Source organism: Theropithecus gelada, chromosome X, assembly GCF_003255815.1.
Source record: "Theropithecus gelada isolate Dixy chromosome X, Tgel_1.0, whole genome shotgun sequence".
NCBI lineage: Eukaryota > Metazoa > Chordata > Mammalia > Primates > Cercopithecidae > Theropithecus > Theropithecus gelada.
The window spans coordinates 3,013,868-3,078,451 of NC_037689.1; the positions used below are offsets into that span (position 1 = coordinate 3,013,868).

At 39.4% G+C, this 64,584-nt stretch overlaps 1 protein-coding gene across 4 annotated transcripts; it reads right to left on the bottom strand.

Moving 5' to 3' along the window:
* Positions 1–10,139: 10,139 nt before the first annotated feature.
* On the bottom strand, positions 10,140–60,273 carry KLF8 (Kruppel like factor 8). Of its 4 annotated transcripts, XM_025372614.1 has the most exons (7): positions 60,147–60,211; positions 59,292–59,475; positions 51,312–51,385; positions 35,900–36,464; positions 31,840–31,951; positions 31,005–31,144; positions 10,140–10,931 (listed from the first exon to the last, which is right to left on the bottom strand). In XM_025372614.1, exons 2-7 carry the CDS (start codon positions 59,296–59,298, stop codon positions 10,750–10,752), a joined length of 1,080 nt encoding a protein of 359 aa, XP_025228399.1. In that variant the 5' UTR covers positions 59,299–59,475; positions 60,147–60,211; the 3' UTR covers positions 10,140–10,749. The 4 variants fall into 4 exon arrangements, with proteins under 4 accessions (XP_025228399.1, XP_025228401.1, XP_025228402.1 ...); XM_025372616.1 differs by lacking the exon at positions 31,005–31,144 and having other exon boundaries at positions 59,890–60,235; XM_025372617.1 differs by lacking the exons at positions 31,005–31,144; positions 51,312–51,385 and having other exon boundaries at positions 59,292–60,273.
* Between the last annotated feature and the right edge of the window lie 4,311 nt (positions 60,274–64,584).

Below are 64,584 nucleotides of genomic sequence, written 5' to 3' on the forward strand. Positions count from 1 at the left end.
TGCAGTCACAGCAAAGACCTCAGACCATCCTATGGGGCTTTTGGAGCTAGAATGGCCCTTCAAAGCCGTCCTGAATTGGGATGGAGGTCAGGGCCTTTATATACTCACATCAAACAGCCATTGGATGCAGGCCGACCCTGAGAAAGGTATGTACCTTTTGATAAGCCCTATCTTGGGGAGAAATTCAGCTGAGATCTATCTGTTGCCAACACTCTCAGTAGCTTGACAATGAGTGCTTCTGTCCTGGAGAGGGGTATCTGGGAGGCACATGATAGCATCCCCTATAGAGTTCAACAGACACTTCAACAGAAAAATCCAAAAGGTCAATAAATACATGAAAAAATTATCTCCTCATTAGTCGACAAGGAAATGCCAAAACCCCGTAAAATACACTTATACACCATTAAATTGTAAAAATTAAAAAAAGACTGTACCGTATATTTGCACAGATGTAGAAAGATTAAAATCCTCATACACTGCTGGTAGAAATGCAAGTTCATGCAACTGCAATGAGAAACATTTTGCATAATCTAGCTAACAACAACAATAAAAAAGCAAATGCCTTTGTCTCAGCGATTTCACCCCTAGATATTTTCCTTAGAGAAATTCTTGCACATGTATACCCTCAGACATTTGAAAGAACATTCATAGAAATATTGTTTCTCTTAACATTGTTACCTGTAAACTTGAAACAACACGAGGGAACTTCAAAGCTCAATGTGATTAATATAGTTGTTTATATAATAGAATACCACAGAGCTACGGAAATAAAAATACTACAGTTACAAATATCTACATGGATAAATTGTACAACCACTCCTGAGAAAAATAAAGCATAAAAGGACACATACAATATGATTCAATCTATTTAAAGTTCAAAAATATGGAAAATTAAGCTATGATTTAAGTTTGCATTCATCATTGGCAAAAAAATTTTTTTTCACAAAGAAGGGAATAATTATCACTCAAAATAAGATAGAGGTTACCTTTGAGGAGAGGGAGGAGATCATGTGGTAAGCAAGAGGTGCCTGGATGCTTCTGGAGGTCTGGGCAATAAACGTGTTACATCTGAACCTGAGTTGTGGACACATGTAGCTTTATGCTATCATTATTCTTTCAATTGTAGATATGTTTTATTCGTTCCTCTGTTTTTATATTTCATAATGACAAGAACCAAAGTAAGAAAAGGAAAATAAGTGCCTAGAGATGATCATCCACTTTTATCAAGGTTCAGCCACATTGTACTGAAAATATGATTTAGAGAAAATGCTAAGGGAAGACAGACGGCCCACAAGTATTACTGTAAAGCAACAGATCCAGAGATCTAGCATGAAGAACGAAGCAAGCAAGCAGGTACGCTCTCCTTTCACTCTTCACCTGGAGAGGGGTACAAAACATGTGTTCTGGGCCTCACCCTCAGCTGTTCTGGCTTCATAGCCTGCATTAGCTAAGAGGCAATGATTACTTGCTTTGTTTTTACCAGGACATGTACCTTCCCCTTGCTGACCTATCCTAGTTCCTTTCAAAATGTACCTGGTACCATTGTCTCCTACCCATGCTCATTCTCTGCCAGGTTACTGTTCCTAACCTCATAGACAAAGCAGGCTAATACCCTCATGTGTGCTCAAACATAAATTTACATATTAACTCTCCTAAGTAACTCCTAAGCATTTTCAATAGCAGATTTCAGAGAAGAGGTACCTTTGCATTCACTATTCTCTTGACCATATCCTCCACCAGCCTTATGAAGTTCCTTCCTGAATTCTCACAGACTGATTATAAGCCCTCAAACTCAGGTCCTTTACTTCTCTCAATACATACGCATGGTAATCTGGTTCGTATGAATTCTTTCCAAACCATATGATTTGGTTTTTTTCTCAACAATGTGATTTGAAGATCATTTCATGTAGGTTAGTATAGATCTACCACATTTTTATAAACTGCTGCACTGTATCACACAATATAACATACCATATAGTTTAATTGGCCATTCCCCTTTGGATAGGTATTTAGGTTGTTTATAATTTTGCACAATTACAAGCAATGCTAAAATTAACATATTTATGGTATATGGACTAAACTGTATATAATTGAGAGTTGCTCTACTATAGACACCAAAATGTGAAATTTCTGAGACATAGGGCATATGGCCTTTTTGGTCATAATAAATATGAAAAAAATTCCCCTCCAAAACGACTACCATTTTTATCTTCAACCAATAATTTATAATTTCTCCGTCCTAATCATTTGCCAACACTTGGTCTTATAAAACTTGTAAACATTTTCCAGTCAAATGAATAGAAAATAGTTCAATTTCATTTTATTTCCCTAATTACTAATGAGATTGAACATCTTTTTATATGTTCATTGACTACATGTAATCCTCTGAATTATTTGTTAATTTCTTTTTACATTATTGTACATTGTATTTTTCTTATTGATCTGTAGGATTTTAAAAAATACATTCTGGATAGAAATCCTGCATTACATATGTGGCTATCATTGTTCACATGTTTTTAATCTTTGGAAATATTAAACATATCTCCATGAAAACACTTAAAAAACTACTGTGTTTCTTCACATGCTGGTCTCTTCCGCTAGGGAGTGAATTTCTTTAGAGCAGGAACTGGGTTTTATTCATCTCCATAGCAACCAGAAAGGAGACTGGATTATTGGTAGGTTTTCAGTCAATACTGGTAGGATTGAATTGATAATGCCTATGGCCCAAAGGGATGACATTGGCTCTTAGAATAAAGAAATGAGTAAAAAAGACTGTGAGATTTCTTATTTTTATCATTTGTAGTGAAAACCTCATTCTGGCAGCCCCAGGAACAGTCACTTTTCAATTTGTTCTTCCTGCTCTTGGCCTCAATCTCCAGCACAGAATTTCCCTCTTTCTACTTTTCTCTCAGAGTTTCTCTGAAAGGTGAGGCAACTTCCACATCTTCATTCAGGGCTAGAATTTTTACTGTGGTGTCTTTGAAGTTTAAAGCTGTCCCAACACCCTCCTTTCCCTCCTTACATCTTAGGAAAACACAAACAAAATAGTGAGGAGAGCAGAGCTGAGCAAGAAAATATAGCCAACTATGTCTGTATCCCACGAACTCTTGTCAAATCCTTTGTAGGAAATACACAAAAGGAGCACAAAGCCTTCATGAAGCTCCATTCAGGGACACGGCTGAATAGATTCCCCAAAATGGGGAGGACCTCATATGATTAAACAGAGAAACTGTCATGTTTAAGACGACATGGCTTCCTTTTTCATCCCATGATACTACACAGTAGTTTCATCACAACTTTACCCAGCTAGGCGGAAAAAAGTGATCTACTCATGTCATGCTGAAGAAACAGATTGGAGACAAAGTCAAGAAAATAGCCATGATTTCTGAAGTTTAAGATCTTTTTATTAATAAAAAAGTACAATAATTAAACTGAACAAGATTGCTTAGTACCCAAGCACACACCCTGCATGGATGCCATAATGGGAGAGTCTCTGAAGTAGAACAGAGTAACCTCTAAGTGGCCATGCTAACAGAGGCAAATCTTGAGTATCTCCAGGTTCATAACAGACTTGTTTATGAGAGATTGCTCATGATCCTAGCCTCAGAGCCATGCCTCTGAGGCAAGAACTAGTATAAAATAGAGAAAAAATAAGGTGTTGCTCTAAAGCACTAAAATAATGAGGCACAAACATAAGAGTTACAGAGACTAAAGCTTAATATACTGTTTTATAATTTATTTAAACAAACTAACAATGACAAAAAATCCAACTATCCTTTCACTGCAGGCTCCTTTCCCCAACACAAAAAAAGAGAACCAGTTTCTGGCACTGCTCACCTGCGTGACCTCCTGTCAAAAAACAGGGATGGACACCACTAGGAAGTCTCTTCCCCTTTTAATTCTGTAATACAATGAAAACAGCACTGCATACAGCATAGTTATAAAGTAATGTCCAACACAGCTACTTGTAGTGACTCTAGGAAAGGAAGGAGTTTTTAACAGTTGACAAAATAATATCTCTTCCCCTGACCCCACCCCAACACCAGAAAAGGAAATGGAAAGTAAAACCAGTGTTTGGAAAACAAAGAAATATCCTGCCACTGGTATAAATCCCATCCTCTTCCAACCCACTCCCACCCCCAACCACCCTACCCAACTTCCCTCCTCCTACCTATACTATTCAGAGTAAAGTAAGTTGGGAAAGAGAAAATATAAGTGGTGAAACTGAACTGGCCAAAGCTTAAAGGGCTCTGGAAAATTGCCTTTGTGCTTCTGAGAATGTGACATGTAATGTGGTCCAAGCAGAGTGACAAAGGGGGAAGAATACAGCTTTTGAAGCAATGAATTTTGCCTACCTCTTCCTTTAGGTCCTAATACATTTCAAGTACGGAAACATGATAATCCTATTGTTAGTAACAAAGAAGATACAGGGAAAGTGAAAGTAAAAGAATAAATAATATTGCTTCCAGTGGCCACTCTTTAATTATCCTTCTTACTGACTCAAATCTATCTGTTTATCACCTAGGAAGCCTAATCTTCTCTTTTACATAGGGTAAATATAAGGTACTATAAGTATCATATTAACAATGGTTATAATACTTGGTTGTTCACTTAAAGATCTTTCATCATTTTTGCCAACATCAATTTATGAAAAGCCTCACAACATTCCTGTGAGGTAGATATTGAGATCCCCATTTTGCAAATGGATTAATTGAGGCACAGAGAGGTGATATGACTTGCCTAAGGTCAAACAAGTGGGACCTGGGAAAATACGGAAGAGAGGTAACTCAGGGTGGCATTACCATTGTGAGAGAGCCATATTTAACAGTGAGAAAAGATAGTGCTATGTGTTTATTTAAACTTGGCCCACCCAGTTCCTTCTGTGTCCATCACTCTGCAGTACCTCATACAAGAATTAGCAAACTGTGGAGCATCAGTAAGTTCCCTTGGCTTATTTAAGGTTAGGTACATTCTTGATGGTTTGGTTCATGAGAAAACTTTTTGGGGGCAGGATAGACCCCAGAATCTTAGAACTCAGATCACAGAAATCCCTAATTCCAGAATTTTGCAGACCACTTTGTTTCAAAGAGCTGTTGGAGTTCAAAAATATTACTATCATGTACACACACACTGTGCTGTAGTTGATAAAGTTGTTTCCCATGGGTGTACAGGTTAACAATTCAGATACTGCTGTATATGCACACTGAATTTAAAAAAATAAGTAAATAGATGACAGAGGTTGAGAGGCAGGTTTCTCAGTATTAGTGTGGGAGGCTTCATATAACTAAGAGGAAGAAGCTAGAATGATTCACATGGTAACACGTTAGAGTTGAAAACATCAATATGAACTCATGTTTAGCTAAATAAAAAATCTGGATGATTACATATAGAAATATTTATAGAATGTGCATATACATAGGATAGTATACACATATGTTTCCTTGCTCTGTTAGCTGAGATGCCCTAGAAGCAACAATAACCCAGGAGCAACGAACATACCTAATGCCCAGATATTGGTTTCTAATACAACTTTCCGGTAAAAGAAACCAGGACTTCTTGAAGAAATGGCTGATTATAGGAGTAGGCCACAAAATATACAAGATGAGCCTGGAACATCTTGCAGTGGCAGAAAGTAAGAGTGTGCCAAAAAAAAAAAACACAAAAACTGATGGGGGTATGTCAAAAGGACTTCAGAATCACCCAAAAGAGCTCCCAATAGCCAAAGCTGGAACAATTAGAGCAATGAAATAAAGTAGTAGTATTAGATTATAACTCAAAGTATAAAATAAATACTCATGAGTCCATGCTGATATAAATATTGTATAAATAAATAAATGGGGGAGAAGAGACAATCTCCCTTAGAAAATAATTCCAAATAATTTATGTAAGATACTTGCTCTGAAGGGTGTGGCATATAACTTACCACTCCGCATGGGCTATACACAGTGATTTCCTTTCAGAGACTACAGTATGGAGGGGAGGAAAAAAGAGTACAGGGGAGAAACCTGACAATGACTATTTCAGTCAGGTGATCAAGGTTAAACAACAGTGATGAGTCATGTAAATACAGGCATACCTCGTTTTATTGTGCTTTGCTTTATTGCACTTTGCTGATATTGCATTTTTTACAAATTAAAAGTTTGTGGTAACCCTGTGACCAACAAGTCTATTGGCACCATTTTTCCAATAGCATGTGCTCACTTCGTGTTTGTGCCAGTAACATTTTACCAATAAAGTATTTTAAAATAAGGTATGTACATTGTTTTTTAGACATAACATTATTGCACATTCACCAGACTACAGGATAGTGTAAACATAACATTTTATATGCACTGGGAAACCAAAAAATTTGTGTGACTTGCTTTATTGTAATATTTGCTTCATTGCAGTGATCTGGAACCAAATCTGCATTGTCTCCAAAGTATGCCTGTATGATGTGATGAAAATGGCACTTCTTTTCTATGGTCCTACTCTCAAAAACTCATAACCTCAGTCTAATCATGAGAAAGACAATGGACAAATCCCAGTTGAGGAAAATATCTCTCAAAACTGTCAAGGTCACTGAAAACAAGGAAAGTCTGAGAAATTGTCACAACCTACAGGAACCTAAGGAGATATGATTACCAGATGTAATGTGGAATCCTGAACAAGATGCTGAAACTTTTTTTTTTTTTTTTTTTTTTTGAGATGGAGTGTCGCTCTGTCACCCGGGCTGGAGTGCAGTGGCATCATCTTGGCTCACTGCAACCTCCGCCTCCCAGGTTCAAGCAATTCTCCTGCCTCAGCCTCCCAAGTAGCTGGGATTACACATACCTACCACCACGCCTGGCTAATTTTTTGTGTTTTTAATAGAGACAGGGTTTCACCATATTGTCCAGGCTGGTCTTGAACTCCTGACCTCGTGATCCTCCTGTCTCGGCCTCCCAAAGCGCTGGAATTACAGGTGTGAGCCACCATGCCTGGCCGAAACAATTCTTTAAAAAGGATATTAGGTAAAAATTAAGGAAACCTGAATAAAGTATGGACTTCAGTTAATATTAACATATCATTGTGTTTCATTAATTGTAACAAATATATCACACTAATGTAAGATGTCAATAATAGGAGAAACCGGATGTGGGGTAAATGAGACCTCTCTGTTCTAGCTTCACAATTTTTCTCTAAATCTGAAACTGTTTGAAAATAAAAAGTTTATTTTAAAAGAAATTAATATCGAAAACCTTTGTCTTGCCCATAATGCACTCTGCTTAATCTACCCAATCAGTTCACACTCTTCACACTCTTAGTTTTTCCTAAATTTTACTGTAATTATGAAGTTTATGTTCAACTGCTGATCATCAGATAGAGGAATTCTGCTGCAACAGATCCCAGAATATTATCCAATCATATCGATGCCCTAAGCAACTGTCCAGGCTAAAGGTGCTTTGCTGTTGTAAAAACAACAAATTCAATTGAATCCCAAATGCTATTCAAGAGATACATTTTAGTTCCTTTCCACTTCACTGTCTATCTAGCAAAGTTTTATGTGTTTTTGGTAAACTCTGTACTGTGCTATATTTGAATTCCTGTACTCTATAAGATTCTGTTAATGAATCCTGAGACACTTCTTAGAGCATATGTAAGTAATTGGGAAGCTTTTATCGTTTTTTGGAGGTGAAAGGGAAATGAGAATAGGGTTAAAATTGCTTCTTTACTATAGACAATTAACAAACATAAAGGCTGTCATTATGTTACAGAAACATTTTTAGATAAAGGCTCAGATGTCAGGGACCCTAATATTTGGGACCCTAATTTGATCAACCTAATTAGTTCAACAAGATATTTGATAATCTTTATTTATGAGTAGATCATATGTCTCAATGCAAAAGATTCTGAGTTCTGTGGGGAGCAGTTCAGTTCTGAACTCTGAAAAAGGAGTATCAGGATCCAAATTTTGAAGAAAATGAGTGAGCCTGGGCTGTACTGTGAAATACTGCATCAACTACTGAATTATAAGCTTAAACTTAAGTTAGTTCATCTTTACCAATCTGTCTTACAGCTACATCAGAGGTCCCCTTTAACAGACTGGCCCCAGATATCGCCTAGTGTGTTAGCAATTATTATGCAAGTTTGGAACTTGTATACCAAAAGTCAGGAAAAAGCCTTGATCGAAATAACAACGATAACAGTAAAAATCCACACGTCATTTTGAAAACTACAGGCAGTCCTTGGATTTATGGAGAGTTCATGATCTAGACAGACACTGCAAGTTAAAATGAGGTAAATAAAATCTAGACATTAGGCCGGGCGCAGTGGCTCAAGCCTGTAATCCCAGCTTGGGAGGCCGAGACGGGTGGATCACGAGGTCAGGAGATCGAGACCATCCTGCCTAACACGGTGAAACCCCATCTCTACTAAAAAATACAAAAAAAAAAAAAAAACAAACAAACTAGCCAGGCGAGGTGGCGGGCGCCTGTAGTCCCAGCTACTTGGGAGGCTGAGGCAGGAGAATGGCGTAAACCCGGGAGGCGGAGCTTGCAGTGAGCTGAGATCTGGCCACTGCACTCCAGCCTGGGAGACAGAGCGAGACTCCCTCTCAAAAAAAAAAAAAAAAAATCTAGACATTATAGAAGTGTTAGAACTATGTGCCTGATGTTATATGGCAATGACCACAAGTACATTTTACTTGCTATTTAATCAGCTGTAAATGATTTTTGAGTTCTAAAGTTTTTCTGAAGAATAACATATAAAATTAGACAAATATTGCAACCAATCACATAAACTTTAATTTGGTTTAATAATGTGATCCTGGCCAAGCGTGGTGGCTCACTCCTGTAATCCCAGCACTTTGGGAGGCCGAGGCAGGCAGATCACTTGAGGTCAGGAGTTTGAGACTAGCCTGGCCAACATGGTGAAACCCCATCTCTACTAATAATACAAAACTTAGCCAGGTGTGGTGGCACGCACCTGTAATCCAAGCTATTTGGGAGGCTGAGGCAGGAGAATCACTTGAACATGGGAGGCGGAAGTTGCAGTAAGCAGAGATTATGCCACTGCACTCCAGCTTGGGTGACAGAGTGAAACTGTCTCTCAAAAAATAAATAAATAAAATTATACGATCCCTAGGAGAATAAGCATGCAGGTGTATAAGGGCTCAAGGAAACATCTAGAGAAAAAATCTGACCCGTATTTGTCTCATCTGTAAAATATGAGGGATGGGCAGGACTAGATGGTTAACGGGATCCCTTCTTGGTGCTAGAATTCTACAATTTAGTGAGAATGGACAGCCTCAGGAAATAGTAACCTAAAGTATTCAAGCAGGGTTGAAAAGAAAAAGGTGTTCAATATAAAGACAATCTTTAAAAGAGAGGCTGAGTCCAAATTCAAGTGATGCAAAGCCCCCTTCCCCACCCCTGACCCCAGGAAAGGAAATATGCCATGTGGAGGTAGATCTATGGTCCAGGGCCAGGAACAGAGGATTTTGTGCCCCAGGTAATATTATAAAACAATCTGATTGGGCAGCCAAATGAGTATATTATGCAACCTGCTATAATAGCTAAAACAAATGGCTTAGGTCTTCATAGCAGTTGCAGAACATCAAATTGCTTTTTGTATGTCAGTTTTCATGAAAAACATCTTATGTTTCATTTGAAACACAGGAATGAATGCCAATAATTCCATGGAGTGAAAACATTCCGTTCTTCCAACCCCTCACTTCTGTATAACATGCCCCTAGTGTGTGATTTCTCATCATGCAATATACTCAATTGTTTCTTTGTGTAAACAAAAAAATAAACAGTACAGCCAGCCCCTCAAGACACTGTCTCAACAGCCTGCCATTTGAATGAGGTTTGTGATTAACAGCACTTTTGATATCCTATCCAAATAAATGAACTCCTCTATTTGTTCTCAGGATCATCTTAGGTCTGTTTGTTCCTCTGCCCAACCTACTCTCCTGGAACATTTTTCTCCTTACTGATATGTCCATGTGTGCTTTGAATATTTGTCCAAATTTAACCTGACAAATAATAATTGTGCAGCAAAATCTTTAATCCTGAAGGAGAAAGTGGAAGAGAAGAAAAAGAGGAGAAGTACAAGAACTCCTCATTCCCTTGATGAACTTAAGAAGCAGAAGCACCAGCACTATCTGCAAACCAAACTTTAAGAAGAAATAGGATTAGATTTATTAAAACCTTTTGAGTGTGGTATGGGACTCAGCTTATTCACTGGGAGTGTGCCTCTTACTCAGAAACCAAATCCCTGTAAATCTTACCAATCAACTACATTGTTATGCTCTTTCCATTTAGGAAGTTAAAAAAGTCATTTAGGACACTATCAAACCACTTTTAGGTACTTATTTAAAAAACATATGGACGAGAGTTCTAGAAAACAAGAGAAAAATTGGAAAGAAAAAAGCAGCGTATGTTTGTTCACAGCCTTGAGTTTGATTCCTGTTTTGTTACTGTAGGAAAAATGTCCTATTTCAGAGCAGGGGGGATGGGAAGGCAGCCATGGGTGCCACACTGGAATTCAACCCACATGGAGGTTGAAAAAAACGGGTCTGGACAGTGGAGAAGTGAAGGTAGAATATGAAGAGCCTCCCCCCGGGAGACCAGCTCTCTTTTCCTCCAGTCTCCTCAACTTGGCTCAGTGGGCTGCTTCAACCCCATTGCAGATGCAAGCTGAAGTCAAAGAGGAAAAAATTGTCCCAACCTCAGCACACGAACAGGAAAGATACCAGCGCAGCTTCTCTAGTGTGATCTGTGCAGCTCACATGGTGTCATGGCGACGGCGATGCAGGGACAGGTGGTCAGAACGAGAAAAGCTGCGGTTGCAGTCTGTGCACCGGAAAGGCTTGATGCCTGTGTGCTTGCGGAAATGGCGAGTGAGCTCATCTGAGCGAGCAAATTTCCAGGAGCAGCCATCCCAGGTGCATTTATAAGGCTTCTCTCCTAAAAAGGGAATGTGACCAAAAAAAAAAAAAAAAGAATCAGAGAGAGGGGGATTGGATACTAGAAAGATAATAGATACATAACTTGTGTCAAGTGAAAAGGTTAGGCAATAACCTTGAAGGTATATGCTAGTAAATCTTTTAAGTTAATTAATTGATTGAGAAGCACCGTATAAATGTACAACATGATGTTTTGAGATGTATATACACTGTGGAATGGCTAAGTCGAGTTAATTAACATACATATTACCCATATACTTATCTTTTGTTGTGGTAAGAACACTTGAAATCTACTCTCTCATTGATTTTTTTTTTATATTATTATACTTTAAGTTCTAGGGTACATGTGCATAACGTGCAGGTTTGTTACACATGTATACCTGTGCCATGTTGGCATGCTGCACCCATCAACTCGTCAGCACCCATCAACTCGTCATTTACATCAGGTATAACTCCCAATGCAATCCCTCCCCCCTCCCCCCTCCCCGTGATAGGCCCCGGTGTGTGATGTTCCCCTTCCAGAGTCCAAGTGATCTCATTGTTCAGTTCCCACCTATGAGTGAGAACATGCGGTGTTTGGTTTTCTGTTCTTGCGATAGTTTGCTGAGAATGATGGTTTCCAGCTGCATCCATGTCCCTACAAAGGACACAAACTCATCCTTTTTTATGGCTGCATAGTATTCCATGGTATATATGTGCCACATTTTCTTAATCCAGTCTGTCACTGATGGACATTTGGGTTGATTCCAAGTCTTTGCTATTGTGAATAGTGCCGCAATAAACATACGTGTGCATGTGTCTTTATAGCAGCATGATTTATAATCCTTTGGGTATATCCCCAGTAATGGGATGGCTGGGTCATATGGTACTTCTAGTTCTAGATCCTTGAGGAATCGCCATACTGTTTTCCATAATGGTTGAACTAGTTTACAATCCCACCAACAATGTAACAGTGTTCCTGATTTTCAATAATACAATACATTGTTACCTACAGGAGTTCTAAAGAAAGGCCAAGATGTTAGAGTGGGAAGCACATAGCCTCTTGTTCAAACAGGCCTTTGTGTGATCCAGCTCTACTATAAACTAGCTGTGTGATCTTACATAATCACTTCTCCCTGGCTTGGTCTCTGTTTTCTCATTTCTAAAGGATAAAAATATACTACAAAGTTGTTCAAAACATTTTCTTTTTAAAAGATAGCTAGCAACCAATGCAACTGGGATTTAAACTCAGGTCTTTGGCACTTTAAAATATCTGTTCCTCTAATATCTCCTATCAAACAGTCTAAAATAGAGCCATATGGCTGGGTGCAGTGGCTCATGCCTGTAATCCCAGCACTTTGGGAGGCCAAGGTGGGCGGATCACAAGATCAAGCTACCGAGACCATCCTGGCTAACACGGTGAAACCCCGCCTCTACTAAAAATACAAAAAATAAGCTGGGCGTGGTGGTTGGTGCCTGTAGTCCCAGCTACTCAGGAGGCTAAGGCAGAGAATGGCGTGAACCCGAGAGGCAGAGCTTGCGGTGAGCTGAGATCGTGCCACTGCACTCCAGCCTGGGAGAGAGTGAGACTGTATCTCAATAATAAATAAATAAATAAATAAATAAAGTAAAATAGAGCCATATATACACAGGATGAATGTGTGATTCACTGGAAAGGGCCCTCAGCAAAGGCTACAGGTCTTCTGTGTAAGGTTAGAAACTCAAGGGCATGTAATGGCACGGGGGGCAGTGTCAGGCCAAAGTTTTTGAAATAGCTCCATGCCCAGAATCTTTGGGTTGTATTTGAATTATATATAGGATATGTATGCTCAAGATAGAAAGCTAAATGGAAAAAAAAGTAGTATAAAAAATTAACACAGTATGACCGCATTATGGTATGTAGATCACACGCAATACATTTGTATACTCATAATAAAGCCAGTATCAATACACTTAAATGTACAGTATGAGAGAAACTGTTAACAGTGAATGACTTTGTGGAAAGTGAGGACCACGGATAGTGGGAAGAGGACTTTTCATTTTTACTTTATACCCTTTTGCACTGTTTTAAATGCTTTAAAATCATAATGTTTTATCTTATAATAAAAATTTTTAAAAAGGAAATAAGCTATATGAGCAACAATAAATATTAACTGTGGATAAGTCTGGGTTGTAGGATTAGGGTAATGTTTGCTTTCTTCTTAATACATTTTTCTGTTTCCCATCTTCTACAACGAGCATGTATTATTTTATAATCAGAAACATGCAATAATGCAGACACAAAAATGTATTGGTATTCTTTCTAACAGTCTCTTTCTCTCGGCCTTTTCCCCTTTTCTCCCTGTAAATTACCTAGGGCATTTAATTTTATGCTGTTCTAAATTCTGGTGGCAATCTGGCTTGCATAAACTGTTTTCCAACTTACTACACACCACCTACCAACCCTCCCAAGTGTTTGCTAATTAACTGTATAGTGTTCACATAATGAGCAACAGTATGAAATCCAGTCTGAATCACAGCTTTGGACTATACCCAGGCAAACATTTCAAGGATTAAACACATCAATTGCTGATCATTTCAATATTCAGAAATAGTTGCATTAGCTGCTAAGAAGAATGAGATAAAGCTGGATGTAATGAGACAAAAAGATGGCCAATGAAATGTTATCAAATCAAAAAAGATACTGAACAAACATACACACATATGCTCATGAAGAGTAGGATCTCGTTTATGTTTTTAAAATCTTGTGCCTGTTCTTTCTCTCTCTCTGTCTCTCTCTCTCTCTCTCTCTCTCTCAAGAGGAAAGATCTGGAAGGCTATACAACAAATTGTTAACAGAGGGAAGAATAGGATTTCAGGGGATGTTTAAAGTGTGTAAATGAAATTTTCACTTTTTGTTCTATGTGATTTTACAGCATCTCCATACCTCCCAACGGCTGCATTGCTATCTATATATTTTGTTGTGATCTCTCAAGAATGTCTTCTGAGAATTCTTATCTACACCTCAACCAACTGAGGAAAATTTGACTTGTAAATCAGTGACACCCTGTGGTGATCAGAGCTCATTTCTAGAACACACAAATTATTGTAAAGGAATTCAGCAGTGAGGCCCATTTTCCTATTTCAAAAGCATTTACCCTTGTATTATCATTGAACAAGCTCCTGTTTGTGCCAATGAACATCATACAACACAACTTGTAATCTCCATCAACTTATCATTTGAATTAAAGAACAAAGTATATATGCAGAAAAAGAATTCATAATATAAAGCATATATATTAACTATGTGACAAAGATAATAAGTGTGAAATGCCAGGTGCGGTGGCTCATGCCTGTAATCCCAGCACTTTGGGAGGCTGAAACACGTGGATCATTTGAGGTCAGGAGTTTGAGACCAGTCTGGCCAACATAGTAAAACCCTGTCTCTACTGAAAACACAAAAATTAGCCGGGTGTGGTGGTGCGTGCCTATAGTCCCAGCTACTTGGGAGGCTGAGGTATGAGAATTGCTTGAACCCGGGAAGCAGAGGTTGCAGTGAGCTGAGATTGCACCACTGCATTCCAGCCTGGGTGACAGAGCAAGACTCTATCTCAAAAAAATAAATAAGTGTGATATCAGTTCCAAGGCTAGTTAATAACCTCTGGGTTACTGTGAAGGCACAAATATGGAGGCATGGGTAGTTTTTAGATGAAGAAAGCAACCCAGGCAGCTGGTGGCAAGGTCTTGGTAAGGCGGTGCAGTGAATGGTACACATAGGGTCAGCCATCTTGGAGCATGGAGCATCCTTACAAGAGTATTATGAGATGATCCTTATTATAAAAGACAGATGAAACACTTAGGATTATTTTTTAAAAGAGAATTTGGACTTAAGCATAAAAGTCAATGATATACCCAAGGTGGTGTGGAAGAGAGCAGTCTGTCCTAGGTGTGAGCAATAATGGGGATGCATTGACAATAGAGAACTTTAAAACAATAATAAAACAGACTAAAAGTTAGTCTGTTTAACTCAAGAATGGCTCGGTCAAAGTTGTACATTAAAATTATTTACCCATGCTGTGTAAGGTGGACTACAATGACTAGAAGCCTACTGGGGTAATCTATTTGTCTGGCATATAAAGCTCAAATTGGTTTTTCATTGAATTGATGAAGGAATCAATAATAAATATAAGAATAAAACCTAAGGAGGTGAAAGAGAGATTGGAATTGAAAGAAAAACATTAATAAAACCTAGCATTTACTGAGTATTCACCATATGCTGGATAGTATTTTAAGTATTTTACACTATTAATATTCCAAGATAGGGAAATGGAGGTAAAGAGGGGTGAAGCAACTTTCAGCAGTGAGTAGCAGACTGAGATGTCAAATCACGACACTAGTTTCACAATACATAGCCTTAGCCATTATGAATAAAAAGGCTGTTCAAAATTGGAAAGAAATAATAGAACTTTAGAAACAAATAACTCGAGACATAAGAGAATATTAATGGCTCATGCCTATAATCCCACCCACTTTGGGAAGCTGAGGTGGGAGGATAACTTGAGTCCAGAAGTTTGAGACCAACCTGGGCAATATAGTGAGGCCTTGTCTCTACAAAAAAAATAAACAGAATTAGCCAGGTGTAGTGGCATGTGCTTATAGTCCCAGCTACTCCAGAGGTTGAGGTGAGAGAACTACTTGAGCCTGGGAGAGCAAGGCTGCAGTGAGTCGAGATTGTGCTACTGCACGCCAGCATTGGAAACAGAGTGAGACTCTGACTTGAGGGAAAAAAAAAAAAAAAGAGATAATGGTAAGAATCAATGACACATTTGGAGCCTGGGGAAATGGGTGATGCCATTATAAATATATCGGGACTTGACAGTATGAACACAGTATGTTTAATGAGAACTGTTATATCTATGTTTCCTGCTTTATATGATTGCAAACTCAGGGGAGATGAAGTGCTGCATTGCATGCCTGGTGTTTGCAGATAAGCAAGAGTCTCATGGCTCTCTGCTGGAAAAATATCTACCAAAGACAGAGACAGTACTCTCTAGGACCCTTAACAATGAATCACAATCTTTGGAGGGCAATGAATCAGGCATTTCTGTAGCTGCCTCAGTCCCAGGGAACCTGTGGAATACTAGCAATAGAGAAAAGTATACCTAGGTTAGGTACAAAGGTCTAATCCTATGGGGCTTTACCCATTTACTACCTGTGTAACTATTGGCAAATTCTCTAGCTCTATGAATGGCACCTCCATTCACCCAGTCACCCAAAACAGAAACCTTAGAGTCACCAACGTCCCCTCAATCATCTTCTCTCCATCTCCGCTGGCAACATACTAGTTGGGCTGTCATCATTTTTTGCCTGGATTGCTTCATTATCCTCTTAACTGATCTTCCCCCTTCCACTCTTGCACCTCAATGCTTTCTCCATCCACCGCTGTGCTCAATATGTCCTAGTCAAGCTGAGGTAGTATCAGTTATTAGAACAAGGCAAGCTTATTCCCATCTCACTAGTTTTGTACTCTGCCTAGACAAGAATAGTCTTTTGCCACACTTTTTACACAGCTTGCTCCTTCCCATATTGATTGTTATTCTCCCTACTTTAAAAAACTTCCTTAGTTACACTAAAAGTTCAGACTTCATCACTATGTATCATATCCATGTAACAAAACTGCACTTGTACCCCTTAAACTTCTACAATTGAAAAATAAATGGAGAAGTGGGGCAGAGCAAGGGGGCCAAATAGAATGCTCCACCAATCATGCCCCAAAAAGAACACCAATTTCACAACTATCTACACAAAAAAGGACCTTCATAAGAACGAAAAATCAGATGACCACTCACAGTACCTGGTTTTAACTTCATATTGTTAAAAGAAGCACTGAAAGAGGGTAGGAAAAAGTCTTGGATCACGAACACCACCCCTCACCCATCCCTCTGCAGTGACTACATGGTGTGGAGAGAGAATCTGTGTGCTTCAGATAGGGACAGTATAGCACTTGCGAGACATTGCATTAAATTCAGTGCTGCCTTGTCACAGCAGAAAGCAAAACCAGGTTGAAGTCTGCTGACGCCCACCCATGGAGGGAATATTTAAAACAGACAGAGCCAGAGGGGAATCACCCATCCCAGAAATCAGAACTTGAATTCTTGGAAGACTCACCACTATGAGATAAAGTGCTCTGGGGCCTTGAATTAACTTGAAAGGCAGTATAGGCCACAAGAACTTCAAGTCTTAGGTGAGTCCTAGTGATGAACTGGGCTCAGAGCCAGTGGACTTGCGGGGAGCATATGACATATTAAGATATCAGCTGGATCGGATAATACAGCGGTTGCACCACCCCTTCCCCAACCCTAAGCTGCACAGCTCACAGTTTCAAAAGAGACTCCTTCCTTCCACTTGAGGAGAGGTGAGGGCAGAGTAAAAAGGACTTTGTCTTGCATCTTGGATACAAGCTTAACCACAGTAGGATAGGGCATCATTCAGAGTCGTGATGCCCTTTTCCAGGACCTAGCTCATGGATGGCATTTCTAGACACACCCTGGGCCACAAGGGAAGCTGTTGCCTTGAAGGGAAGAACTCAGTTCTGGCAGGACCCATCATATACTGACTAAAGAGCCCTTGGTCCCTGAATAACCAGTAGCAAAACTCAGGTAGTACACCATGGGCCTAGGATGAGACTCTGAGACGTGCTGGCTTCAGATGAGACTCAGCACATTCCCAAGCTGTAATGGCTATGGAGAGACACTCCAGCTTAGGAAAGGAGGAAAGAAAAGTAAAGGGGACTTTGTCTTGTGCCTTAGATACCAATTGGCCACAGAGGGATAGAGCACAGGCAAAATATTGGGGTCTCCAGTTCCAGGATTATGCTCTTGCATGGCATTTCTGGATCTGCCCAGGGCCAGAGGGGAGCCCACTGCCCTCAAGCATGAGTCCCAGGCCAAGCAGCATTCATGATAAGCTGAATAAAGAGGCCTTGGGCCTTACGGGATCATCAGCAGTAGCCTGGCAATACTCCCTGTAAGCCTATGGTAGTGGTGGCCAAGGGGTGAGGCTCCTCTGACTATGGAAAGTGAAGGGAAGACTGGGAAGAACTATGTCTCATGGCTTGAATGCCAGTTCAGTCACAGTACAATAGAACACCAGATGGACTTCTAAGGTTTTTGACTCGAGTTCCTGGCTTCCAGATGGCATCTCTGGACCTACCAAGGGCCTAGGGGAACTCACTGTGCTGAAGGAAAAGACATAGGTACGACTGGCTTCACCAACAGGTGACTGTAGAGACCCACGGCTTTGAGTGAACACTGGCAGTAGCCAGGTAGTGGTTACAGCGGGTCTTGGCTGAAGTCCAGTGCTGTATTAGTTTAAGGCCTGACCCAGCACAGACTCAGTGGTGGTGGCCACAGGGATGCTTGTGTCAACCCACCCTCAGGCCTAGATGGCTCAGAACAGAGAGAGACTGTTTGTCTGGGATAAAGTAAAAGAAAAGAACAAGAGTCTCTGCTTGGTAATCCAGAAAATTCTTCTGGATCTTATTCAAGAACATTAAAGTGGAACCTCCCCAAGTCTGTGACAACCATAGGGTTTCTGGGCTTGGGGTGCTCCCTAATGCAGAGATGGCTTAGATCACAACACCCAATCCCTTTGAATATGTGGAAAGACTTCCTGAGAAGGATGGATACAAACCAACCCAGACTGTGAAGACTACAATAAATACCTAACTCTTCAATGCCCAGACACTAATGAGCATCTACAAGCATCAAGACGATCCAGGAAAACATGACCAAACCAAATGAACCACATAAGGCACCAGGGACCAATCCTGGAGAGATATGTGACCATTCAGAAAGAGAATTCAAAATATGTTTTGAGGAAACTCAAAGAAATTCAAGATACACAGAGAAGGGATTCAGAATCCCATAAGATAAATTTAACAAAGAGATTGAAACAACTACATAGAGTAAAGCAGAAGAAAAAATTAGTGAGCTTGAAGACAGCCTATTTGAAAATGCATAGAGAGGAGACAAAAGAATAAAAAACAGTTTCCCGGAGCAAGATGGACGAACAGGAGCAGTTCCAGCCTCCAGCTCCCAGCGCGAGCGACACAGAGAACAGGTGATTTCTGCATTTTCAACTGAGGTACCGGGTTCATCTCACTGGGGAGTGCCAGACAATCTTTGCTGGTCAGTTGGTGCAGCCCTACCAGTGAGAACTGAAGCAGGGCGAGCCATCGCCTCACCTGGGAAGCACAAGGAGGAAGGGAATCCCTTTTCCTAGCCAAGGGAAACTGAGACACACAACACCTAGAAAATCAGGTAACTCCCACCCTAATACTGCACTTTACCAAGGGTCTTAGCAAATGGCACACCAGGAGATTATATCCCACACCTGTATGGGACGGTCCCACGCCCAGAGAGCCTCCCTCATTGCTAGAACAGCAGTCTGAGATCTAACTGCAAGGCAGCAGCAAGGCTGGGGGAGGGGCACCCGCCATTGCTGAGTCTTCAGTGGGTAAACAAAGCCACCAGGAAGCTCGAACTGGGTGGAGGCCACCGCAGCTCAAGGGGGCCTGCCTGTCTCTGTAGACTCCATCTCTGGGGACAGGGCATAGTTAAACAAAAAGCAGCAGAAACCTCAGCAGAGGTAAATGCCCCTGTCTGACAGCTTTGAAGAGGGCAGTGGATCTCCCATCACGGAGGTTGAGATCTGAGAACAGACAGACTGCCTGCTCAAGTGGGTCCCTGACCCCTGAGTAGCCTAACTGGGAGACATCCCCCACTAGGTGCAGACTGACACCTCACACCTCACACAGCACGGTACACCCCTGAGACAAAGCTTCCAGAGCAAGAATCAGACAGCAACACTTGCTGTTCAGCAATATTCTATCTTCTGCAGCCTCTGCTGCTGACACCCAGGCAAACTGGGTCTGGAGTGAACCTCAAGCAATCTCCAACAGACCTATAGCTGAGGGTCCTGACTGTTAGAAGGAAAACTAACAGAAAGGACACCCACACCAAAACCCCATCAGTTTGTCACCGTCATCAAAGACCAAAGGCAGAAAAAACCACAAAGATGGGAAAAAAGCAGTGCAGAAAAGCTGGAAATTCAAAAAATCAGAGAGCATCTCCCCCTCTGTTAATAGTGGGAGACTTCAACACCCCACTGTCAATATTAGACAGATCAATGAGACAGAAAATTACCAATGATATCCAGGACTTGAATTCAGCTCTGAACCTAGCGTACTTAAAAGACATAAACAAAACTGTCCACCCCAAATCAACAGAATATACATTCTTTTCAACATCACATTGCACTAATTCTAAAATTGACCACATGATTGGAAGTAAAACATTCCTCAGCAAATGTAAAAAAACAGAAATCACAACAAACTGACTCTCAGACCACAGTGCAATCAAATTAGAACTCAGGATTAAGAAACTCATTCAAAACTGCACAAATACATGGAAACTGAACAACCTGCTCCTAAATGACTACTGGGTAAATAACGAAATTCAGGCAGAAATAAAGATGTTCTTTGAAATCAATGAGAACATAGACACAATGTACCAGAATCTCTGGGACATATTTAAAGCAGTGTGTAGAGGGAAATTTGTAGCACTAAATGCCCACAAGAGAAAGCTGGAAAGATCTAAAATTGACACCCTAATATCACAATTAAAAGAACTAGAGAAGCAAGAGCAAACAGATTCCAAAGCTAGCAGAAGGCAACAAATAACTAAGATCAGAGAAGAACTGAAGGAGATAGAGACACAAAAAACTCTCCAAAAAATTAATGAATCCAGGAGCTGGTTTTTTGAAAAGATCAACAAAATTGATAGACCGCTAGCAAGACTAATAAAGAAAAAAAGAGAGAAGAATCAAATAGATGCAATAAAAAATGATAAAGGGGATATCACCACCAACCCCACAGAAATACAAACTACCATCAGAGAATACTATCAACATCTCTACGCAAATAAACTAGAAAACATAGAAGACATGGATATTTTCCTGGACACTTACACTCTCCCAAGACTAAACCAGGAAGAAGTCGAATGCCTGAATAGACCAATAGCAGGCTCTGAAATTGAGGCAATAACTAATAGTCTACCAATCAAAAAAGTCCAGGACCAGATGGATTCACAGCTGAATTCTACCAGAGGTACAAGGAGGAGCTGGTACCTTTCCTTCTGAAACTATTCCAATCAATAGAAAAAGAGGGAATCCTCCCTAACTCATTTTATGAGGCCAACATCATCCTGATACCAAAGCCTGGCAGAGACACAACAAAAAAAGAGAATTTTAGACCAATATCCCTGATGAACATCGATGCAAAAATCCTCAATAAAATACTGGCAAACCAAATCCAGCAGCACATCAAAAAGCTTATCCACCATGATCAAGTGGGCTTCATCCCTGGGATGCAAGGCTGGTTCAACATACGCAAGTCAATAAACGTAATCCAGTATATAAACAGAACCAAAGACAAAAACCACATGATTATCTCAATAGATGCAGAAAAGGCCTTTGACAAAATTCAACAGCCTTTCATGTTAAAAACTCTCAATAAATTCGGTATTGATGGAACGTATCTCAAAATAATAAGAGCTATTTATGACAAACCCACAGCCAATATCATACGGAATGGGCAAAAACTGGAAGCATTCCCTTTGAAAACTGGCACAAGACAGGGATGCCCTCTCTCACAACTCCTATTCAACATAGTGTTGGAAGTTCTGGCTAGGGCAATCAGGCAAGAGAAGGAAATCAAGGGTATTCAGTTAGGAAAAGAAGTCAAATTGTCCCTGTTTGCAGATGACATGATTGTATAGTTAGAAAACCCCATTGTCTCAGCCCAAAATCTCCTTAAGCTGATAAGCAACTTCAGCCAAGTCTCAGGACACAAAATTAATGTACAAAAATCACAAGCATTCTTATACACCAGTAACAGACAAACAGAGAGCCAAATCATGAACGAACTTCCATTCACAATTGCTTCAAAGAGAGTAAAATACTTAGGAATCCAACTTACAAGGGATGTAAAGGACCTCTTCCAGGAGAACTACAAACCACTGCTCAGTGAAACAAAAGAGGACACAAACAAATGGAAGAACATACCATGCTCATGGATAGGAAGAATCAATATTGTGAAAGAATCAATATTGTGAAAAAGTAATTTATAGATTCAATGGCATCCCCATCAAGCTACCAATGACTTCCTTCACAGAATTGGAAAAAACTGCTTTAAATTTCATATGGAACCAAAAAAGAGCCCGCATCTCCAAGACAATCCTAAGTCAAAAGAACAAAGCTGGAGGCATCACGCTACCTGACTTCAAACTACACTACAAGGCTACAGTGACCAAAACAGCATGGTACTGGTACCAAAACAGAGATATAGACCAATGGAACAGATCAGAGTCCTCAGAAATAATACCACACATCTACAGCCATCTGATCTTTGACAAACCTGAGAGAAACAGGAAATGGGGAAAGGATTCCCTATGTAATAAATGGTGCTGGAAAAATTGGCTAGCCATAAGCAGAAAGCTGAAACTGGATCTTTTCCTTACTCCTTATACAAAAATTAATTCAAGATGGATTAGAGACTTAGATATTAGACCTAAAACCATAAAAACCCTAGAAGAAAACATAGATAATACCATTCAGGACATAGGCATGGGTAAGGACTTCATGTCTAAAACACCAAAAGCAAGGGCAACAAAAGCCAAAATTGACAAATGGGATCTCATTAAACTAAAAAGCTTCTGCACAGCAAAAGAAACTACCATCAGAGTGAACAGGCAACCTACAGAATGGGAGAAAATTTTTGCAATCTACTCATCTAACAAAGGGCTAATATCCAGAACCTACAAAGAACTCAAACAAATTTACAAGGAAGAACAAACAACCCCATCAAAAAGTGGGCAAAGGATATGAACAGACATTTCTCAAAGGAAGACATTCATACAGCCAACAGACACATGAAAAAATGCTCATCATCACTGGCCATCAGAGAAATGCAAATCAAAACCACAATGAGATACCATCTCACACCAGTTAGAATGGCGATCATTAAAAAGTCAGGAAACAACAGGTGCTGGAGAGGATGTGGAGAAATAGGAACACCTTTACACTGTTGCTGGGATTGTAAACTAGTTCAACCATTACGGAAAATAGTATGGCGATTCCTCAAGGATCTAGAACTAGAAGTACCATATGACCCAGCCATCCCATTACTGGGGATATATCCAAAGGATTATAAATCATGCTGCTATAAAGACACATGCACACGTATGTTTATTGCAGCACTATTCACAATAGCAAAGACTTGGAATCAACCCAAATGTCCATCAGTGACAGACTGGATTAAGAAAATGTGGCACATATACACCATGGAATACTATGCAGCCATAAAGAAGGATGAGTTTGTGTCCTTTGTAGGGACATGGATGCAGCTGGAAACCATCATTCTCAGCAAACTATCGCAAGAACAGAAAACCAAACACCGCATGTTCTCACTCATAGGTGGGAACTGAACAATGAGATCACTTGGACTCGGGAAGGGGAACATCACACACCGGGGCCTATCATGGGGAGGGGGGAGGAGGGACGGATTGCACTGGGAGTTATATCTGATGTAAATGACGAGTTGATGGGTGCTGACGAATTGATGGGTGCAGCACACCAACATGGCACAAGTATACATATGTAACAAACCTGCACGTTATGCACATGTACCCTAGAACTTAAAGTATAATAATAATAAAAAAAAAAAGAGAAAAAAAATCAGGAAACAACAGGTGCTGGAGAGGATGTGGAGAAATAGGAGCACTTTTACACTGTTGGTGGGACTGTAAACTAGTTCAACCATTGTGGAAAACAGTATGGCGATTCCTCAAGGATCTAAAACTAAAAATACCATATGACCCAGCCATAGCATTACTGTGTATGTACCCAAAGGATTATGAATCATGCTGCTATAAAGACACATGCACACGTATGTTCATTGCGGCACTATTCACAATAGCAAAGACTTGGAATCAACCCAAACGTCCATCAGTGACAGACTGGATTAAGAAAATGTGTCACATGTATGCCATGGAATGCTATGTAGCCATAAAGAAAGATGAGTTAGTGTCCTTTGGAGGGACATGGGTGCAGCTGGAAACCATCATTCTCAGCAAACTTTTGCAAGAACAGAAAACCAAACACCGCATGTTCTCACTCATAGGTGGGAACTGAACAATGAGATCACTTGGACATGGGAAGGGGAACATCACACACCGGGGCCTATTATGGGGAGGGGGGAGAGAGGAATGTCATTGGGAGTTATAACTGATGTAAATGATGAGTTGATGGGTGCTGACGAGTTGATGGGTGCAGCACACCAACATGGCACAAGTATACATATGTAACAAACCTGCACGTTGTGCACATGTACCCTAGAAGTTAAAGTATAATAATAAAAAAAAAGAATAAAAAACAATGAAGCAACAACTATAGTATCTACAAAATAGCCTCAAAAAGGCAAATCTAAGAGTTATCAGCCTTAAAGAGCAAGTAGATAATGAGATAGGGGTAGAAGTATTCAAAGGGATAATAACACGGAACTTCCCAACCTAGGGAAAGATATCAATATCCAAGTACAAGAAGGATAAAGAACACCAGGCAAATTTAACCCAAAGACCATTCAAAGCATTTAATAATTAAACACCCAAAGGTCAAGGATAAAGAAAGGATTCTAAAAGAAGCAAAAGAAAAGAAAGAAATAACATACACTGGAGTTTCAATACCTTTGACAAGACTTTTTAGTAGAAACCTTAAAGGCCAGTAGAGAGTGGCATGACATATTTAAGATGCTGAAGGAAAAATAAACTTTTGCCCTAGAATAGCATATCTGGTGAAAATATCCTTCAAACACGAAGGAGAAACAAAGACTTTTCCAGATGAGCAAAAGCAGAGGGATTTCATCAATACCAGACTCATCCTATAAGAAATGCTAAAGGGAGTACTTCAATCAGAAAGAAAAGGACATTAATGAGCAAGAAGAAATCATCTGAAGGTACACAACTCACTGGTAATATTAAGGACAAGGAAAAACACAGAATCAGGAAGAAATCCCAAACCTGAACAGACTAATCAACAAGTAATGAGACAAAAGCCATAATTAAAACTGTCCCAGAAGGTGGAGGTTGCAGTGAGCTGAGATCATGCCACTGCACTCCAGCCTGGACAACAGAGTGAGACTCGGTCTCGGAGGGGTGGCGGGTGGGGGGGGGGGGGGGGGGTGGGAAAGTCTCCCAGGAAAGAAAGCCCAGGACCTGATGGCTTCACTGTCAAATTCTAACAAATATGTAAGATTAGCTCATATCCATTCTACTGAAACTATTTTGAAAAATAGAACAGGAAGAAGTACTTCCAAACTCATTCTATGAGGCCAGTATTACCCTGATACCAAAACCAGACAAAGACACATGAAAAAATGAAAACCATAGGTCAATATCACTGATGAATATTGATGCAAAAATCCTCAACAAAATTCTAGCAACACATTAAAAAGATAATTCATCATGGCCAAATGGGATTTATCCCACAGATGTGGGGATGGTTCAGCATATGCAAATCAATTAATGTGATACATCATATCAACAGAATGAAAGATAAAAATCATATGGTCATTTCAATTGATGCTGAAAAAGTATTTGATAAAATTCAACATCTTTTCCTAATAAAAATCCTCAGAAGACTGGGTATAGGAGAAACACACTTCAACATAATAAAAGTCATTAATTGCTGACCCATAAGTATCATACTAGAAGGGGAAATACTGAAATACTTTCCTCTAAGGTTGGGAACATGACAAAGATGCCCAATTTCACCTTTATTCAATGTAGTACAGGACGTCCTACCTACAGGAGTCAGATGAGAAAAGAATTAAAGATCATCCAAATTTGAAAGGAAAAAGACAAATTATCCTTGTTTGCAGAAGATATAATCTTATATTTGGAAAAACCTAAAGCCTCCAGAAAAAGAGCTATTAGAATTGACAAAAAAAAAAAAAAAAAAATTTAGTAAAGTTATAGGATAAAAAACTGACATACAAAATCTAAAACATTTCTATATGTCAACACGTGAACATTCTGAAAAAGAAATCAAGAAATAATCTCATTTACGATGGCTCCAAATAAAATGAAATACCTAGGAATTAACATAAACAAGAAAAGAAATGATCTCTACAATATATATTATAAAACAATGAGGATAGAAACTGAAGCACAAACAAAAGGAAAGATATTCCATGTTCATAGAGTGGAAGAACACATTTTGTTAAAATGTTTGTACTACTCAAAGCAATCTACAATTTTAATGTAATCTCTATCAAAATATTAATGACATTCTTCTGCATAAATGGAAAAAACAATCCTAAAATTTATATGGAACCACATAAACCCAGAATAACCAAAGCTATCTTAAGCAAAAATAATAAAACTGAAGGAATCACATTATGTGACTTTACATTATACTATAGAGGTATAGTAATCACAATAGTGTAGTGCTGGCATACAACAGACACACAGATTAGTGGAACAGAATAGAGAACCCTGAGATAAATCTATGCATTTATAGTGAACTCATTTCAGACACAGGTGCTGAGAACATACATTGGGGAATGGACTGTCTCTTCAATAAAGGGTGCTGGGAAAACTGGATATCATAGGTAAAAGAATAAACTAGAGCCCTATATCTCACCATATGCAAACATCAAATCAAAGTGGATTAAAGGCTTCTGTCTAAGATCTGAAACTATTACAAGAAAATATTGGGGAAACTCTCCAGGACATTGGACTGGGCAAAGATTTGTTGAGCAATACCCCACAAGCATAGGCAATCAAAGCAAAAATGGACAAATGGGGTGCCATAAAGTTAAAAAATCTTCTGGAAATAATCAACGAAGTGAAGAGATAACTCACAGAATGGGAGAAAATATTTGCAAACTACCCATCGGACAAGGGATTCATAACCAGAACATACAAAGAGTTCAAAAAACTCTATAGGAGAAAAATCTAATAATCCAATTTAAAAATGGGCAAAAGAGCTAAAAAGACATTTATCAAAAGAAGATAAACAGGCATATGAAAAGGTGCTTAACATCACTGATAAGCAGAGAAATGTAAATCAAAACTACAATGAGATAACACCTCACCTCAGTTAAAATGGCTTTTATCCAAAATACAGGTAATAACAAATGCTGGTGAGAATGTGGAAAAAAGGGAACCCTCATATACTGTTGGTGGGAATGTAAATTAGTACAATCACTATAGAGAACAATTTGGAGGTTTCTCAGAAAACAAAGTAGAGCTATCATAAGATCCAGTAATCTCACTGCTGGTTATATATCCAAAAGAAAGGAAATCAGTCTATCAATGAGATATCTACACTCTCATGTTTATTGCAGCAGTATTCACAACAGCCAGAATTTGGAAGTAACTGGTGTCCATTGACAGATGAATGGATAAAGAAAATGTGGTGCATATGGGCAAAACAGCTGAAAAGACATTATCACTCACCTGTTCATAGCCTCTAGGCAAAACAGCTAGGGCTCTGGGTCCTTCTATACACATTCTAACACAGCAAATGTAACATAGCAGATGTTTACAAGAAAGGAGGGCTTCCTCCTTGTCCAAGGTATCTAAGTCCCAATTCTGAGCTTGGAGACCACTATGGAGAAGGAGTCTCCAAGGCAAAGGGCACACATGGAGAATGAGATCCTATCAATTGCAACAATATGGATAAAACTGGAGGTCATTATGTTAAGTGAAATAAGCCAGGCACAGAATGACAAACTTCACATGTCGTCACTTATTTGTGGTAACTAAAAATTAAAATAATTGAACTTACGTAGACAGAGGAAAAAGGATGATTACCAGAGGCAGGGAAGGATGGTGGGATGTCAGTGGGTCAGAGGGCAGTGGGGATGGTTAATGGGTACAAAAAATAGAAAGAATGAATAAGGTCTACCATTTGATAGCACAACAGCATCATTATAGTAAAAAAAAAATCATTTAATCGCACATTTAAAAATAACTAAAAGAGTATAATTAGATGGTTTGTAACACAAAGAATGCCCCATGCTTGAGGGGACAGATACACCCCTTTACCCTGATTTGACTATTACACATTGTCTTCCTGTATCAAAATATCTCATGTAACTCAAATACATAAACCTACTATGTACCCACAAAATATGAGAATAAAATAAAAATAATTATTCGTACTGATTAGGTTGTAAAGTGATAATATTTGTGATATATTGGGTTAAAATATGTATTATTAAAATTTTTAAAAGAAAGAAAAGAAAAGAAAACTCTATCAAGAAATTAAGTAGGGTTTTCTTATACAGATATTTGGGAGTGGACACTGCTTAAGATAGGTTTAGGGAAGAATTTTCTGGGCAGAAGACATTCAAATTGAGATCTAAAGGATAAAAAATGTCATGAGGTAAAATTAATAAGAGGCAAGATCCTATAGGGCCTTTTAGGGTACTCTATTTGGATTTCATTCAGAGTGTGACGGGAAGTCCTTGGAAGATTTTAAGTAGATGTTATATAATCTTATTTATATTTAAACAAAGCAAAACAAAAGCAAACAGATGAAAATCCTTTGGCTACTGTGTGGAGAATGAATTGTAGTGAGGAAAGAAGGCCTGTTACAATATTGCAGGGATGGGGGTACTTACACAATTGCCACGTTATTTCCTAAAGCAACTAAGCCTATTGTAAGTCAAGCAGTTGGGGCAAATTAAATGTTGCTGTGAAAGGCCTTCAAGTGAGCATTCCTATGGTCACATACCCATGGCAAAGGTATGGGTCAGTCTTAAAACCTGAGTAGAATAAGAACAATTCTGAATCTAAACAAAGTGAGGTTGGGGGCAGTAACTCATGTCTGTAATCCCAACACTCTGGGAGGTCGAGGCAGGCAGATGACTTGAAGTCAGGAGTTTGAAATCAGCCTGGCCAACATGGTGAAACCCCATCTCTATTGAAAACAGAAAAATTAGCTGGGCAAGGTGGCACATGCCTGTAATCCCAGCTACTTGGGTGGCTGAGACATAAGAGTCACTTGAATCCAGGAGGCGGAAGTTGCAGTGATCTGAGATTATACCAGGCTAAACTCCAGCCTGGGTGACAGAGCAAAACTCTGTCTCAAAAAAAAAAAAAAAAAAAAGTACTGAGATTCATGTAGACATCCGTTGTCTTCATTCAACCACCAGCCATCTGGCTGTCATGATCTCTTATCAGATAAGGCATTCACCTATAACACTCAAAGCTAAGAATTGTTGATATTTTAGGGCCATTTTTTCCCTTCATATGGGAAGCTTACACCACTAGGGAGAAAAACAGTAGTGAAATCTGAAAAGTAAATAAAAGTAAATTATATCTGTTATCTCAGTTTAAGAGTCGAGAGGTGACATAGGAAAGACAGCCAGACTTTTAGCATATTATAAAGCAATTTCCAAGAACTCCTAGAAGGTAGCCACACAATAGGTTACATTGAAATTCAATCCATAGAGTTCCAGATTAAAATAGTCAAGTGGGATCACCTAGTCCAAACCCTTCATCTTACAGTTGAGGAAACCTAAGATCAAAGAGGTAGGAAGACTTATCAGATCCCACAGCAGCTTAATTGGAGACTTGGAATATATGGAATATACATATAGTCAGCATCCATTTCCCATGGAAGAAAAGCAAACAAATACATCACTAAATAATAATAGTGTCATGGGAATGTTTGAATAATGCAGCCTAGAAATCACTCACCTGTTCATAGTCTCTAGGCACAACAACTAGGGCTCTGGGTCCTTCTACACAAATTCTAACATAGCAAATGTAACATAGCAGATGTTTACAAGAAAGGAGGGCTTCCTCCTTGTCCAAAGTGTCTAAGTCCCAATTCTGAGCTTGGAGACCACTATGGAGAAGGAGTCTCCAAGGCAAAGGGCACACAATGATAAACAACAAACTGCATCTGGCTTCTAGGCAGGTTTCTTTGAATTCCTGGGGTTATAAAAAATTTTTGAACTAGATGCCAACATTCAAAATCAAGGACATTTCACATAATCCGGATTTTTTTTTTTTTTTGCTTTTCTTTAACAATGAAATTTACTAATACAGTCATCCCTCAGTATCCATGGGGGATTGATTTCAGAGCCACCTACATTCCTAACCCCACCCATTGGGTGGATAATGAAATCCATGGATGCTCAAGTCCCCGATACAAAATAACATAGCATTTGCATATAATCTATGCACATTCTCTCCTATATTTTAAGTCATCTCTAGATGTACTTATGTTACTTAATACCATGTAATGCTATGTAAGTAGTTGTTATACAGTATTTTAAAATTTGTATTTTTTTATTGTTGTATTATTATTTTTGTTGTTTTTTAAAAAATATTTTTGATCTGTGGTTGGTTGAATCCATGGATGTGGAATCCAAGAATATTGATGGCTGACTGTAGTGAGCTGGATTTGAGTGGCAGCTCTCCTTCTTCAGATCAGGTATGTGCTGTCCAGTTTGACAGGATCACTACCGGGTCTGCTTTATTTATTTATGTGCACCCTTTTTTTTTTTTTTTAATGTGAACAAAGACACGTTAATGGTTAGTGGACTAAAGCCTGCTTTAATTTCAGATAGTTTAAATTGTTCTTGTGCTTTTCCATGCTTAGTAAAACTTGTGAGACCCTGGTAGTAAGGAAGGGAGTAATACCTTAATCTTTGCTTAAGTGTTGACTCCACAATTAGAAAGACCCACAGGGGCTCACTGAGAATGATGACTATTAAGACACCAGATTTAGTTTAGTGTTTTCCTAGGCCGGTTTTATAAAATTTGCCTTAGAGCAGGGACAAGAAATAGGGATAAAAACCATGAATGGAGCCTGTGACCACGAGTATAAATGCATCAGTCTTTGTTTCAGTACTTCATTCTCTGTCTCTCAGAAATTTTCTCTCTCTCGCTGCCCCTCTCTCTCTCTCTCTCTCTCTCGTGTGTGTGTGTGTGTGTGTGTGTGTGTGTGTGTGTTAGGGGTGAGATGGGAGTGGGCAGACCTGTATGGATTCTGCGGTGAGCTTTCAGGTGAGAGCTTTTGGTGTACACTTTGCTGCATCCTGCAAAGTCACATTGGTGAATCCGTCTTCTCTTCAAGTCAAGCGACTCTTCTCCCTGCATTTGGGCCTTTGCTGCTGGTCTGATCAAAGAAATAGAGATAAAGCCAAACAGTGACTTTACAGTGAAGGCTTAAAAAAATGAATTTACATTCATTGGTGCCACCTCATATCTGCTTTTAATTTATGCGAATTTAATGCTAGGTCCCCCCAAAAAGAAATAATTGGAATAGTAAAAAAAATTCTGTCAACTAGGCCATTCTGCTCAGTAGGTACAGGTCTCTCAGTAGGTGCTCAGAGAAAGCATGCGAGGTGGTAGTGTTTCCTTCAGTGGTTGTGTTCCCAAATAGTGTGAGCATTTCACTTCAATAAGTTTCATTCTCCTGCTTAAAGAAATTTGATTTTCATACAACAGTTGTTGCTAAACACAAGCCAACTACTTCCAATTAGTTCTGATATTGAAAGACAAAGCTGTTTTAAACTTACAGAGAGAAACAATACACAACTACACTTTGTGGGAAATTTGAAGATTTTTCAAAAGAAAAATTGATGATTTACAGTTAGAACATAGCTCTACCATAACATGCATGTACATGCACATGTATGCACACAAACTCGTATACTTTCACTGGAAAGGTAGTCTCCCTACATTTCTTGTCCTCAAATTCTTACTCTTGTGTCTGATCATTGGTTCTACCTATACATATATGCAAATGTACACACATACACACACACACACACATACACAAAGACACACTTGAAGACAAAAAGTACTCACTCTTGCTGTAGTCCCTGCAGACTCTGTAAGGCTGAGGATCCACTCTCAATTGTACTCTCCTCACTGTCACTTGGAATCTCCAGTGGAGACATGGAGGTGGGGTCAACTTTCACTAAAAGCAAAGAAAGGGAGCAGTGTGAGCTAAAAATATATGTGCCTCTTTAATCATTTTCAGAATTCCCAGTTTGTCCCACCTAAAGAAGTGGCAGCAAGATAGAAAAATAAAGAAAAAAACAAAGATGAAGGAAGTGTATTTGTATGGAAGGAAGAGAATAACATTTTATTTTATTATTTTGCATAGCAGGGAACAGAAATGCCTTTAAAGTAAGAGTAGTATGGAGAGTTCTGATACCACTAGAATGAGAGTGTCTGTAGGATATGGTTTGGGTATGATTCATCTCTATCTCCAGCTACCAGGACAGGGTCTGCTGAAAAGTTAGTTTCAACGTGTGTGTGTGTTGAATTGAACTCACTGAATAGCTCCTGGCTGTCCTAAAATCAAATTATAGGATTAGTCCAGATGTGAGAACATCTACCTTGGCCTTTGTGCTCTTAAACAGAAATGAGTCAATGAGATGAAACATATACCTACCACCTAGTAGGTGCTTGATACAACCTTCCTTTCCACCTATGTTGGGAGAAGCTGTCAAATATTCCTTATTATCAAACACTGATGTTTCTGATTCCTAACAAAACTCAGTCAGGTGCTCAACAGTCTCCTAGATCCAGTGAAACCTTCAAAATTTCTATAGAGAAGAAACTTGGGGGTGGTGATAAGGTGGGGAACAAGTATTTGGTTAAAAGAGTTGTCCTATACTTTGCATATCATTCATTAAAAAGTTTTAAGCATGTATCTTGAGGTGTGCATGTTTGTGCATGTATGTGATATACAGGTACTGGTATCCTACAATTTTATATGCATTATAAGAAAACAAACAAAAAGTAGTACGTCATCTCACTTAAGTTAAAGTGGCTATTATCAAAAAGACAAAAGACAGTAAGTGCTGGTGAGTGTGTGGAGAAAAGGGAACCCTTACGCACTGTTGATGGGAATGTAAAGTAGTTATAGCCTTTACGGAAAACAGTATGGAGGTTCCTCAAAAAATTAAAATTAGAACTACCGTATGATCTGGCAATCTCCCTTCTGGGTATATATCCAAAGGAAATAAAATCATGTGCCCAAAAGATATCTGCATCCCTGTTTAGTGCAGCATTATTCACAATAGCCAAGATGTGGAACCAACCTAAAATATCTATCAACAAATGAATGAATAAAGGAAATGTGACACACACACACACACACACATATACAATATAATATTATTCAGCTATAACAAAGAACAAAATCCTGACATTTGTGAGAGCACAGATGAACCTGGAGGACATTATGTTAAGTGAAATATGCCAGGCACAGAAGGACAAATAGTGCATGATCTAACTCATATTTGGAATCCAAAAATTTAATCTCATGCAAGTAGAGTAGAATGGTAGTTACCAGAGGCTGGGGTGGCTAGTGGGGAGGGGGATGGGGAGATGTTGGTCAAAGGATGCATAATTATAGTTAGATAGGAGGAATACATTTCAAGAGATCTATCAGATAGGAGGAATACATTTCAAGAGATCTATTGCATAGCAAGGTGAGTATAGTTAATGATGATACACTTTATTAAAATTGTAAAGAAATGGATATTAAGCGCTCTCACCACAAAAATGATAATAAGGTAATGCATTTGTTATTTAGCTAGATTTAACCATTCCAGAATGTATATATACTTCGAAACATCATGCTATAGATGATAAAACATACAATATTACCTGTCAATTTTTAAGGGTAAGAAAATACAAATTTTGATACGTTCTTCTTGCACTCCAATTGTTTTATATGTGCCCCCTAAGGTTTAGTAAGCCCACCATTTTGGATACCGATGTGGTTTGGCTGTGCCCCCACCCAAATCTCAACTTGAATTGTATCTCTCAGAATTTCCACATGTTGTGGGAGGGACCCAGGGGGAGGTAATTGAATCATAAGGGCCAGTTTTCCCCTGCTATTCTCATGATAGTGAATAAGTCTCATGAGATCTGATGGGTTTATCAGGGGTTTCTGCTATTCTTTCTTCCTTATTTTTCTCTTGCTGCCACCATGTAAGAAGTGTCTTTTGCCTCCCGCCATGATTCTGAGGCCTCCCCAGCCATGTGGAACTGCAAGTCCAATTAAACCTCTTTTTCTTCCCAGTCTCGAGTATGTCTTTATCAACACCATGAAAACGAACTAATACAGATACCATTGGGCCAATGCCCTTAGCTTGGAACCACATTGAGCACATTTAAAATTTATTCTGTTTATTTAGAGTGGCTCTGATGGACTGATGATATTATGGAGACTATTCAAAGCTCCTTCGAACCATCCCTTGATGCTACCACTGCCTTTATCTCAGCAAACTATCACACGGGAAATTTTATTTCCTTTTTTATTTGTTTCCTTTTTTTTTGGTTTGTTTGTTTGGCTCTCCTTTCGTATATGGAATGGATCTCATATCTCAAAATAAGATTATGAACACTTATCATTACCACTTAACCACTAGTCAATGATAATATTTGTATTCAGAAGACCAGTGCAGTCTCAGCAACTTGATGCTTAGTAGTATATTGTTTTTCAGCCTCCTACATTTAGTATAGGGCATCAAATTTCAAAGGTAGAGACTCTTTTATACTAAGCTGAAATCTGCTTCCTAGTCATTTCCACCCCTTGCCCTTTTCGATATATGCAAAACTTTATCAGCCTGCTTTAGAGGCCACATAATTTTCCTTGATCATTCCTGATTACAAACTAAAACAGATATACCTCTGGGAGGAGAACTAGTGGTTGGGGGATAGTGGTGGAAGACAGACTTAATTTATACCTTTCTGAATTTTTGAACTTATTTTAAAAATAAAATGGAAGATTATAGCATTTGAATTCTCTCTTGGACAAATTTTCAAGTTTGTTTATCAAATTGTCTGTTGCAAGACAACTAAGACAACTACTAGCACTGTGTTAAGTTCTCTGGAGGCATACATTAAAAAAATTAATATAGAGTATTATTTTTGAGGAATCTACAATTCAGTTGTGAAAATAATGCCCAGACACTTGTGATACAGGCAAATAAATAAGTAAAATGGAAAGTGATAGATGCCAAATGAGGAAGAACACAGGGAAGATGACAATATTTCAATTACTTCTTTTGTAGGGAAGAGAAAAGGGAAAGTATTGGTAGAGACAGGAGCTAATACTGGCTAAGTATGTTTGAGATAGAAATATTGTTCTCAGCTTTTCCACCAAAGCATTCTGAAGGCGTAAAATAAACACATTATCCTGAAAAGTCCGAGGGTGGATGCCTTTAGTAAGCTTAACCTCTTTTTGAAGTGTGTGGTTTATCTTACAGGTTTTGCAAATTTTGCATTTTGTAATACAAGATAATCATATCTTAAATATAAAATGCTTTAAATTATTTAATATCAAATAATATGGAAGTTCCAGGAAGTTGTTTGATATGTCACTGATAGATATGCATACCTGGTCGAGAAGCATGGTCTAATCAAGAGTCATTGTACATTCTTTTTTTTTTGAAACGGAGTTTTGCTCTGTCACCCAGGCTGGAGTGCAGTGGCACACTCTCGGCTCACTGCAAGCTCCGCCTCCTGGGTTCATGCCATTCTCCTGCCTCAGCCTCCCGAGTAGCTGGGACTACAGGCGCCTGCCACCACGCCCGGCTAATTTTTTGTACTTTTAGTAGAGATGGGGTTTCACCATGTTAGCCAGGATGGTCTCGATCTCCTGACCTCATGATCCACCCACCTCGGCCTCTCAAAGTGCGGAGATTACAGGCATGAGCCACCATGCCTGGCCGAGTCATTGTACATTCTTAAGCATTAAAAAGACATGATAAAAACAGTACTTATGAAAGATTACTGTTGAAGCAGTGTCCAGGAATAACTGGAGGTGAAAAGAGACAGGAGATAGGATGACTCAAAAAGGGAATAGATTCAGGAAGGCCAGGAAAGGGGCAATATTGTTACTTACCTGATCCAGCATTTTTACCATCTCCTCCAATGAGTGGGACTGTAATGGCTGCAGGGCCCCCATCTGCAGGCAAAGTAGTATACACCATGGGCAGAGACTGCACTACCACTGGGATGGTCTTCAGGCCACCCATCTTATTTGGCAGACTGACTGAGGGGATAGTGTGAATGACATGTAAGATCTGCTGGCCACCAGTGCTCTGAGAGGAGGTCAGGACAGAGCCTGGGGTCAGAACAGTAGGAATGTTTGCTGAAGTGCTCATGTCAGATGTTGACGTGGACACCACAAGGGTCTGGGGAGCAGACTGTGGCTTCGGGGGACGTACTGGAGCTTGTAGCATGCTAGCAGGCTGGAGAGGAGCCTTGGGCTTGTGAAAGGAGAGGTCAACTGGTTCCACTTGGGGCAGGCTGAAATCACTAGCCAAAAGTTCTTCTGGGGGCTCAATCTTGATGTCATTAAACAGTGCTGGGTTCTCCATGGGGTTGGCATCCAGGAGTGTTGGAGAAGTCATATTACTTCTGTATTCTATCTCAGAGGGATCTCTGTTCCGAACAGAACTAGTGACCTTAAATAAACAAATGAGAGATGCGTAAGTCAGTGTTAGTACCCTGAAGAGACATGCAAGCAATGTAAAAAAGAAATCTCTATTCATTTCACATGGAAAGAATACATGGTGCTGGCAGAAATAAGGCAGGAGTAAACTAAAGAGAAAAAAGGAAGGGAAACTTTACTGAGTACCAGTAAGTACCAGGTACTGTATCAGGCAATTGTTAAAAATTATTTCATTTAACCTTCACAATAATCTTGCAAAACTATTTAAAGTCAACACTTTATGAGCATCCACTATAAGCTTAGTGGCAGCTCACATGAATAAAGTACAGCCAATAAGTACATACTAACATACTAAATATAATGATAGAATAATGTGACTAGTTTATAAATCATACCATACTAAATAATGTAACAGGCATACAAGCAAGGCGTTTTAGAAAAACAAAAGGGAATGACTCATTCTGTCTAGAAAAGGAAGGCTTCAAGGAGGAGATGATGCTTCAGATGAGTCATAGAAAATTAATAGAAATTTTCTAGGCAGATAAGAGATAAGAAAGATATTCCTGTCTATAGAGCCATAACAACAGACAATATAATTACAGAATAAACTATGAAATAAACTTGCAATACAGTTAGTTGTATTATATGCAAAATTGAACTCTGTAACTTTTTAATTCTGGGATTTTTAAAGAAAACTAATAAATGATTTAAATGATCATAAATGATTTAAACTAATAAATAATTTTATTAGTTTAAAAAACTAATAAATGTTTTAAAAAAAACTAATAAATGATAACTTTATATGTAATATATGAAGTAAAGCCTCAACCTAATTAAAAACTTTCTAAGAATTCCATGAATTCAAAGGTCAAGGATATAACGAACTGTGTATGCCACGGCCAAGCAACACTCTGGATCTTGAAGATGAGTTTGGAGATGGTGGTACCTCTTTAGCCAGTAAACAAACAAGCCTCCATTATCTATTAGCATTATATTTGAATTATTGGAGTTTTAAATTATGAAAAATTTTAAGGAATACATCCTTTATATAAAACATAGCCACTTTTAGTTTTGTATATTTGGAAGATGAGGAAAGGTAGAGTTTAATGAAAGGTTGGCTGATAGAAGATAATTGTTTGGAAGAGAGGAATAACAAGGGAAGAAGTATTTCTGTGAGATTTAACTAGCTTCTCAATGAAGATTGATTGAAAGAGGAATAAAACTAGATTAAAAGAAATTCAAAAGAAAGCACGTGGAAAAATCGCGATGAGACGTAAAAATATTTGACTATTGACTGGATATTGGACAATATTAATGAATTATTGTTAACTTTAAGGTGTGATAATTACATTATGCTTACGATTTTTTAAAATTTAGGTGAGAGATAATAAGGGTCTGAATTCAGAGAGTAATAAGTGGCAGGGGAGGCAGTGTCTTCTTGCTCTGACTTTATTTTAAAAACACTCAGAGTGCTGCAGTGAGCTATAATCACATCACTGCACTCCAGTCTGGGTGACAGAGCAAGACTCTGTGTCAAAAACACATGACAAAAACCCTCAGAGCAGGCTGGGAATGAGTAACAGCACCAAAAACCCATCCGTGCTTTGTCTCCAGAATTTAGCCAAACTACCATTTTCTTTTCCCTTCTTTTACGCTACAACACTCTTGGTTTCTTGATTTGCAAGCCCCTATCCCAACTCAGCCCTTGTTTGTGGTCCAAATATTGCTTCAATCTGCTCCTCCAGGACATGATTTCTGTGATTTGTCCCACTGTTTCACATACTGCGAATGTAACCCATCCCTCATGCGTGGATTTGACCCATCCAGATAAGGGGGGAGTAGAATCCTGTTGACAGGGAGAGGAAGTTGTCAAGATTGGCTCTGCTGAACATAAAACTCCCCTGTTCTCAGAATCCCTCAAATCAACTTAAGGTCTTATTTTTCCTACATTTCCCACATATCTCTTCACTTGAGTAGCTCTATTCCCAGATTAAAAAGATAGAATCCAAGGAAACTTCAAAAGAAAAAATGTTATGTTATCTCTTTCCATAGTCTCTCTATCATTGCTGTCAATAACAGTGAGAAATAGAGTTACAATAGAAAGCATAAGAAGAGGTTCAGTGTAGGGCAGGCACGGTGACTCATGCCTGTAATCCCAGCACTTTGGGAGGCCAAGGCAGGTGGATCACTTGAGGTTGGGAGTTTGAGACCAGCCTGGCCAACATGGTAAAACCCCATCTCTACTAAAAATGCAAAAATTAGCCAGGTGTGGTACCATGCACCTGTAGTCCCAGTTACTCGGGAGACTGAGGCAGGAAAATTGCCAATGCACTTCAGCCTGGGCGACAGAAAGAGACTCTGTCTCAAAAAAAAAAAAAAAAAAAATTCACTGTAATATCATTTTCTATAAGAATACAGTTGTGGGTGCAGGTGTATAAATAAACACAACTTGTCATTGAGATTAAGAAAGGATTTAGCTAAATTTTAGGGACTTTTTGGACTCTAAGCTTTAGGCCCAGAAACCTGAAAAAGCTGAAGCTTTGAATCCTAACTATAAAATAAACACTACTTTGGCAACGTTTACTCTCTTTTGCCAAAGAAAGGCCATTTCAGTGAGCTGAGTGCTGCCTACAACAATGTTACTAGCTCAAGGCCTTGTGCTTAGCTGACACTTGATCTGCAGGTATGCATTTTATTGAAAAACATTATCTAGGAACATCTAAAATGTAAACTGATTGATGAAAGTCAAGAAACTGAAGAACTGATAGTCTATTCTTATTGCCTTGATGAGATACAGTGTTACAGGGTCCTGCTCCAACAGGCCATCATTAGTTGTCCTTTTATAGACTAAACCTATTTTGTGGTTTGCCAATTCTTAACCAAACCCTGTCTGCAGCAGGGCTTCAATCACTACTTCTCTCCTGCCATCAAAAGGCTTTGAGAGAAATGTTGGAATGCCAGTTGTTTGGGTTTTAGTATCTTAATAGTAACTTCCTCAAAGCATATCAACACATACTTTTTTCTGTACATATCATCCAAGTATGCCTCTTATGTCTAAGTGAATCTATCTTGTAGCAAGTATTTTCTGGGTGTAAATATTGTCTTCTGAATGCAAGCTTTCTTGAGAAAACAGACTGTTCTTAAAACTAGGTCTCAAGGTTGACCTTACTGCTCCTTCCTTTGTGGCTTAAAGACAAGCATTCCATATCTATACACTATTAGGCTGAATAAATTTTGTGTGCACTGAGGATTCTTTTTTTCAATATGAGCAAAATAATTTTAATAGAAATATTGCTATACAGTCTAACTTATTCTGTATTTTGAATATAACCCACCCTATGGTTAAAAAAAACCCCAACACACTATTTGCTTTACCTTATCTCTGTAGATAGCATATTATGCTTGAACGTTCTGAAGAAGACCTTCAAGTCTTGATTGAGTGAGTTTTTGTCCCTAGAATTTTGGTGATTTTAAGAATCCTCACTAAGATGACTCGGGATGGCTACCTATTTCACGCTTCACTGAATGTAATCACTTCCGCTTTGAAAGCTCATCCAAAGATTGTTCTGCCACCAGATTTTTCTTTTAAAGTAATCTTTCTTCATCTTTAGCGTGGTGTGATGGCTTCAGTTTTTAAGGGTTCTCTAGTCAATCACTATCAAAGAGAATAGCTACTTTCCCCATTAGGTATTTTAAGACTTTATCCTGAATTCCTGGATTTCTGAATCTATGAAGAAGGTTGTGCACGAAAGAAAACAAAGAAACTTAGGAGTGGTTTGAAGACAAGCTTGCATTTCCACAGTGCTACTCCTCAAATACACAGAATCCTTATCAGGTTTCCTTAAGCCAATTTGAGTGGACAAAAAATTATAAAAAGAGTTATTTATTCATAAATTACTAAAGATGAGACCCTTTCAGTTCTTAGGAAACACCCCTCTCAATTCTAGAAATAAACTCTGAGAAAAGTTGGTCAATTTCACAAATATTTAAGCATTTGATTAAGATAGGTAGAGAAGCCCTGAGAATCAGTGGAATCAACTGTTACAAAGTTTCCACTTTTCATGTATTTAAAACAGCTCTGATGTGGATATGAACAGACATTTTTCAAAAGAAGACATTCATACAGCCAACAGACACATGAAAAAATGCTCATCATCACTGGCCATCAGAGAAATGCAAATCAAAACCACAATGAGATACCATCTCACACCAGTTAGAATGGCAATCATTCAAAAGTCAGGAAACAACAGGTGCTGGAGAGGATGTGGAGAAATAGGAGCACTTTTACACTGTTGGTGGGATTGTAAACTAGTTCAACCATTACGGAAAATAGTATGGCGATTCCTCAAGGATCTAGAACTAGAAGTACCATATGACCCAGCCATCCCATTACTGGGTATATGCCCAAAGGATTATAAATCATGCTGCTATAAAGACACATGCACACGTATGTTTATTGCGGCACTATTCACAATAGCAAAGACTTGGAATCAACCCAAATGTCCATCAGTGACAGACTGGATTAAGAAAATGTGGCACATATACACCATGGAATACTATGCAGCCATAAAAAAGGATGAGTTTGTGTCCTTTGTAGGGACATGAATGCAGCTGGAAACCATCATTCTTAGCAAACTATCACAAGAACAGAAAACCAAATACCGCATGTTCTCACTCATAGGTGGGAACTGAACAATGAGATCACTTGGACATGGGAAGGGGAACATCACACACCGGGGCCTATCACGGGGAGGGGGGAGGGGGGAGGGATTGCATTGGGAGTTATAACTGATGTAAATGATGAGTTGATGGGTGCTGACGAGTTGATTGGTGCAGCACACCAACATGGCACAAGTATACATATGTAACAAACCTGCACGTTATGCACATGTACCCTAGAACTTAAAGTATAATAATCATAAAAAAATTAAAAAAAAAAAGAAAGTGGTAATGCAAGATTAGAAAGAAAAGAACAAAATACTATAGACAGCACAGTAGGTGGAAGGAGAGGAAGGGATGTTATAGAAACACGATAAAGCCTAGGCTCCTCCCAAACAGAAAGAGAAAACCTGTTTTTGTAAACAGGTGCCTTCCAGCTTTGCTCTGGGTTAAACCAATTAGTTTTATGCCTGGATACATATGCACACATATGTTGTACACATTCATTGTTTAGGTCAAAAAGTCTGTTTAACCTTCTAAAACCCAAGTCTTTTTCCAATAAGAGCGTTATGTGTTTGTGATTAGAAAAAGGAGAGGTGGATGGAAATGGGTATTATTAGAAAGCTAGACTTAATCTAACAAACCTGGCAATTTTAAGAGATTGGGATAGTAGCAGCCACAATCAGGCAAAATGAGATCAGAAATGTACATATGTATGTATATATGTATATGTATGCATATATTTGTTCACTAGGTATTTGTTTAGTACCTAGCACAAAACTATAGAAAATGTGAAAAATACTAAATCAGTTTTTCTTCCTCAAATAATCTAAGGTTGTTTTTAGGTGATACATGGATGAAGTTATTTTAATATTTATGCTTCCTCTGTTGTACTGTACGTTGGAAAATATATATAACACATTGTAGTGGGCTGAATGGTTACCCTCAAAAAGACCTGTCCACAGTTCAATTCCCAGAATCTTTTCGGAAAAAGTATCTTTGCAGATATAATTAAAGAACTTGAAGAGAGCCTGCTGGATTATCTGGGTGGGCCCTAAATTCTATGACTAGTGTCCTTCTAAGAGACATACAGAGGAATAACACACAAAGACACAGAGGAGAAGGTAATGTGAAGATGCAGACTGACAGTGGAGTGATTGGGCTACAAGCCAAAGAACACCTGTATGTACTAGAAGCTGGAAGAGGCAAGGAAAAGATTCTTCACTAAAGCCTTCAGAGGCAGCATGACCCTGACAATAACTTGATTTCAGATTTCTGGCCTCTAGAACTGTGAGAGAACACATTTCTCTTGTTTTAACCCACCTAGTTTGTGGTAGTTTGTTTCAGCAATTCTCGGAAAGTAATACCTCACATCAAACCAAGAATTCTCCAGATAGCTTAGGACAAAACTAATATAGATTTCTTTATTTATTTAAATAATTTGTAAAGTATGTAAATAATATTGATGGCAAGGATGTGGCAAAAATCATGAATGTGGTAAGTAAATAACTGAAGTTTGGGAGACAAAAAATATTACAGGGGAGACAAGAGATATTTACATAAAGCAGTTGACAATAGAGAACAGGTACCACATTAGTGACTAATACAGATAATTTAGTGTTCCAGGAGCATGAGTTCACTAGAGATTCGTGATAGTTGGGGTTTTCTGTGAATGTTTCATGGAAGAGATGGAATTGGAATTTGAGTCCTAAGAAAAGTGAAGAGTTTGGTGAGCTATACAAGCTCATTGAGGCACAATCCATTTAGAAAAAACAGTGTGGGGAAAAGTGGCACAGAAATGTATGAAGCCTCAGAATGCAGCCCAGCTTTAAAAAGAGAGAAGGAAAAAAAAAAGAAATGTATGAGCCAATTTGATAGTATCATGGAAATATTGTTCATTTTCTTGGGCGTGACAGTGTTGATGTAGTTATGTAGGACAATGTCATTATTTGTAGGTGATGCATGCAGAATAATTTAGGGGTGAAGTTTCTTGATGCAACTTACAATAGTAATAAAATGGGGGGGGAGAGAGAGAATTAGGCTGTATGAAAATATGTGCCAAATATTAACAATATTAAATTAGGGTAAAGGAGAGACATGTATGATAAAATTTAACCCTAACACTGCTCATACATTTTGACCAAGACATCCCACTTGCAGGAAGTAATCAGAAATGAAAACTAAAGGGCAGGTGACAACCAAGTGCTCATTCACTATATGGTATGTTGATATAGAATATGTAACAAACCTGCACGTTATCCACATGTACCCTAGAACTTAAAAGTATAATAAAAAAAAAAAGAAAAAAAAAAGAAATTTAGAGAAGGGAGAGCAGCATATGTGCCCTGAGCTACACACCCACCCAGTAATCCTATCTTTTGACATAAACAAATCCTATAATGAATCAAACCAGGAGGCTTCTCCACACTAGAATGATGCCAGCATTGTGTAGTTGCAGAACACAAACTCCTAGCCCTTGTCACCTGAGACATGACCAGTGTGCTGTGGCCATGTATCACAAGCACTCTGGCTTTTCTAAAAACAAGATATCCTGGAAATGCCAAGAAACAAACAAAAAAAGTGCTTAGATCCCTTACTATCCAGACTTTTCTATACACTGAACCAATTTCAAAGTGCCTCCAAATTCTGGAAGTTCAGTATGCTTAAAGAATGCATAGAAAACCATTTCTAGAATTATACTTAGGTACACTGAGATTTCAAAATAAGGTAGCTTTGGCCAGATGCAGTGGCTCACGCCTGTAATCCCAGCACTTTGGGAGGCCGAGGCAGGCGGATCACGAGGTCAGGAGAGGCTATTCTCCTAAGGGAATTAATGCAGGAACAGAAAACCAAATACTGCATGTTCTTATTTATGAGAGCTAAACGTTGGGTACTCATGGACATAAAGATGGCAAAAATAGACACTGGGGACTACTAGAAGAAAGAGGGAGAGAGGAGAACAAGGGTTGAAAAACCACTGAATACTACGCTCACTACCATGGTGACAAACCTCCATATCCTAAACCTCAGTATCACACAATACACCCATGTAACAAACCTGCACATGTATCCCCGAATCTAAAATAAAAGTTGAAGACACTCACCAAAGAAACATCAGACTTAATCTGCACTATAGACCAAATGGATCCAATATATATTTACAGAACATTTCATCCAATGGCTGAAGAATACACATTATTTTCCTCAGCACAAGGATCATTCTCAATGACAGACTATATGTTAGGTGACAAAACACATCTTAAGACACTCAGAAAACCTGAAACAACATCAAGCATCTTCTCTGACCACAATAGAATAAAACTAGAAATTAATAACAAGAGGAATTTTGGAAACTATACAAACACCATACACCACTAGTATTATAAAACAGGAATTTATTAATGTTTAATAATATTAAACTATAATTTAATTAGGGAAATTAAAAAATATGCTCCTGCCAGGCATGGTGGCTCATGCCTGTAATCCCAGCACTTTGGGAGGTGGAGGTGGGCAGATCACCTGAGGTCGGGAGTTCGAGACCAGCCTGACCAACATGGAGAAACTCCGTCTCTACTAAAAATACAAAATTAGCCGGACGTGGTGGTGCATGCCTGTAATCCCAGCTACTCGGGAGCCTGAGGCAGGAGAATCACTTGAACCCAGGAGGCGGAAGTTGCAGTGAGCTGAGATCACACCATTTCACTCCAGCCTGGGCAACAACAGTGAAATTCCATCTCAAGCAAACAAACAAACAAACAAAAAAAATTGCTCCTGAATGACCAGTGAGTCAATGAAGAAATTAAGAAGAAAATTGAAAAATTTCTTGAAACAAATAATAATGGAAAACAACATATCGAAACCTATGGAATATAGCAAAAGCCATCATAAGAGGGAAGTTTTATAGCTACAAGTGCCTAAATCAGAAGACAGAAAAAACTTCAAATAAACAATCTAATAATTCATCTTAAAGACCTAGAAAAGCAATGATACCTGCATATTCTTTTTGAAAAAAAAATAGAAAAGCAAGAGCAAACCAAACCCAAAATTCGTAGAAGAAATAACAGATGAGAGGAGAAATAAATGAATTTGAAATAGAACTATACAAAAGATCAATGAAATAAAAAGTTGTTTTTTGAAAAGTTAAACAAAATTGACAAACCTTTAGCCAGGCTAATGAGAAAAAAAAGAGAGAAGATCCAAATAAACTATCAGAAATGAAAAAGGAGACATTAAAACTGATATTGTAGAAATTCAAAGGATCATTAGTGGCCACTATGAAAAATTACATGTCAATGAATTGAAAAATCTAGGAAAAAATGAGCAAATTCCTAGACACATATAACCTAACACGATTGAACCATGAAATCCAAAACATGAACAGACCAATAACAAGTAATGAGATTGAAGCCATAATAAAAAGTCTCCTAAAACAAAAGCCCAGGACCTGATAGTTTCACAGCTGAATTCTACCAAACATTTAAAGAAGAATTCATACCAGTTCTACTGAAACTATTCTGAAAAATAGAGGAGGGACTATTTCCAAACTCATTCTACAAGGCCAGTATTACCCTGATACCAAAACCGGACAAAGACACATCAAAAAAAAAAAAGAAAATTACAGGCCAATATCTCTGATGAATACTGATGCAAAAATCCTCGACAAGCTACTGGCAAACCAAATTCAACAATACATTAGAAAGATCCTTCATCCTGACCAAGTGGGATCCCTGGGTGCAAAGACAGTTCAACATATACAAATCAATCAATGTGATAAATAATATCAATAGAATGAAGGATAAAAATCGTGATTATTTCAACTGATGCTGAAAAAGCGTTTGATAAAATTCAACATCCCTTCAAAAACCTGGGGATACAGGTAACACCTTATCATAATAAAAGTCATATAAAACAGACCAACAGCTAGTATCATATTGAATGGGGAAAAACTGAAAGCCTTTCCTGTAAGACCTGGCACATGTCAAGGATGCCCATTGTCAACACTGTTATTCCACATAGTATTGGAAATCCTAGCTAGAACCATCAGAAAAGAGAAAGATATAAAGGGCATTCAAATTGGAAAATAAGAAGTCAAATTATTTTTGTTTGCAGATGATATGATCTTATATTTGGAAAAACCTAAAAACTCCACAAAAAACTATTAGAACCGATAAACAAATGCAGTAAAGTTGCAGTATAGAAAATCAAACTAATCAAATCAGTAGCATCTTTATGCCAACAGTGAACAATCTGAAAAAGAAATAAAAAAGTAAACCTGTTTACAATAGCCACACATAAAATTAAATACCTGCAAATTAACTTAACCAAAGAAGTGGGAGATGTCTACAACGAAAACTATAAAACACTGATGAAAGAAATTGAAGAGAACATCAAAAAATGGAAAAATATTCTATGCTCATGGATTGGAAGAATCAATATTGTTGATATGTCGATACTGACAGGGACAGGAGGCAGGGAAATTCTAGGCAGAAGTGGGCAGGTCCCTGGTGAGGGCCCCACCCTGAAGCCTGGAACCACGGGGTCCAAAGTGAGAACTTACATTTCCGTTTTCCTGCTTGAATGTTGCCTTTTCCACAACCACCCATGGCTGACCCTGCCCCCTATCCTGTGTCCATAAAAACCCAGGCTCAGCTGGCAGAGAGAGAAGCAGCTGAACGTTGGAGATTATAGTTGGATGTTGGAGAGAAGCAGCTTGACTTCAGAGGGACAGCTTGATGGCATAGCTTTGGGGAGGAGTCCAGATGGGGACACCTGGACTCCAGGGGAAGATTACCTTCCTGCTCCATCCCCTTTTCAGCTCCCCCTCCCACTGATAGCCACTTTGATCAGCAATAAAATCCCCCACATTAACCACCTTCGATTCATTGTGTAACCTCATTCCTCCTGGATGCCAGACAAGAACTTGAGTGTGGGTGCAAAAGGTTGTCACACTGACCCTCCGGTGAGCTGTTAACGCTTAAGCCATCCATAGACAGCAAGGCTAAAAGGGCACTGTTAACACTCCTTCTGGGGCCTCAGGGGTCGCAGGCACCCACCAGACCCTGCTGCGGGCTGCGCATAGAGTTTTGCTCCTGCCGGTGCCCAAAGGCACTCACCCCAGCTCCTGCACCCAGTGACCTGTGCTTCCCCTCCCACAAGGGCTAGAACGCAGCAGGTTTAAGTGAGTGGAATTCGTCCCTGCTAGTGCCAAAGCGCCAGCTAGGTCCAGCACCAGTGCACTCCAGTTCCCACCCATGAAGGGGTCAGGGAAATATCCCGCTTCAATACTACCCCAAACACAATATAGATTCAATAAAATCTCTATCAAAATACCAATGACATTCTTGGCTGGGCGCAGTGGCTCATATCTGTAATATCAACACTTTGGGAGGCTGAGGTGGGTGGATCACTTGAGGTTAGGAGTTTGGGACCAGTCTGGTTAACATGGTGAAACCCCATCTCTACCAAAAAAAAAAAAAAAAAAAAATTAGCTGGGCATGGTGGCACATGCCCATAGTCCCTGCTACTTGGGAGGCTGAGGCACAAGAATTGCTGGAAGCCGAGAGGTGAAGGTTGCAACGAGCCGAGATTGTGCCACTGCACTCTGGCCTGGGCAAAAGAGTGAGACAACATCACAAAAAAAAAAAAAAAAAAAAAAAAAAAAAAAGACATTATCTACAAAAATAGAAAAACAAAATCCAAAAATTTATATAAAACCACAAATATCCAGAATAGCCAAAGTTATCCTAAGCAAAAAGAACAAAACTGAAGGAATCACATTACCTGACTTCAAGTTATACTACAGAGCTATAGTAACCAAAATGGCATTGTATTGGCATGAAAACAAACATATAGTACAGTGGAACAAAATGGAGAACCCAGAAATAAATCCATGCATCTACAAAGAATTCATTTTTTACAAAGGTGCCAAGAACATACATTGGGGAATGGGTGTTCTCTTCAATAAACGGCGCTAGGAAAACTGGATATCCATATGCAGAACAATGAAACCAGAACCCTACCTGTAACCATATACAAAAATTAAATTAAAATGGATTAAAGAGTTAAATCTAAGACCTCAAACTATGAAACTGCTGCAAAAAATATTTGGGAAAATCTCCAGGACATTGGTCTGGGCAAAAATTTCTTGAGCAACCCCACAAACACAGGCAACCAAAGCAAACAGGAACAAATGGGATCACATCAATTAAAAAGCTTCTGCACAGCAAAGGATTCAGTCAATAAAGTGAAGAGACAACCCATAGATTGGGAGAAAATATTTGTAAACTACCCATCTAACAGATTAATCACCAGAATATACAATGAGCTCAAACAACTCAATAGAAAAAAGTCTAATAATTCAATTTAAAAATGGGTAAAACATTTGAATAGATATTTCTCAAAAGAAGACATACAAATGGCAAACAGGTATATGAAAAGGTGCTCAACATTGGTGATCGTCAGAGAAATTCAAATCAAAACTACAATGAGATATCATCTCACCACATTCAAAATGGCTTTTATCCAAGAGACAGGCAATAATAAATGCTGGTGAGGATGTGGAGAACAGAAAACACTTGTGCACTGTTGGTGGGAACGTAAATTAGTACAGCCACTATGGAGAACAGTTTGGAGGTTCCTCAAATAATTGAAAATTCAGCTACTATATGATCCAGCAATCCCACTGCTGGGTATATACCCAAAAGAAAGGAAATCAGTATATTAAAGAGATATCTGCACTTCCATGTGTGTTGTAGCACTATTCACAATAGCTAAGATTTGGAAGCAACCTAAGTATTCATCAACAGATGAATGGATAAAGAAAATGTGGTACAGATACACAATGGAGTACTATTCAGCCATGAAAAGAATGAGATCCTGTCATTTACAATAACATGGATGGAACTGGAGATTATTATGTTAAGTGAAATAAGTCAGGTATAGAAAGACAACTATCACATGTTCTCATTTATTTGTGGGATCTAAAAATCAAAACAATTGAACTCATGGACATAGAGAGTAGAAGAATGGTTATAGAGGCTAGGAAGGGCAGTAGGGTGTTGAGGAGGAGGTGGTCGTGGTGAATGTGTACAAAAAAATAGTTAGAAATTGTCTGGGTGCAGTGGCTCTCCCCTGTAATCCCCAGTACTTTGGGAGGCCGAGGTGGGCAGATCACCTGAGGTCAGGCTTTCAAGAACAGCCTGGCCAACATGGCGAAACCCTGTCTCTACTAAAAATATAAAAAATTATCTGGGCGTGGTGGTGTGTGCCTGTAGTCCTAGCTACTCAGGAGGCGGAGGCAAAAAAATTGCTTGAATCTGGGAGGCAGAGGTTGCAGTGAGCTGAGAAGCCACCACTGCACTCCAGCCTGGGCAACAGAGAGAGACTCCATCTCAAAAAAAAAGTTCAAAATAATAAATAAGACCTACTATTTGATAGCACGATCTGGTGACTAGGGTGCCTGGGCAACAGAGAGAGACTCTATCTCAAAAAAAAAAAAAAAGTTAGAAATAACAAATAATACCTACTATTTGATAGCATGATAGGGTGACTAGAGTCAATAATAACTTAACTGTACACTTAAAAATATCTAAAAGAGTGTAATTGCATTGTTTGTAACACAAAGGATAAATGCTGCAGGGATGGATACCCCATTCTCTATAATGTGATTATTTCACATTGCATGCTTGTATGAAAACATCTCATGTTTCCCATAAATATATACACCTACTATGTACCTACAAAAATTAAAAATAAAGCCAGCCACGGTGGCTCACACCTATAATCCTAGCACTCTGGGAGGCTGAGGTGGGCGGATCATGAGGTTTGGAGTTTGAGACCAGCCTGGCCAATATGGTGAAACCCCGTCTCTACTAAAAATACAATAATTAGCCAGGCATGGTGGTGGTGCATGCCTGTAGTCCCAGCTACTCGGGAGGCTGAGGCAGAAGAATAGCTTGAACCCGGGAGGCAGAGGATGAAGTGAGCCGAGATTGCGCCACTGCAATCCAGCCTGGGTGACAGAGTGAGACTCCGTCTAAAAAATAAAAAAATAAATACATACATAAAATAAATAAAAATTCAAAAATTCAAAAAATAAAATAAAAGTTGAAATTATAACAAAAAAGGATTCCTAAATGTAATCTAGATACTTTATCTGATGAATTAAATAAAGAAACAGACAAGTTTGTTTATACAACACTGTATACTCAAGTCTATAGGTGATTTAAGAATTTTCAAGGTTAATTTTGATTGTATTTGAGTTTCACACATGGAGTGATTTTGCAACCCCAAGAAAGATGGGACTTCAACATCTAGCACAGAGCCCTGGGATATAAAAATCCAGATAACCTGTTTCAAATCCTAATTCTTCGAGTGTTCAAGGCCAGTTTTATTTTCCATCAAATGGGGAAACTAAGAATAATGATGATTAATTTTATGTGACAACTTGGCTGGGCTACAGTGCCCAGATATTTGGTCAAACATTATTCTAGATGTTTCTGTGAAGGTATTTTTTTGGATGAGACCAACATTTAAATAATCATATTTTAAATAGAGCACATTACTCTCTATAACGTGATTGGTCCTCATCCAGTTGAAGGCCTTAGTAAAACAAAGACTGTCCTCCATAGAGCAAGAAATAATTCTTCTCACAATCTGCTTTTGGACTCAAAACTGCAACTCCTTCTGAATCTCCAGGCTGCCGGCCCGCCCCGATGGGGTTTTGGACTTGCCATGCCTCCACAATCTAATGAGGCAATTTCTTGAAATCTCTCTCTCTCTCCATGTACATACACACATACATACACCATACACACATATCTCGTTGGTTCTGTTTCCCTGGAGAACACTAATTAATACACTGTTCAACAGGATTATGGTGAAGATTGAATAAGACAATGCATTTAATCTTCATCCTATATGAAATAGTGCTAGATAAATAGTTGCTATTGTCTACTAAAGGTCTACTCTTGTCTTTACAGCCTTGATTCCAGAGGCTATGTTTCTTGTAGGCCAGATCTACTCCCTAGTTGAACATGAAACCAAGGTATTTATATACTTTCTAGAAATATGTCTTCCTTCACCTCTTCTCAATCCCCAAACATGTAATAGAAAGAAAAATGAGTTTAAATTCTGTAATCACTACCAGGTATTCAATACTATTATGGCCCAATATTAGTACCCTATTTTCCTGATAACTGACCTGCTTGAATACCTGCATCGAGCCACCTTCTGAATTAAGTTGGACCTCCAAGTTGTTTATGAGTTGATCCATATCTGGAAAAGAGAAAAGGAAAAGACAACTTTCAGAATAAAATCTAACTCACTATATGCGTAAGTACGCCATTAATGTTATGTGTGTTCTATGACCTTTATCTTTCAGTACTTACTAGATACTGATAAGCCATTGAAATATTCTGATTTATTTTACTCATCAAGATGGCCCTAACTTTTCCCCAATAATATTAGCCACTCCCCTCCACCAAACTGCATGCAGGTAATCTGTTTCTTCTTATTTCTCCAACACGCTCTGCCTTCATAGGAACATCAGCATAGCTACAGTTTTCAGTATCCTACCTTCCTGGTCTAGTTCTTGCTTGAAGGAGTTCTAAGTTCTAAGCTTCTATATGTATATTTACCCCAGTGAACTTATTTACACGTCAAGGCCAAATCTCTCTAGACATATTTTATCTATCTACGTCTCTTAAATCTACAAGCCAGGTGGGGTAATAAAAACAGTTTTCTCTTTCCTCTTTAGTTTTTCCTCTTATGGAAAAGCAACTGGTGACCTAATTCAGCTGCCTTAAACCATCAGTCATTCATACTAGAAGCACCTACTAGCTTTCTTCCTCAACCAGATTTTCTGGGAGTTAGATGTGCAGCATTCACATCCCGTAATCTTTGGCAAGGCCTTTTTTTTTTTTTTTTTCCTAAGCCTCAACTTGTCCATCTATGATTAAAAGATTTCAGACTATCCTCTGCAAAGCCCTAAGGCTTCCATGGAACTTGGGGGTGGGGTTTGTTAAATTAAGGTTAGCTTAAAGCTTCCTCCTTACATATTTCAAGTTCAGCCTAAAGGTTTCCCCATCCATAATGAACCATAACCTAACTGGATGTGTAGACAGAGTGTAACCTACTCTTGCGCCAATCACAGAGTTTCAGCCAATTACAGGCAGTCAACAACTCGAAGTGTTTGAATAAGGCAAATACTGAGATGTGATCAATCTAGCCGTTTTTATACCTCACTTCCATTTTCTATATGTCACTTTCCTTTTTCTGTCCATAAATATTATCTGACTACATGGCAGCCCCAGAGTTGCTCTGAATCTATTATTTCTTCTGGGGGCTGTCTGATTCATGAATCATTCTTTGCTTGATTAAATTGTTAACTGTAATTTGTCTAAAGTTTCTCTTGTAACAGGTTAATGGAGGAACTGTAGTAAGTAATAACAATAGTAGAAAACTGACTTCCAATAGAATCTGAGCTCCTTGCAGGCAGATACTTTCATCTTTGTTTTTTTTCACTAATGTATTCCAAGGTCCTAGAACATTGCCTGGTACATGGTAGGTGTTTAATCACATTTCTGAAGGTTTTTGATGACAGTGACAGAAATGGAGAGTGAGGGAATGTGTTTTCTCAAGTACAGAAATTGGAAAAGAGTGGAAAAGAATGAAAAAAAATTAGAGAATTTATGCATGAAAGATGCCTGAGGTGTAATTAACTATGAAGTGAGAGGTGGTGGAGAGGGTAGCTAAGCTTTTTCTGATTTCTACGACAGGAAAAGGAGGTGTGATGGTGGAAAAAGAATGTGAGGTCAGGTAACTCTCATACAGCCCACAGGGGGGCACCAAAATGCCAGGAGAGCTTTCTTTGTTGCTGCCAGAAACATCTGTAGGAGTGGAGAAGATTCGATTCTCCCTCTGCATTCACACAACACCTTCAACAGGCTTCATTATTTCTAGCAAGTACAACTTAAGAGAGCCATCTCCAATCTGTTCTTCGATTCCTATGGATTAAGAGACAGCAGGGTTGAGGAAGCAGAGTATTTCTGAGAAACTACATTAGCTTCTATGAACCTCAGTTTCTTCACCTGCCAAAAGAGGGGAACACAGTATTGCCTTAACAGAGTTAATGTGAACATTCCATGTTAATACATTCATAGGCCATATAATGACATTTCAGTCAATGATGACCCATAGATAGATACCACAATTATTCTTTTTTTTTTTTTTTTAATACTTTAAGTTCTAGGGTACACGTGTGCACAACGTGCAGGTCTGTTACGTAAGTATCCATGGGCCACGTTGGTGTGCTGCACCCATTAACTCACCATTTACATTAGGTATATCTCCTAATGCTATCCCTCCCCCCTCCCCCCACTCCACAACAGGCCCCAGTGTGTGATGTTCCCCTTCCTGTGTCCAAGTGTTCTCATAGATACGACAATGATTCTATACGATTATAACAGAGCTAAAAAATTCCTATCACCTAGTGACATCATACCCGCTGTAATGTCACAGTGCAAAGCATTAGTCATGTATTTGTGGTGATATTGGTGTAAACAAATTGACTGTGCTGTCAGTCAATATAATTATATACAGTATATAACACTGAACAATGATCATAAATGACTATGTTACTGTTTTCTGTATTTACTACATTATACATTCTATCATCATTTTAGAGTGTACTCCTTCTACTTATTAAAAAAAAGTTAATTATAAAACATTCTCAGGCAGGTCCTTCAGGAGGTATCCCAGAAGAAGGTATTGTTGTCATAGGAGATGGCAGCTCCATGCATGCTATTACCCCTGCGACAAGATATAAGGTAGAAGACAGTGATATTGATGATCCTGACCCTCGCAGGCCTAGGCTGATGTGTGTCTTTGTGTCTTAGTTTTTAACAAAAACTTGTAAAAAGCAAAAAAAAAAAAAGAAAAAAAATTAACAATAAAAAAAGCTTATAAAATAAGAATACAAAGAAATAAAATATTTTTGTACAGCTGTACAGGATTTGTGTTTTGAGCTAAAAAAATTATAGTAAGCTAAGTTAATTTATAAGAAAAAAATTGCTTATAAATTTAGTGTAACCTAGTGTACATTGTTTAAAAAGTCTAAAGTAAGGTACAGTAATGTCCTAGGCCTTAACATTCACTCACTACTCATTCAATGACTTACTCAGAGCAACTTCTAGTTCTGCAAGTTTCCTTCATGTTAAGTGGTGTTCAGGTACACCATTTAAAAATATTTTATACCATATTTTAACTGTGCCTTTTCTATGTTTAGATACACAAATACACACCATTATGTTACAATTGCCTACAGTATCCAGTACAGTAACATCCTATAGAAGTTTGTAGCCTAGGAGCAATAGGCTATACCATATAGCCTAGGTTGTAGTAGATTATACCATCTAGGTTTATGTTAGTACATTCTATGACGAATAACTGTACATATAAATACACTTAAAACAAATCCTGGCATATAAAACATTCTCAACTAGCTATTATCACTACCATTATTATTGTTGATTATCAGAATCTTGAACTCTGGCCCAAAGAATCTCTCCTGTGTATCAAATAGGACTTTTGTACCCCATGAGTTCACAAACCTGCTCCACCTCTTATATTTCTAATCTTAATTTCTAGCACCACCATAAACCCAGTCTATCAGTCTAAAAACCTAGGGGCCAGACACCTTTGACTCCTCCCTCCCTATCTTCAGCCAGTTGGTTATCAGCTATAATAATTCTCCCACAGATATATCTCTTAAATCTAGCCCTTCATCATTTCTCAGTCATTTCCTTCCCCTTCTGGTAAATACTCCACATAGCTATCAAAGTGTAGTAAAACATGTGGGCTCTGGAGTAAGTGCCTAGAATCACATTTTGATTCTGTGACTTCTTTTTATTTTTTATTTTTTTATTATACTTTAAGTTCTAGGGTACATCTGTGACTTCTTAACAGTAAGAAGTTGGGCAAAGTTTTTCCAGCCTCTTGTGTCTGTTTTCTCATCTGTAAAATGGGAATAATAATAGTACCAGGTCACAGAGTTACTATGAGGATGTATCAAGTTGATATATGTTCAAGTATTTATAACAGTACCTGGCACAAAGAGGAATTGTCTGTTTCCTCCACCACCAGGTGAGCCCTTCAATAGTTACCTAGTCTTTTTCCTTTTTTTGTATCCCTATGTTTTAGCAGAGCATCTCCTATATACTATGTACTAACGTCCAGTGAATAAAGGAATGAATGATCATGGAAATGTGGGAAGATAGAGCCATAGCCAGAACTATAACTACCCATCTTCAAAACCTTTAATAGCAACAATCAAGGAGCCTGAAAAATACTTCTTGGCCCTCCTATATCACAAATATTTTAGTAAAATAGTATAACAGGGAGAGCTGACAATTAAGAATGTCACAGCCATTTCTGGTTAGATGTTTCTGTTTTAATCTTTAACATTACTGTGAGAACCAGGCCAACATCTGCAGCGGGTTGCCAGTTTTCTCTATCTGACCTAGACTGCAAATTTACTGAGGATAGAGGCCAGAGACCATGAAGTTTGTTTTCTTCCTTCTGGCAGTACCTCCTCCCTCCTTCCCACACAATATCTACTATAGTGTTGGCTATTTAGTAGGTACTTGGTAAAGACTTGATTACCATCAGAAAGTTCCCCTTTAAGTTGACCATGATGTCCTGTAAATGACATAGCAGTTCTGCTTTCTCCAAATACCTAACATGTACCTTTGAAGACAATTATCAGGCCAGCTTTCTTTTTCCCTGTCCCCCTTTTTGCCAGATGTAATCATCTACATTTCTTGATCTAGTTCCATTTTGTTTTATTTTTAAAAAATTGATTATTTCTCTAGAGTTTCTTTCAATTTTTTCTGCATTTCTCTTCTATTTACCATTTTTTCTTGAAATATTGTACATCACAAATACAGTGTCTTCAGAAAGGTCTACATGATGCTGAGCATATATTAACTTTGATTATTTGGAGCTAATTATTCCATCTCTTGTTTCTTCCTATATGTTCAATGATGGGGTTGTTTCATCTTCAGTTAGAATGGGCGGGGATGTGATGTGAATATATTTATTTCTTGTTTGCTAAACTAGTTCTGATAAATATACATAACAGTTGGTGCTAAAAGAATAACACACCTATTCCTTAATTTTGTAGCTAGATCCTAGAATAGATGTGTAGTGTTGAATTGGCTACTGCATTAACCTCACTTTCTGGAGCTCTACAAACTGAAATGGTCCAAGACTCTTCTAGGATGCCTTGTCTTGGTGCTCCTGAGCCACTGCTCAGGCAGTGAGTAGAAAGGTTATTCAGGAGCATCTAATTAAATGAGAAAATGAGGAAGAGGGGAAAGTTTAGTGCCAGCATTTGAGCACGGGACATGAATACCACAACAGCTACATTTTCCCACTGCTTCACTTTTATGCTGCCTTCTAAGTATTTACAAAATTAACACACTTATTCCTCACAGCAACCTTATGAGGTAGTTTCTATTATTATCCCCAATGCACAGATGGGACAACTAAAGTACAGAGTTTAAATAAGTTCACCATTACTATGGTCATAATAAGTTGCAGTACCAGAGAAGTGAAGGAAAGAGTCTTGAATGAGGGATGAGTGAAGAGTCCAGAGGTGATGATGGGCTGTATATTAGAAATGGTGAGTGTGAGGTTACAACAAAATGTCAAATTGCTAGTGATTTGAAATATCTGGATTGGGCTCTTGAGTTAGGTTATTGCTCCTTAATAATCCTAGAGCTTGGTTTGCCCACATCACATCTACTTTGTCTAAATATACAGATAACATCTTTTAGTATATTATACAGAGCATCTAGCATCTTTCAGATATTTAAATCCAGCTTCCTGTCTATATTCCACTTCTGCAAACACACAGCAGTATTTAAACAAAAGAAAAATTTTTAAATAACAAAAATGATGAGACCCTCAACTTATGAAACATATTAGATATCAGGCACTGGGTTCAATGCTTTACTTACATTATAATCACAAATTACCACATCATTTTAGAGAGGAGGAAACTGAGGCTAAATGATGAAAGTCAGTTGAGGATAGTAAACATTAGCATATAAAAATCAGGAAGAGGCCGGGTGCGGTGGCTCACGCCTGTAATCCCAGAACTTTGGGAGGCCGAGGTGGATGGATCACCTGAGGCTGGGAGTTCGAGACCAGCCTGACCGACATGGAGAAACCCTGTCTCCACTAAAAATACAAAATTAGCTGGGTGTGGTGGTGCATGCTGTAATCCCAGCTACTCAGGAGGCTGAGGCAGGAGAATTGCTTGAACCCGGGAGGCGAAAGTTGCGGTGAGCCGAGATCACGCCATTGCACTTCAGCCTGGGCAACAAGGGTGAAACACCGTGTCAAAAAAAAAAAAAAAAAAAAAATCAGGAAGAATACCAAACATGATCTCATACTGTCTTTGAATAAACAAATAAGCCCAAGACCACAGTGTTATTCCCTTATTCATACTCTGCTTAACAATAAGATGGTAATCATACTAGATGATCATCTATGTCAATCATCCTAATCAAGTTTTCCTTCATTCACAAAATCATGGCAATGTAAAGCTAGATCTTAGAAGATCATCTACAGCCCCCACCACACCAGACACAGACAATCTGGCAAGATCAAAGATGACTAGACTCTGTTTGCTACTTACAACTCTCACATAAGGGCTTCCCCATAACTCTGAAGAATGGGATGAGGTCACTTATGAATCACTTGTTTCTGTTATCCAAAAGTCCTGTTGGTTATATCATTCTGGTTAAGTTGCCCAAAGAATGAGAGGAAAGGCAGGCTAGTAGCCCTTTCTTTCAGAAGTGATGAAGTCTAGTGGAAACAACGTTAAATCAGAAGCAAATAAAACCTGTGTTCTAACCTCCGTCTTTGGACAAACTAATTCAGTCTTCCTGTTTCCTTTTACCACATCTGGAAGGTGTTTTAAGGACAGAAAAACACTAATTTTATCAGCTGTGCTCCAGAAAAAGAGTTCCAAACTGAGTAGAAAAAGTAAGTTAAACTAAGATACAAGTGGCAGCCTCTGCCACATACACAAGATATTTCATCCACCCGAATATCTACTGAGATAGAGTGACTAATCTGCATTCTATGGAAGAGAAAAACAAAGCCCAGGGTGATGTAGCTAATAAGTGGTGATACTAGGGTTTTAAAGCAGATTACTCCAAACCATGGCAATCTCCATCAGTTTCAAATCCAAATTTAAAGGTTATTCTTTTTGCTCAATTATTACCACACTGGATGGCAGGTGCTTAATAAATGCCTTTCTTCACGATGAAGACAATACCAAAAGAAACAAGACATGGCGCCTTTGGCCACCTGTTTGGATGTGATTTATTTTTTCCCAAATTCTTAGGGTTAAAAACAAACAAACAACAACAACAACAAAAACACAAAAAGACAGCTCCGCCAAGTGGCTGAACAAATGGATTCACTTCAGCAATCATAGCAACTCGGCCCAATCAGTCTTCCACCTACACAGACGAACCAACTGCCTTGGCCACGTCTTAAAGGGCCGGAGCAGAACCTACGCTCTGGCTTCCTTCTTCAACCAAGCTCAGCCCCTCCTTAAAGAGCTGGCACGCCCAAAGCAGCTCCTCCCCTGCAGCTGCTTCCAGGCCTCACTCTGTGCCTCCAATAGCCTAACTTTGCACCTTGAACCACTGTCCCCTCCTCCCTCTTTTCAGAAGCTTCTCTAGGTACCCGCTATGGTTTCAGGGGGTTACCTGGGAGAGTTGGCCTTGCGAATCCTGTTCTCTCTGGTTGTGACTTTGGCTGTGTGCCCTTAAGTCAAAGACAATCCTTACCGCTTAAGGAGTATTGGGAGTGCCGAGCCAGGGCAGACTAGACTAGACAAATTATCCATTCTTGCCCCCTTTCACTTCTTCCACCAAGCTCTCTCCTCTCCTTCTTAGCCCCTCTTCCTCTTTGCCCAACCCTTTAGTAAAGTCATTTTCCCTTGAGTTTCATTTGATTCCATACCGTGTTCTTAACCTTCCGCTCCCGCCCCCACTGCTGAAACCTCAAGTGGGGTGTGGGGGGGAGCAGGGCGACTGAGAGGGGGAGAGAATCTAAAAGAAAGAGGTGGGAGTGGGTGGGTATTAGTCCCAGAGTCACTTACCGACCATGTCACTAGCCGAGGACTCCTGAAGTGTCCAGAACTCATGCCGTCCTCCGGGAGGCTCATACTCCTGAGCTGATCGCAAGAGAGCTGCTCCCCTCACTCCCGCCCCATTCTGACATCGCGCAGGGCGACGCGCTCCCGTCTTCTCGTTCTTGGCCCCCCACTCCCCTCTTTCTCCGGGCTGGAAAATGAGGAGGGGATTGAAAGGGGAGGAGGGAGTCGATTCAGACCCAGCTGGGCCACTCTCGGAACAAGGGAAACAAAGCTCTCAAGCATCCAACCCAAAAATCAGGGGCCGGCAGAGTAGACTTTCTGAAAAGAATCCTCCCCCTGCAGCTTTTCCTTGGACAAAAATAAAGTGGGTTCGCTGGGCCGAAGTGGCCAGAGCTTAAGGTCCTCCGTTCCCCTTTTACCTCCACCAATTCAGTTCCGGCCAAGCCCGCTCTCCACCCATCCTCTGAACTCCACACACCCTTTAAAAGGAGAGGGCCGGGGGTGGGGGCTATGAAAACCAACCCAACCCCCAAAGCACTACTTGAACACAAAGTTGAGGCGGAGAAGAAATCCTTCAAGCCGGGAACCCACGAGGAGATACCACAAGAGGATCCCTTCACCGCCGCCGTTGCCGCCGCACACCCCAGCGCCTTCCTAAAAAGAAAGAAGGGAGGAGAAAAATGCCGACGATTGGTAGAATCATAGAGAAGAACACCAGCCCCAGGGCAGGGGCTTCAGCGAAAAATGGCAGCAACTCGTGCGGGTTCTCTGGGGCGGGGTTCCTTGGAGGCACCTAGCTGACCCACGGGGGACCTCGCGCCCCACGCGGGTCAGAACCTAAAGTGCTCTCTGGGCAACCTGAGTGGATGGAGTGATTCCGTCTTTCTCTGGCCCTGCTAGGCCCAAAGGAGAGGTGTGACTATCGTGAGGACTCCACCTAGGGTGGAGTTCCTTAAAAAGGACAGGCGGCCGCTAGAGGAGAGTGCAAAGTGGGAGGGGTGGAGAAGGGTGGGGCTGAGAAGGAGGAGGGAGGGAGGAAGGAGGGGGTGGGGCGGGGCCCTGGGCCGGGAGAGCTGGCCTCGCCCCTGGCGGGCGCCTCCCTCAGCCTCCAGCAGCGGCAGGTATAATTCCAATTAATTTCAGTTCCTTATCTGTCCCAAAATTAAGGCTTGCAAGCACACTGCTTGATTACCTATTTACTCCGGTTATGCTAACTCTCCAGGGGAGGGTGGTGAAACGGGTACTGGGATTGGGGCTGGAGGCTGTCTAGGAGGGAAAGGATAGGGAAAGGAGAAAACAAAAAAGCTGGCAACTGGAAGCGATATTTATCCTCCTACCTCTCCATGGTAACACGAGCAAGGACAGCGAGGTCACAATGTCTTCTCAGGGAGGAAGCTAAAAGGAACGGAGATTGGAGCTGGGTGCATTTTCTAGCAAGAGATAAGCCAAGGAGGTGAGGGCGAAGGAGTAGGTGGGGAAGAAGGAGTTGAAGATGATCTGTGAATACAGCGTGGCCCAGCAGGGAGACTTAAGAAAGGCTTTCTCAGTCTCCCAGATACCAGACCTCTAAGAATAGAGTTCTCAACCCCCTGAGACCGCCTCTCAGCCAGGCATTGGCGAAGATCCCCATAAAGCTGAATCCACAGGATAGGAGCCATGTTTCCAGGATTTCTTTACACTTGCCTGAAAGTCTCTCTCTAGCTCATTTTAATGGGAGGCCAGGAAGTCACAAGAAACCACAGCCCATTTTCAGTGCCTCTTCCCTACCACAATTCTTTTAAAGAGGAGGAAAAAGAAGAGAGACAAGAAACAAAGCAGAGGGAGGAAAAGCAAAGAGACAGGAGCAATAATAGTATCTGCCATGTATTCAGCACCTAATATGGGCAAGTCCCTGGGCCAGGTGCTGTTACATTCATCATATCCTCATTTAGTCCCAATAACAACCCTGGAAACTAGGTACTGTTATATTCTCTGTGCCCTTTATTTTAAAAAAAATAAAGAAACGGAGGCCCACAGCCCAGTACTTTTGAACACATAGGTCCACTTGCTTAGTTGATATTTCTGCCTGAATGTCTTCTGTGCATCTCATCTACCTTCCTTTCCCCAAAACACTCTGTTCTTCCTCCTGTAGTTCACCAACTACCTGAATGGCACCACCATACATCCAAGGCAGCACCCTGGAACTCATCCTTTAACCTGCTGTGATCTGGCCTTTGTCTACCTCTCAAACAGGAGAGATTTTGCTGTTCTCCTGGGCTTTACCTGGATTACAAATCCCTGGGAATTCCAAGCTGTTTCTAATCTCTATGACTTGAGTTGCTTTACTTTCTCTGACTGAAATAGATGAAGCTCCCTGTCCACCATTTTTTTTTCTTTTTTGCATGTCCTTCCAATGAATCCATCCAGTTTCTTGAAAGGACTAACTCAAGGTCATCTCCCCTCCTTAATTTCTTCAGGCAAAACTGACCATTGCTTCCTCTGCACCCTTCTCTACCTCGGGGCACATATTTGTTGGTATAATTGCCTCCCCCTACTAAACTATAAAGTCCTTGAGCTGAAGCATCAGGTGATCTCATTTCTGTAACTTGGATGCCAGGTTATATTATTATTAACAATAATAATAGTTATTGAGCATTAACTGTGTACTAAACTCTGTTGTAAGCCTCTTATGTATATTAACTCATTGAATCCTTCTGACAATCCTATGGGTAGACATTATTGCTATTCCCATGTTACAGATGAGGAAACTTAGTGACAGAGGTTAAATAAATACATATGCATATGTATTTGTTTCATAAAAGAATGTCCCTGTAGTAGGGGTTTCATAAATAACTCTCTATCTCACTATATCTCTTCATTACCACCTGTACCCCTGCCAAGCTTACAAGGTAAGATATATTGAGATGGAATCATACAGAGAAGTGTACAATTCTCTACGCCTTCATTTGAAAATTTTACTTTATTCCTTGGAGGCTTTGTTTTTCAATGTATAAAATTTGGGGAGTATTATCCAACATAGGATTCTCACCACTACAGCGAAGGCTATTTTGAGCAAAGCTGAAAAGTTTTCTCTTAGATTCAAGTGTGTAAAATACATTAAGCAGTTTATATCAATAATAAATGCATTTTTCGTGATGTGCAGATGAAAATGAGTAGATTGCTGAAGTAACATTTTGAAAAGAGTAGCCACTACTAGCCCTGAATACAGTGGGTGTGCCTTAAGGTCATCGAGTTACTTATTCAGTCTGAAATAGCTTTTCAAGAAGGTCGATTCATACACAGATAGCTGAACAGTTTATATTTTATTAAAAGTCTTTATTGTTAACAAATTTATTTTAAGCTCTAGTTTTTTGTTTGTTTTAGAAATACTGCCTCAACTTTATTTGTGGGGAAAACTTAGACCTTAGATGGCAAATTCAGTTTTTGCAAAACTTGAAGTTAGTGAAACTTGGAAAAACAAACCCAAGATCCTTTCCCATCTGTTCTTCCATCCATTCAGTCAATACAATGTATTGAGCACTTGCGCTTCATCAAGAACAATGCTAGGTGTTGGGGGCGGGGGAGGTGGAATGAGAACATCCATTCTAAGAGGCTCCAGTGGAGGAACCCTCAATTCCACTGTATGCACACAGCCTATTAGTCCACATTTCCCCTTCAAGTCTTTTAGAGATGGCCTCTGTCTCACTCAAATTAGGACCCAAAGGTGGTTCACAGGGAACTATGAAACCCATGACCACAGTTAATGTCAAAGGTGGGAGTTTGCCTTTATATTCTTTTACTCTTGACACATAAAAATAATCAGCATGTGGTTGGTGTTCTCTATGTCACACGAAAGGGTGTGAAGGAGTAGGTATGGAGAACTAGAAGTTTTGATAAATTTCCCTGTCCTTCTAGGAAGCACCTCAGGCTCTCCTTTCTTTAGCTGGCTAGAATAAACAGGAACCAAATAGCAACCTGTGATATTTTCAACTCCTTCCATACCACCTTATGCCTGAGGGAGACTGCTTGAAGAAGCAGCCTGTGCTTTCCTCTATATATCCAAGGAATTAGATGAGGCGTATTAAATTAAGTGTGGAACCCAATGAAAAGCAGCTGATAAATACGCAGACGCGATTCTGGGCCCACATATGCTGTTCTTCCCTTCCTCTCTTTCTCCTCTTCATCATCCTGCTTCTCCTCCTCCTGAAAGCCTGCTGACAAACTACCAGGGTGGAGCCCAGTCTGAGGGCTGGAGGAAGGGGAGGAGGAAAAGCCTCAGTAAGAGGACTCCACCCTCTCTGCTCCCAGTAGAACAACAACAATAAAAAAAAGAAGGCTTGAGAAGCTGGGGCTGACAGGAAGGTGGGGCAGAAAAGGGCAAAGTGAGGAAGGGTGGGTAGATGGGAGGGGAGTTAGGACCTCAGCTGGGTAAAGCTGGCCTGGGGTTGGGAGGGAAGTCAAGCAATATATAAACAGAAAAATCTGCATTCATTAAATCACTGTTGTTTGTGGAACAACAAAAATGTAGCTAAAACCAGGGCATGGTTCAGACCTAGTGGGAACAAAATTGTCCTCCTCACCCACTTTTCTTCTTATTCCACAGTTCCCCAGAGAGCATATTCCTTCTGCGAGCTCAGCTAGAAGGAGACCTTTTGCCCCTCTGCTAATGTTGAACCAGTGTTAAGTTCCTCACATGCCCCAGAGGACAGTGCTAAGGTTACTGACAGCAAAGGATAAAGATATTTTGGAGAAGGAAATCTAGTTAGCTGAGAGAAGAAAGCCTGGAAGGAGATTGCGGGAATAAAACAATGATTTAGATTGCAAACTGTGCAACGCTGGGCAAGTGCCTTCACATCTCAAAACATCAGTTTCCTCACCTATTTCTTTTAAAGGTATCTTATTACTTCACAGAATTGTCAAAAAGATTAAATAAGATGCAGAGGTGGCTTTACAGTAAAATTAATGAAGCTTAAGCTTTACTCCCCTTTCCAAGACTCCGGGAGGGATCAAACATCGTGTTTTTCTTAAAGATGGTCCCCAAAGTGGTATAAGCTTCCAGCCCCACAAAACCTAGATTTCTAGGCCCCCAATGAGATTATAGCCTACAAAACACAGTGTCTGGTACAAAGAAAGCTCTCAGTAAAGGTTAACTAATATTCATGGCAATGGCAACTGTGAAAACTACCAGCTTTAGGCCGGGCGCGGTGGCTCAAGCCTGTAATCCCAGCACTTTGGGAGGCCGAGACGGGCGGATCACGAGGTCAGGAGATCGAGACCATCCTGGCTAACACAGTGAAACCCCGTCTCTACTAAAAAA

Excerpts from the sequence above, each read along its gene's own strand:
- KLF8 (XM_025372614.1), bottom strand. Across the intron at positions 36,465-51,311 it reads CGATGCAGGTATTCAAGCAG|GTCACTAGTTCTGTTCGGAA; the intron begins GTCAGTTATCAG and ends TGTTTATTTAAG. Across the intron at positions 31,145-31,839 it reads CTGCAGGGACTACAGCAAGA|ACCAGCAGCAAAGGCCCAAA; the intron begins GTGAGTACTTTT and ends TTCTTTGATCAG.